Below are 72089 nucleotides of genomic sequence, written 5' to 3'. Positions count from 1 at the left end.
CTATGTACACGATGGAGCTCCTCAGTTCTCAGAGAAAAGTCACTATTTGTAGCTTTTGATTCAATCTCTGAGCGTGTAGCAGTACAAAACCTGCAAAAGTAATCGCCAGAAAAACTTTCCACAAAACCGGCCAATCCATGAGCTCCGAGGCTGTCTGCCACTACATATTGGACAGTGCCTTTAAAGTTGACCCCTAAATTGTCAATGAACACTCCCTGCTGCTCTAAAATGACAAGGTCTTGCAAAAGTGGCTCAAATATTTTTGGATAGCCAAAGGTCCTAAGGTCCTCACTTTTGCACAAGAGAGCCAAATAAATAGAAGAGAGGGATGAATGACTACCTGGTGGCAAGTTACCTAAAATCCAGTAAACTGAGCAAAGTTTATGCTTTTTCCGTGATGTCCCCAATGGATTGCAAATTTCGAAATCATCAACATAAAGACAAATAGAGATTCTTAGTTCACCGCCTGAGAAAAACTCATTATTTTGAAAATGTAGACCATCTTTATATGATGTATATTTTTCCTTATTTACAAAAGGATTCTGATTGTGGCTAGTGACAAATTTGTTCAGTATGTTTTCTTGTTTAAATATCTGCTGTAATGATTTTAGAATAGGAATATACTGAAAGGTCCTCTTGCTTTGGGAGTCGAGAATGTATTCAATTGGATCAATTACTTCAAAATGTTTTCTGTAATACTGTCTGCGTTTGAAGGCAGTGGCAAGTGTGCCGTCCTTTTCTATGGCTTTTAACAAAGGGTTAAAAGAAACTGCCTTTGTCAGTTCTTCAATAACAGGCTGGTCTAGACAAAGGTTATGATTCTTGAGTATGTCTACAATTACTTGATTTGTCAAAGGCACTGATGCACAGCTTATCAGGTAGTGCAATTCTGAAAGCAACTCGTCAATTGCTATGCTGGGAACATGAAAATAGTTTTCCAACTTAAGTAAAAGAGATGCAAAATTAAGTTCTATTACATTTGCCAAATCTTCAGTCTCACTTGTAGTTGTATCGTGATCAATATTTGCACTTATGTCCTCTTCTACAATAGTGTCTGTACTGTCATCAGGTGATGTTTGGCCTACAATAGTGTTAGCAATACCGATTTTAAAGTCTTTTAAGGTATAAGGATTGTGTTTCCTATTTCGATGAGACTTGAATGTACCATAGATATTTGTTTTGAAAGAACAACCCTCAAACATGCAATGCACAGTCTTGTTACATTTTAGATGGTTGTTAATGTGAGAAAAATACTCCTGCTCTGAAGCTATGTTGCAGCAGGAACACAAATGGCAGTTAAATGTTGCCAAACTCACAGACTTGTCTAGAGTTCTTTGGGTATGTGATCTGCTTAAGTGGCTATGTAGAGCATTCCATGTTTTGAAAACACAGACACAATCAGAAAAGGCACATGGATACTGCTGTCTACTATGAACTAACCTGTAGTGTTTTAATAACAGAGCTCGTGATGACACCACTTTTTTGCACAATTTGCACTGCCACATCAACGTATCTGGGGGAGAAGCACAAAAGACATTTTCATTACACTGTCCCTGAAAAAACTAAATAATTTGCACATTGTTAATGTTTCATATTAATCAGTTTTATTTTTAATATTGTATGCTACAACAATGAATTTATTGATCTACATCATCACCACTGCATATTGTGTAAATGTGTGTGTAATCTGACATTAAAAGTCGAGTGAGAAATCCCATGGACATTGTACAACATTAATGCAGTTCATCTTACACCAGCTTACTAAATGCTTTCTGCAAGCTACATCAAAACGTAAGCTGAAATATTAGACAGAAAATACACCCTAACCTGTCTGCTAGCAAGGAGCGCTTCTCCACTGTTGTTGGCTAAAGTGCAACGCAGTCAGGCGTCCGAGTATAAACTCGGCGTGAAAACAGAGCTTTGCTATTGCAATGGAGTCCCCTCCAAAATCATTTGGAAACTCACGTGCAGCTAGTCCACGTTAGCAAACCTTTACCGGGCAAAACCCTGCCTGTACTCTTTTCTTAGTAGCACTTGCGACATTAACTGACGTGTGAACATATATATGTAGACGGGCTTTACAAGAAAAATGACTTCTTACCTGATTTTTGGACAAAAATGCGGCTGAACCAGTCCACATGGCGAAGAAAAAGGAAGCTTGAGAAAGAGGGTGGTGCGCATTGGCCCTTACTCAGGCGGGCTCTGAACGCAGCAGTATGTGCAGAGGGACAAACCTGTGAATTTACTCAACAATGTTACGTTGACACAGTTCAATGACTTTGTGTAACAACAAAAAGTAACAACGTTTCATTAAATTTGCACAAACACTTTAAGAATTTTTGCAAAATCGAGTTTATTAAGAACAAACAACAAAATCTACTTTTGTAAAAGCAGAGATAGGCTGAGTTCATTTTTTTGAGTGTATTGGCCAGTAGCACAAGACCTTGTATATTGTGGATCGCATCAGCCAGCAACACAGGCCCTGGTGTAATGTGGATGGCATCAAGGTTCAAGGTTCAAGGTTCTTTATTTGTCACATGCATAGTTATACAAGTATAACACACAGTGAAATGTAGCCTGACACGCTCCTCGACATGTGCAAAAATGGGGGGGGGGGTAGAGGAAGAACATTATATATATATATATATAGTATATACATTGGGTGAATGTGCAGTAGTAGCAGCAAGCAGGTGAATTCTGTACATTAATATGAATAGACATTGACTATTTTACAGGATAGACAATATAAATGTGATGGCCAAACCCATGGCCACACTCTAAAGTCGGTAACTTTTGTATTTTCATTCATTTGAACATAGTAATACATTTTAGTTTCCAATAACTTTATTGATTGGTTTGGATACATTTGTTCTATTTGTAAGCGCGCACATTTAGTTTACTTATGTATTCATACTACTTCATTTCTTTGCTTTCTGACTAACCTTTGTCCTTTTATTTCTTACCTGCCATCATCCCTGGGAGTTGCTGGACAAAAGATGGTAGCCAGGGTTTGAAACCATTAAATACAAAGGAAGATAATTGGACCACACCATCACTTCCTGCTGAAGGGGGGAATGTGTGTTTTCTTTATTTTAAAAACAAAGTATTTGTATTTGAGTTTAGGGTTTAATGGGGTTTTTGAGTTTCTTCTTTAGTGTTTAGTTTATTAACAAACTAAATTGTACTGCATCGTTTGTGATTTATGATTGTGTTTGTTACCCCTCATGTGTCACAATGGTCTGATCAGCCATTATATATACCCTTGTATGTCATTTCATGTTTAGGTCAATTATGTATGTTTGGGCAGTCATTTGGTTTGTTAAGGTTGCAGTCTTTGCCTGAGTTCAGTTTTGTTTCTTTGACCTCTTTTATGAGCTCAACATTTATTAGTCTTGTAAATATAATTTTTGGGGGTTAAATAAATGGAAACTATATTTTTCTAATAATTCCTGGGCTCCTCCTGTTTTTCAACTCGGTCCATCACATGTGGTGTCAGAAGTGGGATCCTTCAGTTGAGGAGACAGGATTTTATTTTGCATTTTTCTGCCCTTTTTTCTCCCCTGACAAACTTTTTGAGCCATGCAGAATGCTGTGCGCCCAAAGAGAGGAAATAAAATGGAGGCCAGAGAGGCCTTGCAGCAGCCAGAAAGGGAGAAGGAGATGGAAGAAGGAATTTCAGTTGTGGCTGGAGACACTGAAGGAGAGGATACCAGGGAGCCAACTCTCCTTGATATTGCTGGGATTCTTCAGGCTTTCATGGGACAACAGGAAGTTCGAGATAAAAAGCAGAGAGAGGATGCTATACTGCAAGAACAGCGTTTTAAGAGTTTGCAACACCAGTTTCGGCTTTTGCAAATGGAAGTGCAGGCCAGAACCACCCCACTTCCAGAGCCCACATCAACTGATCCAGAGTCTGTTGAAACTCCAGCTGATTATCAGACACAAGCAACATCTCAGCATGAGGGTTCTGGCTCAGCCTCCATATTAACAGGTCAGTCTGTGCATATTCATCATCCTAAACTGGAGAAACTAGCTGTTGAAGATGATGTTGAACATTTTCTGACCACTTTTGAGAGAATTGCAGCTGCTTGTCGTTGGCCAGAGTCAGACTGGATTTTTCACCTCATTCCTCTTCTCACTGGTAAGGCTCGAAGTGCCTATGTTAATATGGATGTGGATGAATCACTGCAATATGATAAGGTAAAAGCTGCCATTTTGCAAAAATATGATATAAACCCAGAAACATATAGGCAAAGATTTCGCTGTCTTGACGTTTTTGATGAGAGTCCCAAGGAACTGTATGCGAGACTGAAAGAACTTTATGAGAAGTGGATTCAGCCTAAAAAAAGAACTATAAAAGAAGTTGGTGAAATTATTATCTTGGAGCAGTTTTTAAGAATGCTGTGTCCTGAGCTTCAGGTCTGGACTAAGGAGCATAATCCAAAGTCTGCTGCAGAGGCCGCCACCCTGGCTGATGTGTTTGTAGCTGCCCGAAGTAAGAGTCAGCCATGGAGCAACAGTACATGGAAGGCTGCCAGAGATTCACGTCGGTCGCAACCCCCTCAGCATCCTCAGAGGTCAGCGACGGGTGTGGGTAAGCCCTTTACAAGGGAAACGCAGCCTCTGAATACCTCGAAGCCAGGTAAAAGGCCACCAGTGTGCTACCTTTGTGGACAGGAAGGTCACACACATGGGCTTACATGTGTCCTAATAATCAAAGAAAATGATCTCAGATGTGTTTTGTGCCTCACCAGAATGTGGATATTAAATCTGAGAGAAAGCAGTCAAATAAAATCACCACAGTTAAGATTAATGGACAAGAAATTAATGCTTTAATAGACACTGGCAGCACACAGACTCTGGTACACAGGAAATATGTGTCAAACGATTACACATGCCCCTCTGAAACCATATCAGTTTGCTGTATACATGGTGATGAAAGACCATACCCTACTGCTGATCTGTTTATTGTAGTGCAGGGGACACCCCATCTGTTAAAGGTTGGTGTAGCTGATAAGCTGCCCTATCCTGTAGTTCTTGGGGAGGATCTGCCAGTCATCTATGATCTGTTGAGGGAAGTACATGAGTGCAATGTTGTTATAACAAGGGCTCAAACTAAAAATCAGGACGAGCATTATGCAACCCTCAGTGCTTTACCCTTCTTTGAGGCTGAACTAGAGACAGATCCCGGGAAGTCTCGGAAGCCACGCAGTCAAAGAAGACGTGAAAAATTTCAACACACTGTTGGAAAGACATCAGTTCAGGCTGCTCCAGATATGCCTTTAGGTTTTTCAGTACCTACGAACATCAGACAAATGCAGCAGGCTGATCCAACTTTGTCTGCCATGTTGCTGAGGGCTAAGGAAAAGGACTCTGTTGAATCTGACATAAATAAAGAGCTGTACATTATGCAAGATGGCATTTTATACCACCAGCATGGCCAGGTTAAGCAGTTAGTAGTCCCTAAAGTAGCCCGTGAAACAGTGCTTACTTTGGGGCACTCCATTCCCTGGGCTGGCCACCTGGGGAAGCATAAGACCACCGCTCGCATCAAGCGATACTTTTTCTGGCCTGGTTTACGCTCAGATGTTGCTATGTGTTAGGTATTTTAGTACCACGGTTAGCATTTACAGAAGATTGTTTTATACAGAAAAGAGTTGCTCAATAAGGCCCATCTACTAGTTGTTTTTCTCTTTCTCTGTGACCCAAGAATTAATGTGAGACTCACAAGCTGGTACCTCAAGGTCAAAAACACCACAGAGATGAGACCACTTCCTTACTCCCATCCTCCCTTTTTCTTTATCTCCTGGAAAAGGCTCGTTAAAGGCTAGGTGGTTTGTTTCAGAATTCACTGATGAAAGAACTCTGTATTTTATGTCTAGGAGTGTATTTTGCTGGGATGATCATAAATTATAGCTGAACTGATAAACTACACACAGGATACTTCTTTGCTCACAAGGCAGGAAGACGTTTCCTTATTTGGTCTGTACCGGTTTGAACTGGGAAAGCTGACACACGAACCTTTTTTCATCTATATAAACTGCTGTGTATCAAATAAACCTTTGAGTTGATTTGGGAAAGCAACCTGAAGCAGTCTGTGTTTCCTTGTTCTCCCAAGCTGCTCCCGGCGCTGTAACTAACCCAGCTGAACGGCATACCTGAGTGTTACTTTAAATAATTAGGAATCTTAGAAGGAAAGGACAGAACTCTGCTTATCGCTCACGCCACGGAGGAAACCCGGGAAGGCAATTTCCTTCAATTTTGGTGTCAGAAGTGGGATCCCTGACAGAAGGTAAATATGCGTCTTTCATATTTATATAGAGACCATATTATACCTCTCTCAGTGATTGATCCATAAAGAAACGGGATATGCTGACGAAGTTTCACTTAGTGATCCAGAGAGATACACTGACGACTTCCTCAGTCCCCGAATAAAGTAAATTAACCCTTGTGTGGTGTTGGTGGACACAGGAAGTTGCCTGTTGTCTTGAATATTTTAATTTTGTTTAAAAAAATAATAATAATTAATTGTTTAATTAAACGTACGTTAAAAAGTGAGAAGTTGCTCACTTAGAAAAGTGACACAGAAAGTTGCCTGTTGTCTTAAATACTTCTCGTTAAGTGAGAAGTTGCTCACCAAAGAGTGACACAGGGAGTTGCCTGTTATCTTGAAACGTACGTTAAGAAGTGAGAAGTTGCTCACTCACAGAAAGCTAGTAAATAATTAAATTTAATTTTGTTAAAAAAAAAAAAAAAAAACGAAAGAAAACTGAAAACGGGTCTCACAGACCCGATTACCATACAAGGGTTAAAAGCAGTAAATTAAAAGCAGAAAGACACAGGAAGTTGCCTGTTGTTTTACGAGAAGTTGCTCGTTAAGCGAGAAGTTGCTCGCTAAGTGAGAGTTGCTCACACAAACAAAAAATTGCTAGCAATAAATTTAAAGTGACCTCAGCTGTGCCGCAGCGAAAATACTAACCTAAATCCTCCTAGCGTGTAAACCCCTCTGGAAATCACTGAACATGAGTCAGAATTATTCAAAGACCACAGACAGGTCCGATAAAAAATCTAAAGTACCTGTAAAACCAAAAATTAATAAAATACAAAATAAAGTCTCAAATAACGGCTCAGTATAACTCCCATTTCCGGTTACGTGTAACCTACGTCCGCGAATCGGTGAAGACGTCCATGATCACGTATCCAGAACATGCGGGAGTGCTTATGTGACTGACTTTGTTTACAACTTAAGAAGTTCAATGCATTCTAATTTCTTTTCGGAGCCTTATCCCGAACGATTATCGCCAGAAAACAGGTCAGTAGAAATGTTGAATATCATTTGTGATAAGAAAAGTAGTCTGCTTAAAAAGTCCTGTAGAAAATATGATAGAATGCCGCGACGTGATGCATCAAATGTTACCGCCATGGACAAAAGGAGGGTAAATAATGACAAAGTCGCCGATTTCTTTAAGGATCTAAAGAAATTCCTGCTAACAATGTCCAGAGACAAAATTGACTTAAATGCAGTAACTATGTGTAAACAGAAGCCTGATGAATCCATCCTAGTATTCATAAAACGCTTTATGCACTGTTGGACAAGCTAGAGGTGCAAATTTAGCTCAGTTTTCCAGCAGCCGCAGACACCCAAAGCAAAAATGAATTTGTGTATTTCATTTAACATAAAGGGTGAAATGTTTGCTGACACTGATAACAGCTTATGTTTTCTCTGCCCTATGTACCGACATGATGGAGAAGGAACATCCTCTGTGTCAGCTGGACCCTCAGCAGAGAATGAACTCAACATCCTTTTTGTCCGGTACTCTATGTCACACACTGTGCCAAAAAAACGTGTACAGACGCCACTACCAGGTAATCCCATGACTGGGAGCCACACTTTTGTTTCTCTCACACTGTTCAACAACATGATAACTGCTCACACAAGTGAAGGTCAAACAGTGATTTTGTTACATAACTCAGACATAGGTTACGAAATATGTCGTCACATAGATCTAACCTACCCTATCCACTGTACTATTTCTGCAGTTACATTGCCAGCTGAATACCAGAATATGACATTATGGTCAAAAAGTGAGAATGATATAGGATTTATTGACTGTACACTTTATCACGTACACTTATTAAAAAACAAGCAGTATATGTCAAGCAGCATCCCATTTCCACGGAAAAAGCCGCAGCCCTAGATGTCATGATAGGAGATTTATTGACTACAGGAGCAATAAAGCCCACACTCCTGTCAATCCTGTGCCAAAGCCTAACAAACCTGGCGTATGGCGTTTCATACAAGACTTAAGGCAAATTAATGCAGTCAACATTCCTCTGCCACCTCTCGTTTCAGATGTTCACAGCATATTGACATGCATTGCATACACATTTTACCGTGGTGGATTTATGCTCCGCTCCTTTTTTCATGAAGACACACAGCCGTTATTTGCATTCACACATAGAAATAAGCAGTACACTTGGACTCGTTTGCCCCAAGGCATGATAGACAGCTCTGCTGCTTTCTCAATGGTGCTTCACTCCTCCAGGGCTGCACCCTGATCCACATGTGGATGACCTCCTCCTCTGTGCTGAAAGTGAAAAACTGTGTCAAACTGCTACACACATGCTTCTCCAGCACCTCCAAAAGACTGGCCACAAAGCATATGCAAAGAAAATGCAGTACTGTCAGACTTCTGTTCAATATTTGGGATTCACACTGTCTCACGGAGAACGTTCCATGACTGCAGACAGGGTCAAAGCTGTGACCTCTGTCCCTCGTCCCACTACACAGAAGGAAATGTTGTCCTTCCTAGGCATGGTGAACTATTGCAGACAGTGGATACCAGACTGTTCTTTTCATGACCACATTCTGCGTGACTGTTGTAAAAAAGAGAAGCCTCCTCGAATACTGTGGTCCACAGAAATGACTGCCTCTTTCAATGCATTACAGGGAGTGCTGACCTCCGCCACTCAAAGGTGCTGCCTGAATTGTTCAGGAATGCCGGCCTGCCTGAGGGCAGTAGCAGCTTGCTCTATCATGATAAGGGACTGCGAGAAGCTCACACTCTCACATGACACTATTCTACACACCAATCACCAGGTCACGACCATTGTAGCAAACATAACTAAACAACATATGCAAATCTCACTATAAAAGCGAGCAGCACACCTGATTCGCCAGCACATTTATTGATCCTATGCTGTGTTCTTCTGACCGACAGGATGGCTCAGACAGGCTTGACGTTCGTGACTGCATGACACGTATACAGGAATCCACAGCACCACGTCCAGATTTAGAGCAAACACCTATCCCAGACTCAGCCACGGTTTATGTGGACGGGTCCTGTTCAAGGCCGAATGACAACTCATTTCTTTGTGGCTATTCAGTGGTAACAGTGCCTGACATCATACTAGAGGCTCACTCATTACCATTTCACTCAGCACAAAAAGCAGAGCTCATGGCTTTAATACGCGCCTGTGAGCTACATTTGGATAAGCATGTGACAATTTACGCAGACAGCCGCTATGCATTTGGCGTTGTGCATGACTTTGGCACATTGTGGAGACAGAGAGGATTTAGATCTGCTGATGGAAAATAAATTGCTAAATTGTGATTTTGTTAAAAGACTTTTTCAGGCTATACAGCTGCCATCGGCCGTTGCAGTTGTAAAAACGAAAGGACACAGTACAGCTGACACAGACGAAGCAACAGGTAATGCCTTAGCAGACGTGACAGCCAAGGCTGCAGCTGCATCACAGCTCCCACCTCCACAGGAAGTATTATCTGTGCCCCTACAGCTGCCACTTGTTACACTCCCAGACTATTTAGAAACAAATGTTGATTTAAAATTCATACAAGAGCAAGCCTCTGCATGTGATTACACCTATTGGGAGAATAATGACTGTACCTTAGATGACAGAGATGGCCTATACAAAATCTTAAGGGTTTGATTGCCCTCCCATATTCCCTGATGCCAGTCCTTGCCCGACATTTTCACTGTGTGAGTCATGTCGGACAAAGAGGGGTAATAGGGGCAATAAAATTAAGATTTGTAATTGAGAAAACATGACATGCAGTAAAAAGCATATTAGCAACCTGCCTAACATGTGCACGAACTAATGTAGGTAGCTCAAAAGCGAAACATCAGCATTTACCACAACCAGATTTTCCATTTCATACATTACAAATTGATTTCACACATATGCCAGCACAAGGAAGCATCAAGTACTTACTGGTAATAGTGGATCAATTTAGTAAATGAGTAGAAGCTTATCCAACCTCAAAAGAAACTGCAGAAGTAGTCTGTCAAAAGTTGAGCAATGAAATAATACCCAGATTCGGAATACCTCACCAGATTAACAGTGATAGAGGATCTTCATTCACATCAGAAGTAATTCAAAAGTGTGCTAAAACTTTAATGACCGGGGTCAAATTACTTCCTCAAGTCCTCTGTGAGATTAGAATGACTCCATCTGCAGTAACCAAATTATCTCCATTTGAAATAAGACTATTTCCAACACCATGGTCAGCTTCCAGAGGGGCACCGCTAGTAGAAGGTGATGTATATTGCATTGTCCACTGATGTTCACAACCTGGTAGAAAAACTGAATAATAACTATCAGAAAGTTTGTCTCTCTCAGCTTTTCCCCTCCACAGTTCCACCAGTGGAGACAAGGAGACGCATGTTGGAGAAGCCACTAAAACCAAGGACTCTCTGGGAGGCCGCGCGTGTTCCAGCCCCCAGACTGTACTGGCAGTGACGAAGAACCAGCATCCTCACAGACGGACAACCTCAGTGGATTCATGCCAGCAGGGTTAAGACCAGCCCAATCGGACCATCTCAGGCGTCGGATCAAGCAGACGACATCTCCGGCGAGCCAGCGCCCGGAACTAGAGCAAATAAACACACACGGGTAGATGACATCTCAGGCGAGCCAGCGCCCGGATCCAGTACACACACACAATCACTGATTAACACACAACGTCTGAAAGAACAACAACAAGGTACTCAAACATCCAGCAGGAACAGAAAGCCAAAAGTACCACATGATGTCTAACCTGATGAAGCCAGACTCATTTCATCCTGATAATGGAGAAAATGAAATGCCCATTGTCATCATACGACGCTTATTCAATGTCTCTCGAACCTGGGACCAGGCCAGGAGACAACTGAAGAACTGTTTTTCTTATATATTGTCTTATATATTTAGGTTATTTATCATATCTATCGCATTAACCTTAGGATTTCTCTTTGCTATTTTGTATTGTAAACTGCAACCATGTTCACATTTCTGCAGGTCATATTTTGCTGACTATACCTCATGCTCCATTTTGCAAGACACCTACTTAATGCACTCCTCACGTTCCCTAAAATCAGTAAATAGCAACATAGACGCCACTAATAAACCATTTTATGCACCCTCTAGAACAGGAGCTAACGCCTGGTATGAAAATGCCAGAACAGCCGCTCGTGATTTAGGAAACAGTAACTGTTATGTCTGTTCAAAGGCTAATCCAGAACAGGTAATAGTAGGATACCCCATATCCGGTTTCCCCCTCACTGAGGGACTAGAGAAAATCAGCGGAAATAATGCTCTCTTTAAAGACGCTTTACAGTTGACTCTGAGCCCTCTCGACTGCTTACTTAGACACACACACACACCAACTAACCCTGAGACTCCATTAGGCGAATTATTGAAGTTATCTAATGACACCGCAGGGACCTGCGCCCCAATGAAACGCCCTAAGAATAGGTTAAAGCCCTCACTGCCCTTAGGACAGATCCCTCTCCATTTTAATACTAGTATGATATGTCTGCGCAGACTAAAGTTAACTGGCCCAGACACACACATAGATTATACAAAGGATAACTATACATTCTTCTCTGACTCCCCAGGTGCGCGCTGTAATGAGACATGGCTAGCTGTCTCTGTGGCTGAAGTTGTATCATATCTGGAGGAACACACACACAGTTCAAGTTCGAGCAGAGAATCGATCATTGTTCCCCCAGACGGTGTATTGAATGACACTGACTGGGGGGAGTTAGTTAAATCACACATGGTCACGCGCCTAACTAGAGCAATCCCACATGCTTATTGGTTGTGCAATAATACCCTTAGATTAGCTTTACCTGTTAATTGGACCGGTACCTGTGGTCTAGTAACCGTTGATGTATGCTGTACTTTCATTCCCAATAATACCGCTCCTAACGGTTCATTCACACAAGCTATGAATAAACTTGAAGCATTGCAGATAGAACTAATTGCCAATACAGGTCACGGTCAGTGGCTACATAAGTGGCTACAGGACACGTTTGGAAGATGGAAGGAACTAATTGTAGCCTTTGTAACCGTTGCAGCATGTTTTTGATGATTATTGTCTGTTGTGTGGTACCCTGTGTACGTTCAATGATAACCCGTATAGCTAATAGTACAGTTACTTAAATGTATTTGCAACTGGCACAAATTGACCCAGATTATGTGTCAGATGTTACCAATGATGTTCCTGATGTGTATATTGAACATTAGGTTGTGAACTATTACATTTTATGATTTGCTTTTTATATTATGTTATTACATTTGTGATTTTTCCTTTCTATTTGAGTTATTATTTTTAAAAATAATAAAAGAGGGGAACTGTTAGGTATTTTAGTACCACGGTTAGCATTTACAGAAGATTGTTTTATACAGAAAAGAGTTGCTCAATAAGGCCCATCTACTAGTTGTTTTTCTCTTTCTCTGTGACCCAAGAATTAATGTGAGACTCACAAGCTGGTACCTCAAGGTCGAAAACACCACAGAGATGAGACCACTTCCTTACTCCCATCCTCCCTTTTTCTTTATCTCCTGGAAAAGGCTCGTTAAAGGCTAGGTGGTTTGTTTCAGAATTCACTGATGAAAGAACTCTGTATTTTATGTCTAGGAGTGTATTTTGCTGGGATGATCATAAATTATAGCTGAACTGATAAACTACACACAGGATACTTCTTTGCTCACAAGGCAGGAAGACGTTTCCTTATTTGGTCTGTACCGGTTTGAACTGGGAAAGCTGACACACGAACCTTTTTTCATCTATATAAACTGCTGTGTATCAAATAAACCTTTGAGTTGATTTGGGAAGGCAACCTGAAGCAGTCTGTGTTTCCTTGTTCTCCCAAGCTGCTCCCGGCGCTGTAACTAACCCAGCTGAACGGCATACCTGAGTGTTACTTTAAATAATTAGGAATCTTAGAAGGAAAGGACAAAACTCTGCTTATCGCTCACGCCACGGAGGAAACCCGGGAAGGCAATTTCCTTCACTATGTTTTGCAGGAGTTGTCCTCAATGTCAGAAGACTTCAATTAGAGTCCCCACCAAAGCACCACTCCAACCTCTCCCAATCATTGGTATACCATTTCAGCGTCTTGGCATGGACGTAGTTGGTCCTGTAGAAAAAAGCAAATCTGGAAATCGCTTTATGCTAGTCATTACAGACTATGCTACGAGGTATCCTGAAGTCTTTCCATTAAAAACTGTTAAAGCAAAAACTGTAGCTTCCTCATTGATTCAACTGTTCTCAAGGGTTGGATTCCCACAGGAGATTTTAACTGACCAGGGCACTAATTTTATGTCCACACTGTTGAAAGAGGTCTATAAGCTGTTAGGCATCAGGAGTGTGCGGACAACCCCTTATCACCCACAGACAGATGGACTGACGGAGCGCTTCAACCAAACTCTCAAACAAATGCTCCGAAAGTTTGTCAATGATACAGGGTCTGATTGGGACCAGTGGCTGCCATACCTCCTTTTTGCCTACCGGGAAGTTCCTCAAGCCTCCACTGGCTTCTCCCCGTTTGAGCTTCTTTATGGCCATGAGGTGAGAGGCCCATTGACCCTGCTAAAGGACTCATGGGAGGGAGAGCAAGGTGAAGAGGAATCGGTCAATGTTATTTCATATGTCATTCATATGAGAGAAAAGCTTCAGCAGATGAGTGAACTGGCTCAGAGTCATATGGCAGCTGCTCAGAGGCAACAAAAGACTTTGTTTGATAAAAAAGCTCGCCACAGGAGTTTTGTCCCTGGCCAGAAGGTTTTGGTAATGTTGCCAACTTCTGACAGCAAGTTGCTGGCAAAGTGGCAGGGACCCTTTGAAGTACAGAAGAAACTTGGACCTACTACCTACAAAGTTTCTACACCAGGTCTCCAGCGAGGGAGTAGAGTGCTCCATGTTAACCTTCTTAAGGAATGGATTCCACGCACTGAGAATAAAACAGAGGGTTTGCTTATTCACAGCGTGGATGAGGAGGAAGAAGTTAATGACTACTTGCCTTCAGTAACAGTCTCTGTCCTGGACCTGAGCCATCTCACCAGTGAGCAACAGTCTCAGGTAACGCCTCTGATTAATTCAGACATATTTCAAAAGTACCCAGGTCGCACGAGTCTGGTGGAGCATGACATTGTTTTAAAACCTGATGCAGCTGTGAAGCGTATGAGTTACAGGATACCGGAACGCTTCCTGGTGGAGTTAAAGGAGGAGGTGGACCTCATGCTGTCTCTTGGAATCATCCAACCTTCAACAAGTGAGTGGTGCAACCCTGTTGTGTTGGCTCCAAAAAAGGATAGCACGATACGTTTTTGCATCGACTTCAGGTACCTCAATTCCATATCAAAATTTGACTCTTACCCGATGCCACGCATTGACGATCTCATTGAGCGTTTGGGGAAGGCAAAATATCTAACGACCATTGATCTCTCCAAGGGATACTGGCAAGTACCTCTCACTAAACAGTCTCAAGAGTTGACAGCATTCCGTACTCCGTGGGGATTGTTCAAGTTCAGTCTTGCCATTTGGTCTCCATGGGGCCCCAGCAACATTTCAAAGACTAATGGATAAGGTACTCTGTGGGCTCTCAGCATTCACTTGTGCGTACCTTGATGATGTTGTTGTTGTTTTCAGTGGAACTTGGGAAGAGCATGTGGATCACCTAAGAATCGTGCTGGATCGGCTGTGTTCCGCAGGGCTTACCATCAATCCAGCAAAGTGTGCTCTTGCTAGGACTGAAGTCCAGTACCTCGGGTTTACTGTTGGAGGTGGGACAATTAAACCACTGGTTGACAAAATTAATGCAATTGCATCATGTCCTCTTCCACAAACCAGGAAACAGCTGCGATCCTTCCTCGGCATGGCTGCGTTCTACAACAGATTCATTCCCAACTTCTCAGCTAGAGCAGCCCCACTGACGGACAGGATTGGCTCAAGATGTCCCAATAAGATTCGGTGGACAGCTGAAGCTGTTGCAGCTTTCAAAGACCTTCGCCAGTCCCTGAGTAAGGACCCCGTTCTGCACTCACCAGATTTCACAAAAGACTTTACATTGGAGACTGATGCTTCTGAAAGGGGTTTGGGAGCAGTGCTTCTGCAGGGACCACCAGAGGATCGACATCCTGTCGCCTACATCAGCCGTAAGCTGCTACCAAGGGAGAGCCGCTACGCAACGGTTGAGAAGGAAGCCTTGGCCATTAAATGGGCACTTGACTCTTTCAAGTATTATTTGCTGGGAAGAGAATTCATCCTTCAAACTGACCACAAAGCCCTGCAGTGGCTAGAGAGAATGAAAGACACTAATGGGAGAATCACCAGGTGGTATCTGGCTATGCAGCCATACCGGTTTAAGGTTCACTATATCCCCGGTAAAGACAACACCATTGCTGATTACCTCTCCCGCTGCCTGATGGAAGATCCAGAAGTGGGGGGGTGTGTGATGGCCAAACCCATGGCCACACTCTAAAGTCGGTAACTTTTGTATTTTCATTCATTTGAACATAGTAATACATTTTAGTTTCCAATAACTTTATTGATTGGTTTGGATACATTTGTTCTATTTGTAAGCGCGCACATTTAGTTTACTTATGTATTCATACTACTTCATTTCTTTGCTTTCTGACTAACCTTTGTCCTTTTATTTCTTACCTGCCATCATCCCTGGGAGTTGCTGGACAAAAGATGGTAGCCAGGGTTTGAAACCATTAAATACAAAGGAAGATAATTGGACCACACCATCACTTCCTGCTGAAGGGGGGAATGTGTGTTTTCTTTATTTTAAAAACAAAGTATTTGTATTTAATTAAATATTTGAGTTTAGGGTTTAATGGGGTTTTTGAGTTTCTTCTTTAGTGTTTAGTTTATTAACAAACTACACTCAACAAAAATATAAACGCAACACCTTTGTTACTGCTCCCATTCCCCATGGGATGGACGTAGAGACCTAAAATTCATTCCAGATACACAATATAACCATCCCTCCCAAACAGTGGTCACAAATCAGTCCAAATGTGTGGTAGTGGGCACATCTGCCATATTGAGATAATCCATCCCACCTCACAGGTGTGCCACACCAGGATGGTGATCTGACATCATGAGTAGTGCACAGGTGTACCTCAGACTGCCCACAACAAAAGGCCACCCTGGAATGTGCAGTTTTGTCTCACAGCAAAATGCCACAGATGCCACAAGCAATGAGGGAGCGTGCAACTGGCATGCTGACAGCAGGAATGTCAACCAGATCTGTCGCCCGTGCGTTGAATGTTCATTTCTCAACCATAAGCCGTCTCTACAGGCGTTTCAGAGAATATGGCAGCACATCCAACCGGCCTCACAACCGCAGACCTCGTGTAACCACACCAGCCCAGGACCTCCACATCCAGCAGGTTCACCTCCAAGACCGTCTGAGACCAGCCACCCAGACAGCTGCTGGAACAATTGGTTTGCACAACCAAACAATTTCTGCAAAAACTGTCAGAAACCGTCTCAGGGACGCTTAACTGCATGCCCGTCGTCCTCATCGGGGTCTTGACCTGACTCCAGCTCATCGCCGTAACAGACTTGTGTGGGCAAATGCTCACATTCGATGGCGTCTGGCACGTTGGAGAGGTGTGCGCTTCACGGATGAATCATGGTTCACATTGTTCAGGGCAGATGGCAGCTGAGAATGTCCCAGTTCTTGCATGGCCAGCATACTCACCGGACATGTCACCCATTGAGCATGTTCGGGATGTGCTTGACTGGCGTATACGACAGCGTGTACCAGTTCCCACGAATATCCAACAACCTTGCACAGCCATTGAAGTGGAGTGGACCAACATTCCACAGGCCACAATTGACAATCTGATAGACTCCATGCGACGATGTGTTGCACTGCATGAGGCAAATGGTGGCCACACCAGATACTGACCGGTTCTGGGTCCCCAGACCCCCAATAGCGCAAAAAACTGCACATTCCAGGGTGGCCTTTTGTTGTGGGCAGTCTGAGGTACACCTGTGCACTACTCATGATGTCAGATCAGCATCCTGATGTGGCACACCTGTGAGGTGGGATGGATTATCTCAATATGGCAGATGTGCCCACTACCACACATTTGGACTGATTTGTGACCACTGTTTGGGAGGGATGGTTATATTGTGTATCTGGAATGAATTTTAGGTCTCTACGTCCATCCCATGGGGAATGGGAGCAGTAACAAAGGTGTTGCGTTTATATTTTTGTTGAGTGTAGATTGTACTGCATCGTTTGTGATTTATGATTGTGTTTGTTTGTTACCCCTCATGTGTCACAATGGTCTGATCAGCCATTATATATACCCTTGTATGTCATTTCATGTTTAGGTCAATTATGTATGTTTGGGCAGTCATTTGGTTTGTTAAGGTTGCAGTTTTTGCCTGAGTTCAGTTTTGTTTCTTTGACCTCTTTTATGAGCTCAACATTTATTAGTCTTGTAAATATAATTTTTGGGGGTTAAATAAATGGAAACTATATTTTTCTAATAATTCCTGGGCTCCTCCTGTTTTTCAACTCGGTCCATCACAATAAACATATTTAAAATTAAAGGAATTTGAAATGTACATTGTGCCTTGGTTTAGAGTGTTTGGAAGAGAGTCCTGTCTCAGTCAATTATAGATGATGTGAGAGGGCGGGTGTGTGTGTTTAGGGCACGGATGGCTTGGGGATAGAAGCTCCTCTTGAGTCTCTCTGTCCTTGCCCGGAAGATGCGGAACCTTCTACCAGATTGCAGAAGTTGGAACAGTTTGTTGCCAGGATGGGACGGGTCCTTCAGTATCTGCGCTGCTCTAGTTCGGCATCTCCTGGTGTAGGTGTCCTGAAGCGGGGGGAGAGCAATCCTGCAGCAGCGTTCTGCTGTACGGATCACTCTCTGGAGAGCTTTTTGGTCCTTCACACAGCTGTTCCCAAACCACGATGTCATGTTCTGTGTGAGGATGCTCTCCACAGCGCCTGTATAGAAAATCCTGAGGATCTTTGGAGAGACCCTGAACTTCCTCAGTTGTCGTAGGTGATACAGGTGCTGCCTAGCCTTTTTGGTCTGGACCTGAATGTGGGCAGCCCATGTCAGGTCTGAGGAGATGTGGACACCAAGATACTTGAAGGACTGCACCTTCTCCACTGGAGCTCCATTGATGATAATGGGCTTGTAGTCTCTGTGCTGACCCCTTCCACCACCAGCTCCTTGGTCTTGCTGACGTTCAGCTGGAGGTGGTTGTCCTGGCACCACGATGCCAGATTCTTCACTTCATCCATGTAGGCCGCCTCATCGTTGTTGGAGATGGTATGGAGATGAGATCAGCCGGTATCACAGGCCCTGGTGAAATGAGGATGGTATCAGCCAGAAGCACAGGCCCTGGTGGGTTGAAGATGGCCTCAATGGAAGCACTGTCCCTGGTGTAATGTGTATGGTAGAAGCCGGCATCACAGGCCGTGATGTAATGTTGATGGCCTCAGCCAGTAGCACAGTCCTTTGTAAATTGTGGATGGGATAAGCCACCAACACAGGCCCTGGTGAAATATAATTGGCCTCAGCTATGACCACAGGCCCTGGTGAACTGTAAATATCCTAGGCCAGTATCACAGGCCCTGTTGTAATGTGTACGGCCTCAGCCAACAACAGTGGCCTTGGTGAAATGTGCATGATATCGGTCAGCACCACACGCCCAGGTGTAATGTGGATGGCATCAACGAGAAGCAGAGGCCCTGGTGGGGTGAATATGGCCTCACAGGAAGCACTGTCCCTGGTGTAATGTGGATGGTAGAAGTCGGCATCACAGGCCATGATGTAATGTTGATGGCCTCAGCCAGTAGCACAGGCCTTTGTATATTGTGGATGGCATAAGCCACCAACACAGGCCCTGGTGAAATGTGGAAGGCCTCATCTAACAACAGTGGCCCTGGTGAAATATGGATGGTATTGGTCAGCACCACACACCCTGGTGTAATGTGAATGGTCTTAGCCAACACCACTGGCCCTGGTGAAATGTGCATGATATTGGTCAGCAGCACAGGCCCAGGTGTATTGTGGATGGCATCAACGAACAGCAGAGGCCCTGGTCGGGTGAAGATGGCCTCACAGGAAGCACTGTCCCAGGTGTAATGTGTATGGCCTCAGCCAACAACAGTGGCCCTGGTGAAATATGGATGGTATTGGTCAGCACCACACACCCTGGTGTAATGTGAATAGCCTTAGCCAACACCACTGGCCCTGGTGAAATGTGCATGATATTGGTCAGCACCACAGGCCCAGGTGTAATGTGGATGGAATCAACGAGGAGCAGAGGCCCTGGTGTGGTGAAGATGGCCTCGTAGGATGCACTGTCCCTGGTGTAAAGTGGATGGCCTCATCCAGCACCACAGGCCCTGGTGTGGTGATGATGGCCTAACATGAAGAACTGGTAGTGGTATAATGTGGATGGCATCAGCCAGTATCACAGGCCCCTGTGTATTGTGGATGTCATCAGTCAGAAACACAAGCCCTGGTGAAATGTGGATAGTTTCGGACAGCTCCACAGGCCCTGGTATGGTGAAGATGGCCTCACAGGAAGCACTGTCCCTGGTGTAAAGTGTATGTCCTCAGCCAACAACATTGCCCCTGTTGAAATGTGGATGTTATTGGTCAGCACCACACACCCTGGTGTAATGTGTATGGCCTTAGCCAACACCACTGGCCCTGGTGAATTGTGCATGATATTGGCCAGCACCACAGGCCCAGGTGTAATGTGGATTGCATCAGCCAAAAGCACAGGCCCTGGTGTGGTGATGATGGCTTCACAGGAAGAACTGTCCCTGGTGTAATGTGGATGTCCTCATCCAACAGTACAGGCCGTGGTGTGGTGAAGATGGCCTCACAGGAAGCACTGTCACTGGTGTAATGTAAATATCCTCAGCCAGTAGCAAAGGCCCTGTTGTAATGTGGATGGCCTCATCTAACAACACTGTCCCTGGTGAAAGATGGATGGTATTGGTCAGCACCACACACCCTGGTGTAATGTGAATGGCCTTAGCAAACACCACAGGCCCTTGTGAATTGTGGATCACATCAGCCAGCAATGCAGGCCCTGGTGTGGTGAAGATGGCCTCACAGGGAGCACTGGCCCTGGAGTAATGTTGATGGCATCAGCCAGTAGCACAGACCTTTGTATATTGTGGATGGGATCAGCCTCCAACACAGGCCCTGGTGAAATGTAGTTGACCTCAGCCATGACCACAGGTCCTGGTGAAATGTAAATGTCCTCAGCCAGTATCACAGGCCCTGTTGTAATGTGGATGGCCTCATCTAACAACACTATCCCTGGTGTAATATGGATGGTATCGGTCAGCACCACACACCCTGGTGTAATTTGAATGGCCATAGCCAACACCACTTGATCTGGTGAAATGTGGATGGCATCAGCCAGCACCAAAGGCCCAGTAATAGTCACCTGCACACACAGATATCCCCCTAAAATAGCTAAAACTAAAAACAAACTAAAAACTACTTCCAAAAACATTCAGCTTTGATATTAATGAGTTTTTTGGGTTCATTGAGAACATGGTTGTTGTTCAATAATAAAATTAAGATAAGATAAGATAAGATGGAACTTTATTAATCCCTCGGGTGGGTTCCTCTGGGAAATTCGTTTTCCAAAAAGCACAGCACCGACAGAAGTTACAGTTACAGAATGTTATATATATATATATATATATATATATATATATATATATATATATATATATATATATACACCAGAAGGCAACATTGCAGACATAGAGGACAGTTACAAGTACCTGGGGATCCCGCAGGCAAATGGGAACCATGAAGAGGCCGCTAGAAAGGCTGCAACCACCAAGTACCTGCAGAGGGTCAGGCAAGTCCTGAGGAGTCAGCTGAATGGTAAGAACAAGATCCGGGCCATCAACACGTACGCCCTGCCCGTGATCAGGTACCCTGCTGGGGTAATAGGCTGGCCAAAGGAGGAGATAGAAGCCACTGACATAAAGACAAGAAAGCTCCTTACCATGCATGGAGGGTTTCACCCCAAGTCCAGCACCCTGAGGCTGTACGCTAAGCGGAAGGAAGGGGGCCGGGGACTGGTGAGTGTCAGCACCACAGTCCAGGATGAGACAAGGAACATCCAAGAATACATTGGGAAGATGGCCCCAACTGACCGAGTGCTCAGTGAATACCTCAGGCAGCAGAAACCCAAGAAAGAGGAGGGAGACGAGGAACCATCATGGAAGGACAGGCCCCTGCACGGTATGTACCACCGGCAGATAGAGGAGGTGGCTGATATCCAGAAATCCTACCAGTGGCTGGACAAAGCTGGACTGAAAGACAGCACAGAGGCACTAATCATGGCAGCACAAGAACAAGCTCTGAGTACAAGATCCATAGAGGCTGGGGTCTATCACACCAGGCAAGACCCCAGGTGCAGGCTGTGTAAAGGTGCCCCAGAGACAATCCAGCACATAACAGCAGGGTGCAAGATGCTAGCAGGCAAGGCATAAATGGAACGCCATAACCAAGTGGCCGGCATAGTATACAGAAACATCTGTGCCGAGTATAACCTGGAAGTCCCGAGGTCAAAATGGAAGATGCCCCCAAGGGTGGTGGAGAATGACCGAGCTAAGATCCTGTGGGACTTCCAGATACAGACGGACAAAATGGTGGTGGCTAACCAACCGGACATAGTGGTGGTAGACAAACAGAAGAAGACGGCCGTAGTGATCGATGTAGCGGTTCCGAATGACAGCAATATCAGGAAGAAGGAACACGAGAACCTGGAGAAATACCAAGGGCTCAGAGAAGAGCTCGAGAGGATGTGGAGGGTGAAGGTAATGGTGGTCCCCGTGGTAATCGGAGCACTAGGTGCGGTGACTCCCAAGCTAGGCAAGTGGCTCCAGCAGATCCCAGGAATAACATCGGAGATCTCTGTCCAGAAGAGCGCAGTCCTGGGAACAGCTAAGATACTGCGCAGGACCCTCAAGCTCCCAGGCCTCTGGTAGAGGACCCGAGCTTGAAGGATAAACCGCCCGCAGGGGCGTGCTGGGTGTGTGTGTGTGTGTGTGTATATATATATATACATACATACATACATACATACATACATACACACACACACACACACACACACACACACACACACACACACACACACACCTATAAATACAGAGACAATATAAATAAAATATACGAAGGGGATAAATAGAATAAATAGGAATAAAAATAAAAATACAAGTGAATTGCACATTTCAAGTATTGAGTCTATTGCACTGTTGACTATTTACAAAAGTATTGCACAAAAGTATTGCACAGTGAGGTGAAGAGGCACTACAGCTTAGTTGTTCCCCCCTCCTTTGTCCTCCTGTCTCCCCTCCCTCTCCCCTCCAGAGAGGAGTTAAACAGTTTGATGGCGTGTGGGACAAAGGAGTTTTTAAGTCTGTTAGTTCTTGTCTTGGGGAGAAGCAACCTGTCACTGAACAGACTCTTCTGGTTGTTAATGGCCGTGTGCAGAGGATGCCCAGCATTGTTCATAATGTCCAGCAGTTTTTTTAGTGTCCTTTTCTCTGCCACTGTCACCAGAGTGTCCAGCTTCATGCCGACCACAGCCTTCCTGATCAGTTTCTCCAGCCTGGATGAATCCTTACAAATCATGGACTTTAAAGTCTTATTTAGCTGCTCTACCAGCCCGTCCGTCTGAGGGTGATAGTTGCTGGTCCGAATAGATTTAATGCCCAGTAATTCGTACAGTTCCCGCAACGTGCGAGCCATGAACAAAGTGCCCTGGTCAGTCGGTATCTCTTTCAGGATTCCGACTCGGGAGATGACCTGAAACAGTGCCTGCGCCACATTCTTTGCAGAGATGTTACGCAGAGGGACTGCTTCCGGGTATCGGGTTGCATAATCCACCAGGACTTATACAAAGTGATAGCCGCGTGCACTCGAGTGAAACGGCCCGATGAGGTCCATGCCAATGCGCTCAAACGGGACCTCCATGAGTGGGAGCGGGTGCAAAGGCGCTTTTGGTATGGCCGGCTGCTTAACAGGTTGGCAGTCCAGGCAGGACGCGCACCAGTGGCGCACATCCGCTCGGATGCCCGGCCAATAAAATCGGGCCGTTATTCACTCCAGAGTTTTTTCATATCCCATATGCCCTACCATGGGGTTATAATGAGGGCCGCCGGGAAATGATTTTCCAGGCGGCCCTGCGGCACCAACAACTGGGCGTGTGTCCCCTCCATGCGAGTGTCACGACTCACTCGATATAACTTATCTTTTAATAAAATGAAGCGCGGGTACGTCCGCACGGCTTCAGGGCGCACCACGTGACCATCAATCTTAATCACCTGGTCAAAGGCTGAGAGCAGCAGCTCCAACCAACCGCTCCAGAACCTGGGTCTGCTGGTCCGCCTGCTCCTGCAGCTTAGCCAGGTGATCGCGCTGGGCAGCTGCCTGGTCTTGGCTCATCTTCGCCATCTCGGCAGCACAGCATGTGGGTCAGACATCCCCACGCAGACAGGGTTTCAGCACCACTTGTGAGATGCACTTCACAGCGTACACACACACACAGTTCTTTATTGCCAGATGCCACGTTTATTTTGAGTTTTCATTTGTTGTGACAGTCCGTAGTCTGGACAGCTCCGGTCTCAGCTGATCCCAGCATCCCCTCTGCTCCTCTCCTGTCTCACTAAAAAGGGGAAGGAAACTGTCATCAGCCCAAACGCCATCAGCTGTTCTATGTGAGTGAAGTTGGCCCCCCCACCTTCTTCAAATCCAACAAAAGTGGTATCAAACGTTTGTGCTACGTTTGTGCTGCAAAAATTTTTGTTTGTGCTGCTATCATTTTAAAAATATTAACAAAGATTTCTAGAGGTCATCAGAGGTCAACCAGCCCCCCCCCCCCCCCCATATTAATGGAATCAAACAAAATTGGTGTCAATCAGTTGTGCTATGTTTGTGCTTGTTTGTGCTGCTAAAATTTTCATTTGTGCTACTATCATTTTAAAGATATTAATAAAAATTTCTAGAGGTCATCAGAGGTCAACCAGCCCCCCCACATTACCCAAATCAAACAAAATGGGTGTCAATCAACTGTGCTACGTTTGTGCTGGTTTGTGCTGCTAAAATTGTCGTTTGTGCTGCCTCTGTTTTAAAGATATTAATGAAAAGGTAAAGGTCAAAAGGTCAACCAGCCCCCCCCCGATTACCCAAATCAAACAAAATTGATGTCAAACGTTTGTGCTATGTTTGTGCTGGTTTGTACTGCAAAAATGTTTGTTTGTGCTGCTAACATTTTAAAATTTTTAATAAAATAACATCTTGATGCGTGCTTAATCATCCAGGTAAGTAAATCCCAAAAGGTTGATTCTGTTCATCTGGACATTTTCAGTTGGAGAAACGTTTCGTCACTCATCCAAGTGACTTCTTCAGTCTCAGCTGACTGCAGGTTTTCCCAACCTTATAAACAGTACATTTCCATAGTGAAGGAAACTAGCACCACTGAATGAACAATGTGCTGGGGGGTTAGTTCCATGACTGTTAGTATGCAAATTCTTATGACCATTGATCAATGACAACTAATCAAAGCCTACTGATTAATGGCCATGAGTACCATTCACAGAAAGTGGGGAATGGCTACAATCACAGCATTGTAAGATGGCAAAAGATGTACCCTTGGGCCCCCCTTCTCGATTCAGAGATGGTCAGCATCCTGACAGCCCGATGGACGAAGCTGTCTCTCAGTCTGCTGGTTCTGGCCCGGAGGCTCTTCAGTATCCTTCCTGATGGCAGCAAACTGAAGACGCTGTTGAAGTAATGGAGAGGACCTTCCAGATGAGGCAGGTGCAGTAGGTCTCCTGGGGAGGGGGGCAAGAGAGGTCCCCACAATGCTCTCGGCTGCTCTCACTACCCGTTGTCATTTTGTCCTGCAGAACCCAGTGCAGGAGTCATACCACACAGTGATGCAGCTGGTGAGGATACTCTCAACTGTGCCTCTGTAAAAGGTGCTCATAATGTGGGTTGGATCTCTTGTGCTTCTCAGATTGCAGAGGAAGTAGAGTCGCTGTTGGTCTTCTCCACATTCAGGGACAGGTTGTTGTTGCTGTACCACTCTGCCAGATGGTTAACTTCACCCCTGTAGCAACTTCACTGGCTCCCGGTCAAATTTCGCATCCATTTTAAAATAATTCTGTATACATTCAAGGCTATTCATTCTCTCTCTCCACCGTACCTCTCTGACTTATTACAGATGAAGCTCCCATCCCGCTGCCTCAGATCTTCATCTTCTCTTTCTCTCTCTGTTCCCTCTGCTCGTCTGATCACAATGGGAGGGAGGGCCTTTAGCTGCTCTGCCCCTCGACTTTGGAATTCCCTACCCCCGGACCTCAGAAATATTAGTTCATTCTCTCTTTTTAAGTCCACCCTCAAAACTCATCTGTTTAAAATTGCCTATTCTTAAATTTCTGTATGTTTTAACTTTTATCTTCTATTTTTATCATTGTGTATATTTCCAGTTTTTATCTGTTGTACAGTGTCCTTGGGTGCTTTGAAAGGCGCTATTTAAATAAAATGTATTATTATTATTATTATTAGTAGATCTCGTCGTGGGTCAGCAGAGTGAAGAGAAGGGGGCTCAACACACATCCTTGGGGAGCCCCCGTATTCCGTGTTCTTGGGCTGGAGGTGTTGCTGTCGACCCGTACTGTCTGCTGTCTTCCTGTCAAGAAATCTAGCAGCCCGTTATACAGCAAGGTGCTGATCCCCAGCAGATCCAGTTTGTGAATGAGTTGCTGGGGAATGACGGTGTTGAATGCTGAACTGAAGTCTATGAACAGGACTCTGACAAATGAGTCTCTAGTGTTCAGATGTGTGAGGGCTGAGTGAGGGGCAGTTGAAATTCCATCATCGGTTGAGCGTTTTGACCGGTATGCAAACTGAAATGGATCCAGGTTGGGGGAAAGCGATAATTTGATTTGATGCATGACTAACCGTTCAAAGCACTTAACTTAATAATGATGGAGGTGAGTTTGACAGGACGGTAGTCCTTAAAGCAGGAGATAGATGACTTCTTGGGTACAGTAATGATGGTGGAGGCTTTGAGGCATGTGGGAACGACGGCCTGACCCTAGTGATGTGTTAAAGATGTCTGTGAAGACATTTGTGAGTTCCACAGCATAGTCCGTCAGTGCTCGTCCAAGGATGTTATCAGGACCTGGAGCTTTGCGTATATTGATTTTGGCAAGGGATCTCCACACACTGTCTGGGGATTGTGTCACCACGGTCTGTAGAGTGGGCTTGTAGTCTGTGATGGTTTGTATTCCTTGCCACTGCCTCCAAGTATCTCTGCTGTCGCTGAAGCTTTGCTGTAGCTGATGGCACGTGACAGGTTTGCCCTTGCTGTTCTTAGACTCACCTAATTGAAGGCTGAAGGCTTGCATTTTTCAACCTTAGGAGCATTTAAACCTGACCTGTGAGCCATGGTTTCTGATTGGCCCGGACAGTGATATTCCTGGTCTCTGTGACATCATCGATGCATTTTGGGATGTAGGCAGTGACAGTTTCTGTATATTCCTGAAAGTCTGTGGTGTTGTCGTGTGTGGCAGCCTGTGGTGGAAAAGCAGTGCCTCTGAGGACCCTTCTGGCCACACCTGTACCTGCTTATGAACTGGTTTGGTGACTTTGACCAGGGGCCCATGGCACAACTAGATTTCTGCCTGTACTGACCCTTATGCAAAATAGGTGGAATTAAGACAGTTCCAAAAGCAAACACAACTGATCAGTGCTGAGAGTGGTCCTGTTGCTGAGGTTGGGATGATCCTGTAATCTCTTATGAACAACCTCCAACGCTTCTATGACTGGGATGCAAGTGAAGACAGATGTAACATCTCTCTCACTGTACACGTACTGTTTATAAAATTAGGGAAACATAACCTGCACAAACAAAATAATTTGCAGGACAAATGTTTGACATCAATTTTGTTCGATTTGAAGAAGGTAGGGGGGGCAACTTCACTCACATGTGTTTATAAGGTTGGGGAAACCTGCAGTCAGCTGAGACTGAAGAAGTCACTTGGATGAGTGACGAAACGTTTCTCCAACTGAAAATGTCCAGATGAACAGAATCAACCTTTTGGGATTTACTTACCTGGATGATTAAGCACGCATCAAGACGTTATTTTATTAAACATTTTAAAATGTTAGCAGCACAAACAAACATTTTTGCAGCACAAACATAGCACAAACGTTTGACATCAATTTTGTTTGATTCCATTAATATGGGGGGGCTGGTTGACCTCTGATGACCTCTAGAAATTTTTATTAATATCTTTAAAATGATAGTAGCACAAACGACAATTTTAGCAGCACAAACCAGCACAAACGTAGCACAAACGTTTGATACCACGTTTGTTGGATTTGAAGAAGGTGGGGGGGGGGGGCCCAACTTCACTCATGCCCCGGACCACACCTCCTCCACACACACAGATAATAAACATTATCTTGCAAGCTCGCTCCTTTTGTGAGCCACAACTGTTTTTCTGCAGTAGGTGAGTGGGCCTGCATGTCTGCCAATACAGCTCATGTAATAGGCAATGTCTGCTGCTGTTGCACTGCTAAAATGTGAACACCATGTGCTCCTAAAGCTGCCTCTTTTGCGATCTTATCTGCAAAAGCATTCCCTAACTCTTGAGCCACAGGGCAATCGTGGCTCAAGAGATCGCCCCGTAATGGGAGTTAGCCTTGTAATCGGAAGGTTGCCGGTTCGAGCCCTGGCTTGGACAGTCTCGGTCGTTGTGTCCTTGGGCAAGACACTTCACCCATTGCCTACTGGTGGTGGTCAGAGGGCCTGGTGGCGCCAGTGTCTGGCAGCCTCGCCTCTGTCAGTGCGCCCCAGGGTGGCTGTGGCTACCCATCACCAGTGTGTGAATGTGTGTGTGAATGGGTGGATGACTGGATGTGTAAAGCGCTTTGGGGTCCTTAGGGACTAGTAAAGCACTATACAAATACAGGCCATTTACCATAATGCAACTGGATCTTTCCCTCTGGTATGTGCAGCACATTTACAAACGGCAATTCTACTGGGCAATAATATGGCCTCCAGCAGATTTTGCAGGAGTTTGGCGTGTTCTACAGGTTTCCCTGTCGAGGTTGTCATACCTCGTCTTGCCCACTGCACTGCAAAGAAATGTAATGTAGCAAATGCATATTGACTATCAGTGTATATTGTCACATTTTGTTTCTTTGCAGCTTTACACGCTTCCATTGAAGCTACTATCTCTGCTGCTTGAGCAGACATGGAACATGCTAGTTGTCCTGCACAAATAACTTTCTCACTACAGCAAAACCTGTCTTAGCCTGTCCTTCTGCTGTTTTAAAACTCGAACCATCAACAAACCAAACCTTTCCCTCACCAAGTGGCACATCCGTTAAGTCATCCCTCGGCTTACACACCTTCTCCACGTGCTCTCTACACACATGAGGAGTGCCCTCTTCCTCCATTGGCAACAGGGTTGACGGATTCATCGTTGTGCACTGCTTTATGGTTATGTGTGGTTGTGAGAGTAATAGTGACATTAAAGACAAGTGTCTTGCAGGTGACAGAAATGTCATTTTAGTCTGCAGTAGTAAAACATCCACCTCGTGTGAAAGTAGCAGTGCCAAAAGGTGAAATAAAACTTTCCCCGGAACATTGTACAGCTTGAGCCGCTGCACACACTGATCTCACACACAGAGGCAAAGCACAAGCAACTGGATCTAATCTTTTAGAATAGTAAGCTACTGGCTTCATTCTTCCCCCGCTGTCTTGTGCTAACATTGAGGTCATAAAATGTCCTTTGCAGTCAACTGTCTGGACAAACGGCTTATAATCAGGCAATCCTAACACAGTCACGCTTGTCAACAGTTGTTTCAATGTGCAGAATTCCTGTCCAGCTTGTCCAGGAGTCCAGCTTAGACTATCTGACATTGCCAAAGACTCGCTATACATCATGTCTAACAGTGGTTGACTCACTTCAGCAAAGTTCGGCACCCAAGAACGACAATAATTGGACAGTCCTAAAAATTGCCTCATGTGTTTCTTTGTCACTGGCCTAGGAGCTGCTAAAATAGCTGCTTTCCTCTCTGGGTGTATGCTTGTCCCTGCTGAACTGAGCTGGTGACCTAAGAATTTCACCTCCTATTATGAAATCAGACAGACAATTAGTAATTCCCTGTATAAAAAGAGTAGGACTGTCACAAAAACCTTGTGGTAACCTAGTGCAGGTGTATTTTTTACCTTGGTATGTAAATCCAAACCAACCTTGCGAGCTCTTATGTACTGGTATGGAAAAGAAAGCATTACTCAGACCTACCAGTGTGAAATATCTCATGCCTGGTTTTATCTGATTTAACAAGGTATGGGGGTCTGGGACACATGGTGCAATACTCTCTACGGCTTGATTTACAGCCCTCAAGTCTTGAACCATGCACCACGACTGAGAATCTGGTTTTTTCACTGGAAAAAGGGCCGTATTACATGCTACCAGTATTCCTGCTTTAATAATGCTTTCTATTACAGGCTTGATCCCTACTTCTGCATCTGGTTTGAGGGGATACTGTTTCACTCTGGGTCTATATGAGGTTTTAGGCTTTATTACTACTGGGTTTGCTGTTATCATTAGCCCTACATCAGTCTTTCATTTTGACCACAAAATGTCTGCGATCTGTTTAAAATGCGCAGTGGGGCCACATGGCCCTGAAGTGCGCTTTTTCGGATGAGTGAACGCGCGTGCATGAGAGTGCATGCGCGCGTGCTCGTACGTACAAAAAGATGCCAGTTTTTAAGCTCGGGAATGGAGGTGTGGGGGGCGTACCCCCCACCCCCCTCCCCTGACCCCCCAGACGTCTGTTGAATGTTGTAAGAAGAAGGGGAGAGAAAATGGCCTTGTCCCAACTTTTTGGGGATTTGTTGACATCAGGGTTTTAATAGTTTTGCAATTTTCATTAGTTTTTATTTTTAATTAGTTTTGACTTCAGATTTTCAATTTTATATCAGTTTTAATTAGTTTTTACCAATTGTTTGCTAGTTTAGTTTTTTTTTTTTTTTGAAAATCCTTAGTTTCAGTTTAGTATTGATTAGTTTCAGTTATAGTTTTAGTTGTGTTTGCAATAATTAAGTGTAACAAAATCCCAGTTTCATCATATCAGTCATTCTCTTCTGCTTATCCTTGGGTATGTTGCTATTCCAGCTACCATACCCTGCACCCTGAACAGGTCGCCTGTCTGTCGCAGGGCTAACACGCAGAGACAGACAACTCACATTCCCACCTATGGGTTCTTTAAATAAATAAATAAATAAATAAATAAAGGCAGATGAACAACCATTGATACCAGGCAACTATAAAATGTATATCTTGGCCCCAATGAGACTATTAACTCTTGCAGCACCGGGTGTTCGTAACTTTGGTTCAAGTGAATTGATAAACTTTTTGAAGGCAATTGACTCACACAGTTATGTAGATGTCCCCGTCCTGTTGTCTCGGGATGCATCACGCTGCCTTGCCTGGGGTTAGCGTCTGTTTCTGGGGATGAGGGTTGAGTGTGCTCCCTTACCTTCTCAAGGTAAGCTAGGTTAGCCTTCTTGTGTGAGCTTTTCAAGTGCACTTTAAGGTTTGTGGGATTTTTTTCCCTTTATAAATGTCCCTCATAATTTGTCTCTTTCCACTACAAGACACTTGCTTCATCCAAAACACAGTCATATTCAAAGTAATCCCAAATTGGACTCTGGCGCTTTCTCCCGACTTTTCCTGACATGATTCTGCGCGTGGACGGAGCAGCAACACAGACGACTCGACTAACGTACTGCCACCTGCTGGCATAATGAGACACAGCAAGAAAAAAATCTGGAAACTAAACTTCATTTTCTTTTTTTCTTTTTTTTTTCTTTTTTGTGTCCCGTTTGGATCTTTAGCCATCAGAATTGTTGTCTTAAGGCCAAGAAAGATGCCAAGCGGATTTATTTTACCAAGTGGATCATCATGGCCTTGCATGGCATTTCATTGACCTTTATTATAATTATGAATTTATTTTATTTTCAGTTGCTACAAACGGGACAGACATGACTGGGGGACAGGACAGGGAGAGAGAATGAAAGAAAGAGAGGGAGAGAAAGAAAACCAAAGGGGAGAAGAGACGGTGAGAAGGGGGGGAAGAAAGAAAGAAAAACAAACAAAAAAACAAAACACCTGGGTCACCTGTATGGAGAAAAAAAACAGAAGAGAAAGCAAACAACAAAGAGCAACATAATAAAAAAAACACAGCACCATCACAATAAACTAGCTAGCAGTAGATATCAGTAGATACTAAATAATAAACGATATTGTGCAGCACGCAAGATAGACAGCGTACAATGTGCTTTGAGGCAGCAGCCAAGAAAGCTGTAGTCCGCGTCTGTGAATACCCGTGTGTACACCTGTGTGGATCAGCATGCATGTCCCCAGAGAGGTGGCGTCTGATACCCAACCTGACATATAGACACAGACATACAGTCACACACAGACACAAACATCCATTCCCACCCTCATGCTCTCATATGCACTTACTCCACACTCAACCAACATGGAGACAGACATAAAGAGACACTGTACACACGATCACACTCCCCAAGCGTACTCTACGAACCGGGTCTAGGTACCCTTGCCCCTGGAGGGGGGAACTGCAACCAGACCCAGGTGGTGTTACCCTTTTCCCTGCGGTGGGGAGAGGCAGACCACCCCGACTCCGTAGCAGCAGGGAGGCCCCACACTCCAGACCGCAGCTGGACGGCCAACTCCTCCTAGCCCCCCCCCCCCCCCGCTCCAGCAGGCCGCAGAGAACGGGGGTGAGAGAAGACTCCAAACCTCCCTCCACCCGCTCATTGTAGTGTTGATGTATGTGTGTTCTAAGGTGCAATTAAAACCCAGGAGGGCATGGAGCTACCTGCCAGAGAGCAGCAGGTAAGCGCATAGTCCCTCCTGCTAGCCATCAATGTCTACGTGTATTCAAAATTGAGAGGTGGGCAACGACGCCAGGGGTGAAGTGCACACCCTGATGGTAATTTGGACTCTGTGTATCGTGCCCACCCCCAAGATCCTATATGTATGCGTAATGAGAGTGTGAGTAATGTGAATGTCCAAGTTGTGGGATAAAATTGAGGCAGAGGCAGCCAGAAGGGGACAGAGGGGGGGGGGGGGTAGCCTCCTCTGCACCCTGGTGACATACCCCTACTCCAAGGTCCTGCATGTGTGGGTGGTTGTGGTGGAGCGGGAAGAGGGAGGCAGCTGGAGATGGGGAGGGAAGGAAGGGAGGGGCAGGTAACCCCTCCCTGGGGCCAGCTCCCCCGCTGACCCCAGTAGGCACTCCCATACTCCGCGACCCGCCAGGGAAAGGGGGCCCAGGCCCATCCAGACCGGGGCTCAGCGCAGCAGCGCCCCCCGGCCCCACAGAGCCCGGGACAGTCCACCCGACCCCACCACAGAGAAAACTGCACCCACCCCACCATCCATTCATCTTCCAGACTACATGAGACAATAGACGCCCAGGCTGAGATCTTCCTCCACCTCTCCTGTATCTCCCCCTCCTGCAGAGAGTTCCTGAGGAGAGGAAAGCTCCTGCAAGATGTGACAATCTCCCCCAACAGTTGAAGAGCCCCCCAGGCAGCTCGACGCACCGGCGGCACCCTGCGCCAGGGATGGGCCCCCATGCACCCACCCGCCCACAACCCCGGCAACACACCAACCAGGACCCAAGGCCCCGAGGCCCGGCCAGGGCCCCAGCCCAGAGACGGAGCGCCCCCAGAACCTCACGCCCATCCCGGACCCACCCAGGGGCAGCCAGGCTACCAGGTCAGTAACCCACGTCCGTCAGCACAGACCCTCCCCTAGCCCCGCTGCACGCAGCCACGAGGAAACAGTCACCCGAGAGCCAAAAGAGCCCCTAACCGGACATGACCGCTACCCCGGGTTGAGCCCCCCAAGGAAGATGCCTCCGGTGAACCCCCCGACGCCCTAAGCCTGTCCCTACCCCCACACCAGTCACAACAGTGAAGGCGGGACCAAACTATGACCCCCCACCCCCACTAGGTGATGGAGCTGATCAAAGGAGCCCAGAGCAATTGATCTGATGTGGTGGCAGAGGCTGTATCAAGACTAATGTAATCTAATAGATAATTTCTATATTGGTTAGAATTAAGATTGTTTTTATTTTTCCAGTTCATGAGGACTGTTTTCTTGGCTATGCATAGGGCAGTGAAAACCATATGGGCGATATTCTTTTCTGAAGTGACATTATCTAAGCTGCCCAACAAACACACTAAGGGGGAAGTTGGAATGTTACATTTCAGACACTTTGATAAGTCTTCACATATCTCGCGCCAAAACTTCTGAACTGGTGGACAGAACCAAAGAGCGTGGATGTAATTGTCTGGTGTATTGCCTTGACAGTGTGAGCAGTTGTTGGAAGATGTAAAGCCCATCTTGAACATCCAATGACCTGTATAGTGCACTCTATGTAGTATTTTGTATTGTATTAATTGCAGACTGGGATTTTTAATCAATTTAAAGGTTTTTAAGCATACCTGAGATCAGAAGTTTTGGTCTAAGCTGACTGATAAATCTGCTTCCCACTTTGCAATAGGAAGGGATATTGATTCATCTAATTTAGAAAGTGTTCTGTATATTTTAGATAATAATTTGGGGGATTTAAGAGTAAGGAAATGTGCCGCACTTGGTGGTGTTTGTAATTCAACTTGACTGAGGTTAAATTTCTTTTTTACTATGGATTTAATTTGTTGATATTCTAAAAATCTTTTCTTGTTGATCCCATATTGTGCAACTAGTCTGTCAAATGGAATAAATTTTGTTCCCTCTAATATATGTTCTAAGTATTTAATTCCTTTACAACTCCATTCTGGGAAATTAATCATATTATTGTTTTGTAATATGTCAGGGTTATTCCAGATAGGTGTACGTTTGCATGGGATTAATGAAGACTCCGTTATTTTTAGAAACTCCCACCATGCTGTCAGAGAGAAGCTGATGTTGATACTTTTAAAGCATTCATGTCTTTTGATGTTTGAGCTAATAAATGGTAGGTCTGAAATCTCTAGATCCTTGCATAGTGCCTGTTCAACATCTAGCCAGGGCTCATCTAAGAAGGTATGTTTTGACCATTCTGAGATGAACTGAAGCCTGTTGGCTAAGAAGTATTGGTGAAAATTAGGCAGATCTAATCCTCCTCTATCCTTGGTTCTTTGTAGCGTTTTTAAGCTGATACGCGGGGGTTTATCTTTCCAAAGGAATTTGGAAATATATGAATCCAGAGATCTGAACCAATCTTGTGATGGTTTGTTAGGGATCATCAAAAATAAGTAATTTATTTTTGGCAAGATCATCATTTTTTATAGTGGCGACCCTTCCCATGAGTGATATGGGTAGAGATTTCCATCTAGTCAGTGTAGCTGCCCACTTGGAATTACCACTCGTGACGCAGAGAGCTTCGACTGATGCAACTTTATTCTCTCCTCTTTAAACCACCGACAATATGGCACCGTGAAAACTATAAAGATGCACAAACAAATACCATTAAACATTCAAGTAGAAAGTGCAGAAATGTTCACATTTTACCATAGAAAATTATTTTGATTAACTCAAATAGTGACATTGACATAAATCAATAGTTTTTAAACTATTTATGTTACAGCATTTAATAAAATGAATTAACAACAACCTTTCTGTTTCTTAAATACATAAACAATCGTTTGCAATCATTAACCAACCTCTTTCTGCTTCCAAGGGTGCTAATCATGCTGAATCAGCTAGCCAACCTCCTCCATGCACATCTCTTAGCCAGTTCTGAAGCAACGTGTTTGCGTTGCCTCACCGAGAACAGAACAGGAAGTCTGACACAATAAAAGAGGAAGTGCTAAGGTACTCTTCAAAATAAAAGCGCAAAGTAAAGTGGCTTTGCCGGCATTTACACTCCCACCAAATCCTGATACAATGAACGAACAAATTCACAAAGCAAGTGAATTGTACAGGATTTCTTACACTAATAAATGGATGACTGAATTGAACTATCAGAGTTATACAGGTAGGTATACTTAATGGATTAAGGTAGTGTATAAACATAACTAGTATTGCCTTAACATATTTTGTTTTATTTAATTCTCAAGGAGTAGTACTAGTTTTTGGATTGGTCTCTCAATTACTGAAGGTTTAGAAGGGGCATCTTGCTTTCTTTGAGGCTTTCTCTCCCCAACTCGTACTTTGACTCGACGGACTAAGCCATCATTGTCTTGAAAGGTCTCGACAACTCGACCTAGCTGCCAATGGTTTCGTGGGAGGTTGTCGTCCTTGTCATTTTTATATCTCAGGTAAGAACATGCACCATATCTTACACAACTGGCGTCCGAAAAATGGTGTAGCTCTACTCTGACAATATTTTGGAAGTCGTGTGGGTGGTAACATCTTGGAATTGAGATCTCATTCAACTTGAAAAGACCATTTATCCATTTCTCCCACCGTGGCTTCACATCTTCTGGGAGTGGGTCGTCCCATCCAATGCCTCTGTGACAAAGCTCTTGTAGGATATGTTTTCCACTTAGGCTGAATGGAGCGATAAATCCAAGTGGATCGTAGAGTGAGGCAATGACAGACAAACAACCACGGCGGGTTGAAGACTGATCTTTCAGGCTGATGTTGAAGCTGAAGGTGTCTTCCTTTATCGACCACTGAATGCCAAGAGCACGTTCTGAAGGGGATGGGTCAAACCCATGAGGTTCAATGGTTGCTGCTCTTTCAGAAGGGTCTAAGTTGGAGAGAGCAGCTTCTTCATTTGAGTTGAATTTGTGAAGGCGCAGGCCTCCTTTTCTGCACAACTCTTGTGACTGAATGATCAGTTCTTTGGCTTCCTCAACTGATGAAACGCTGGCTAATCCATCATCAACGTAGAAGTTTTTCTCCACAAAGGCTGATGCTAGAGGATAGTCGGTTTGATGTTGTCGTGCAAGATGCTTTAAACCGAAATTGGCGCATCCTGGAGATGATGCAGCTCCAAACAGATGAACTGCCATTCTGTACTCCTGAGGTTCTTTCTCCAAATCACCTTCTTTCCACCAGAGGAATTTCAGACAGTTTCTGGATTCAGGGGTGACAACGAATTGATAGAACATTCTTTCAATGTCGCAGATTACGGCCACGGCTTCTTTCCGAAATCTGCAAAGCACTCCAACCAGAGGGTTGATGAGATCAGGTCCAGTTAATAGGGTATCATTTAGAGAGACACCATGGGATTTGGCCGAACAATCAAAAACAACTCTTAGTTTGTCTGGCTTCCTGGGGTGATAGATTCCATGATGTGGCAGGTACCACTCGGTTTGCCCCTGAGATGCTGTTGGAGCAGGCTCTGCATCACCCCTGTTGATGGTTTCTTCCATGAATGTTCGGTACAGATCGTAGTATTGTTTGTTGGCCTTTAGTTTTTTCTTGAGACACTGTAGACGTACCGTGGCTAACCTCTTGTTGTTTGGCAGGTTGGGTGGGCTGTTCCCTTTGAAAGGGAGAGGCATTTCGTAATGTCCGTCTTCCCTTTGTGTGATGTGATTACTGAGGAACTGTATGAAATGGACATCTTCTTGGGACACATATTTGTTCTCATAGGTTCTCTCAGCAAAATCTGATTCCAGGGCTTTTAGAACATCTGTCGCTGATGGAACAGGCAACTCTTTTACTGTGAGCCGATGCACAAAGCTCTGGCTTCCTTGTCTGTCTAGGTGGGGATTTGATGAGCCAATTATACTCCATCCTAGTTCTGACCTTTGTGCGAAGGGTTCATGCTTGTCACCTATGATGACTTCAAGAGGAGCCAGCGCAGATGGACAGTCATATCCAATCAGGAGCCCTACATCACAATCTTGGAGAGGTGGCAACTTATTTGCCAAGCTTCTGAGATGAGGCCACAGTAATGCTGTTTCCTTCGTTGGGATGTACGACTTATCAACTGGGATAAAGTCGCGGCTATAAGCCTGTTGTAGTTGGATACAACTGTCAGAGTGGAGTCCTTTAACTTGTAAACTATGAACACTCTTACTCGAGATGACTGTGTCAATAGCCGTCATGGTACTGAGTTTCAGTTTTACTGGTTGGACATCCACATTCAGCTTATCAAGTATGTCGTCCAAGACAAATGTTGAGTCACTTTGTGTGTCTAGCAATGCATAGGTGAGTATTTCTCTGTGTGGCTCTTGTACAGAAGACACAAAGACTGGGACAATACTTGAGGTAGCCGAAACGCGTTGTGTTGATGTATGAGACATGACCTTGTGTGTTTCCTGGCTTGCAGGTTCTTCTGTGGGAGCGGAACTATTTGTTACTGCTTCTGCAGGGCTTTGCTTCCTGTTTTCGTGCAGGCAGGTTGGATGACGACGTTCACAAATGTTGCACGTGTGTCGTCTTTTGCAATCTTTGGTGATATGACCTTTTCTTAAACATCCAAAGCAGAGCCGGTTTTCATGGATGAATGCCCTTTTATCTTCAACACTCTTAGCTGTAAAGATGGGACACTTTGAGATTCCATGAGTTTCACTTTTACAAACAGAACAAGGTGATTTTGATTTACTAATGTTTGTGTCTTGTTTCTCCTGAGCGGAACTCTTTGGTTGCATGTTTGTGTTGAAGACTTTGGCTCTCTTTGGGATTCGATCATCTACAGGTTTGAAATTCATCAACAGTGGAGAAGCTATCGGGTTGCAAGCTATCCGTGCTTCTCTACTCAGGAAGTCTGTGAAGCATGCAAGATTTGGATAGGTGCCAGATTCGTCAAGTTCATCTACAACAATTCGACTCCACTTGCGCATGATCCATTCTGGCAGTTTTTTGAGCAATTTGTGATTTTCTTCACAATCGTTTAGGATAGCTAGTCCTTTGACGTGTGGGATTGCTTCAGAGCATCCTTTGAGGAAATCGCCAAACTCTCGTAGTGCTAGTGGGTCATTTGCGCTGATTTTTGGCCATCTCGTGAGTTTATCACGAAATGCTTTCTGTATAATGAATGGGTTCCCATATCTGTCCTCTAAGACTTTCCATGCTCCCTTGTATGCATTTTCTGAATCTTGGTAAAAGAAACCTTCTACCGCTTTGCGTGCTTCTCCTGCGAGATAATTTTTCAGATAAAACATCTTCTCGCTTGCTGGAAGGGGTTTTCGGTCAATCAGATTAATGAATGACATTTTCCAATCGGTAAACTGCAAAGGGTCCCCACTGAATGTGGCAGGCTCAGGGACTGGCAAGCGATTCATACTTAATGAGCTAGCGATTGCTTGTGCTAAGCTGACAGACTCCTGGGTCATTGTCATTTCTGGAATTGCTTTGTGGGGTTGGAATCATGCGGCATTTGGATTCAGCTGAGGTTCAATTTGCCTTCTGTAGCAAGCAGAGCTAATTTTACTATCAATTTCCCTGTTGTGGTTCTCAAACCCTTCAAGGCTGTTGTACGCTTTCACGCGAGCTATTGCTATAGCAACTTCTTTGTCTGCTTGTAACTGCTGTAGTTTTGCTCTTTCTTGTTCCAACTGTTGTTGCATTTCCACCTCTTTTAGTTTAATTTCTGACAACATTTTTGCCTCTTTTAGTTTCCATTCACTTTCTAACTTGTGAAGATGTGCTTGCTGTGCTTGAATTTCTTCCATAGCCTTTGATTGCTCCAGCTTGGCAGCAAGCTCTGCTTCTGCATCTACTCTACTGTTGCGGGTACAGGATGAGCCAGAGTGACGGCTCAATTGCTCTGACAACTCTATAGAGCTTGCAGTTTCCGTTATGCTGTCGCCAAAAACAGACCTATATTCGTTCTTGCTTAACACTTCTCTTACTCTTTCTTTCTCAAGATGGTTATTATATTCCTCATGAACAGTCTTTAGACGATCACTTATGAGGTTACATACCTCCTTTGTTAGTGTAACACAGGCGTCCATTTTGTTGACAATGTCAGGTGTGGTGTTACTGTTACGCAGGATAGGTTCATACTGTGAACTTACAGCGTCGTGCTTTGCTTCAATGTTTTGCTGCAGTTTATTGAGGTCTTCTGCTGAGCAGAGGGATTTTAGTTTTGTTCTAGTTTCCCTTGCTCCAAGAGTCATAAGTCTTGTTGAATGATTTTTCACGCTTTCTGATATCGTGCTTTTGCATCTCTAGGCCTTTCTCTGTTAATTTTCTCTCACGTGAGCTAGATTTGCATGGTGCGTTCGTAGGGTTGCCTGTTTCTTCTTCTGATGAGCTGGATTCGCATGGTGCGCTTGTGGGGTTGTCTGTTTGCTCTTCTGGTAGTGGCATTTTGTTTCCGTAGCTGCCTTAAGTCGATTGTAGCTTTGATTGCCTTACTGCCTGACTATACTTTAAAGCTGTAGTTAATCTTTACCACAGAGTAACGCTGTGTCAAACATTTACTGATTATGGACATTCAAAGGTATGTTTAGCGTAAGACAGCAACAACAAATGTTCATAAATTAGCTAATGAGCTTCACCTTTTAAACCTTTTCATAAACAGACATCCTGTGAATTATTATTCCACAAAAAACACATTTCGCTCACCAAGAAATATTAACCAGATTCAGGAATATTATGTGTTGGCAGTCCATGAATTATTTTGGCCTCGTAACATTATTTAAAGAGTTTCTAGTTATGCATTCAGCTTGTGCATGTGTGTAAGCAGTCCTGTGTTTCTTCTTGGTAGTCAGTGTCTCTTTCAGTATCTGGAGTCTTGAGCTTTAGTATGCTGTTCTTTCTAACCTTGCGATTGCAGTTTGTGGATGCGAGTGGAATCAGCTGGCTGGTAACAGGTTGGTAGCTGGATCTCTGATGAAATGGTGTCAGGTTCTCTGCAGGGATGGCAGGTCTCTTGCAGTCAGAGAGTTTTCACTGTAGCTGCCCACTTGGAATTACCACTCGTGACGCAGAGAGCTTCGACTGATGCAACTTTATTCTCTCCTCTTTAAACCACCGACAATATGGCACCGTGAAAACTATAAAGATGCACAAACAAATACCATTAAACATTCAAGTAGAAAGTGCAGAAATGTTCACATTTTACCATAGAAAATTATTTTGATTAACTCAAATAGTGACATTGACATAAATCAATAGTTTTTAAACTATTTATGTTACAGCATTTAATAAAATGAATTAACAACAACCTTTCTGTGTCTTAAATACATAAACAATCGTTTGCAATCATTAACCAACCTCTTTCTGCTTCCAAGGGTGCTAATCATGCTGAATCAGCTAGCCAACCTCCTCCATGCACATCTCTTAGCCAGTTCTGAAGCAACGTGTTTGCGTCGCCTCACCGAGAACAGAACAGGAAGTCTGACACAATAAAAGAGGAAGTGCTAAGGTACTCTTCAAAATAAAAGCGCAAAGTAAAGTGGCTTTGCCGGCATTTACAGTCAGATCGCCTTCTACTTTCTTTAGAAGTGGGATGTGGTTTAATTTAGTTAAGTCTGAAAGCTTAGGAGAAACATTAATACCTAAATATTTAATATTTCCGGATTGCAGTGGGGCAGAGGAAGAATTATGAAAGGAGCAGTTAATGGGGAGAACTGTAGATTTTGGCCAGTTAATTGAATAATCTGAAACTCTTGAAAACCAGTTTATTAAAGTAATTACCTCAGAGAGGTTGGTTTGTGTGTTTTGCAGAAAAAGCAACACATCATCTGCATAGAGACTGATTTTATGTTCTATGCTCTTACATTTTATGCCCTTAATTGTTGTAGCCTGTCTAAATGCTGCTGCTAGAGGTTCGATAAAAATTGCAAAAAGTGAAGGGGAGAGTGGGCATCCCTGTCTGGTGCCCCTCAGGAGACAGAAGCTGCAGGATGTCTGGTCATTTGTTCTGATACGAGCTGTTGGGGAATTGTATAATATTCTTATCCAGTTTATGAAGGAGTTTCCAAAACCAAATTTGTGTAAAGTTGCGAATAAAAATTTCCAGTTAACTCTATCAAATGCTTTTTCTGCATCTAGAGATAATATTATGGTTTCGATGTTTTTATTGTATGAGTAGTCTATTAAATTAAGTAATCTACGAGTGTTTGTTGAGGAGTGCCGACCTTTTATGAAACCAGTTTGGTCAGGATGAATTAAGAGGGGGGTTATTTTCTCTAATCTCTTTGAGAGAGCTTTGCAGATTATTTTAAGGTCTACATTTAAAAGAGAAATTGGACGATAGCTTGAGGGAAATAAAGGGTCTTTGCCTGGTTTTAGCAGGAGACTAATGTTGGCAGAATTCATATTTGGTGGTAGTCTGCCATTTTCCTCGATTTCCTGCAACATTCCGTGGAATACTGGTGCCAGAATTGTCCAGAATTCTTTGTAGAATTCTGCAGGGAAGCCGTCTGGACCTGGAGCCTTATTATTGGGCATACTTATCAGGGCTTCCTGGAGTTCACTTGGCGTCAGTGGCGAATCCAGTTCCATTGCTTGACTGTCTAGTAATTTTGGAAGAGTTACGTTGTCAAGGAACAGATCAATTTCATTTTTAGATGGGTTTATTTGTGGTGAGTATAAAGTTTCATAGAAATCCCTAAAAATGTTGTTTATTCTTCCAGGGTCATATATTGTGTTCCCCGATAAATCTTTAGCAGCACATATAGTTGTTTTTTCTTTATTTATTTTTAACTGGTTAGCTAGAAATCGACCTGATTTGTTACTGTGTTCAAAATTCTGCAAGCGAAGTCTTTGTATAAGGAATTGTGTTTTTTTATTAATAGTTTCATTTAATTCTAGTTTTGTCTTGCGTATTTTGTTCAATGTTTCCTTATCTTGGTCGCATGCGTAGGCTTCTTCTAGTGATTTGATGGTTTTTTCTAATTCCTGAATATTTTTGTTTTCTTCTTTCTTTTTGTGTGATGAGAAAGAAATTATTTTACCTCTCATTACAGCTTTCCCTGCTTCCCATAGAACAGAAGCAGATATTCCGGGAGTGTCATTAAAGTCTAAATATGAAGGGAGCGCCATGCATCACGAAGGCCAAAGTCGCTCATATACTGTTTGATTATATTTGTGGACTGCCAATTGCACTGAGTTCCTGTTGTGTTGAGCCTATCCATTTCTTCATTTAGTCCAAGGTTGAGGTCACCGCCAAGAATGAGTGTGCATTCGAGGTGTTCAGAGAGTGCACTAAAAAATCCGTGGAAGAATGAGGGTTCATCAACATTTGGACCATATATACTAACAATACATAGTTTTTTGTTCAATATTGATAGTTTAATAATTAGAAATCTACCCTCTGGATCTATAACTGTATCGAGTACTGTAAAATTAACATTTTTATGTATTAAAATTGCTACTCCTCGTTGTCTAGAATTATAACAGGCTGCAAACACGTTAGGAAACTCAGGTGTTTTAAGTTCGTTTAAACCTGTGACAGGTCTGTGAGTTTCTTGTAATAAAACAATATCTGCCTGTAGTTTTTTAAGCTGGTTAAATATCTTTAACCTCTTTCCTCTGGAGCCAGCTCCATTTACATTCCATGTGACAAACCTCAGCATGCCCATAATTGTGTGTGTATTTCTAATGATGTACGCTGGGTGTTTCGTTTAGACGGGTGGAGAGAATGTGGAAACATCCCTTGTTTGTAAATAGAAAGAGAGAGAGGGGGAAAAAAAGGTGTGGTGAGAGGCTCCATAAGTCTGACTATGTGTGTGAATATTCACTAATATGAACAAGCATGGCTTTTGTTATGTGTCCTGCAAGTCTGTGCGTGCTGTGAGGCTGTTGTGAATGTGCTGCCGTTGAGCGGATGTGTTTGCGTGATCGTGGTGTGAAAATATGGAGAAATAGAGGGTGTTGTTTGTAGGTGAGTGGGGAAGTAGGTGATCACAGCAGTGAAAGACAAGAGAAAGAAAGAAACCACATGAACTGTGAGCGACAACAAAAAAAAAGAAACGAAACGGAAACATTCCAATTAAAGCAATGACGGAGGGTGACGGTGTTATATCTGCTATGACATCATACTGATATTACTAGGTTAAACCCATGTTAAAGGGGAAAGTGTGAATGAATAAGAAAAGAGTGTAGCGGGTTCTTATCTGGAGTGCAGTCAATATAACCATGGTGTGGTGCCGGGGTCGCGGTACAGCTGTCCGTCCACGTAGAGCCGGTCCACGGCGATGACAGCACGGGAGCCTTTCTGGATGAAGCTACGTCGAACTGGGAACAGGACCTTGCATCGTTCCAGGATCTCTTTGGGGAACTGGTCGTTCACGCTGAAGTCCGTTCCTTTCAGCTCTCTGCCGCGACTCTTCACCTGTTCCTTCTGTTTGAATTGACCGAATTTGGCCACAATAGGCCGTGGTCTCCCGGTCCGCGACCTCATGCCCCCCAAGCGATGTACTCTATCGAAGTCGATGTTCTTTACGGTGTCTTCCGGCAGCTTCAGGTGGATTTTAATGAAGCTTTTCACCGTTGCCTCCGCGTCCTCTCCGGCAGATTCTGGAATACCAGAAAACACAAGATTATCTCTCATGCTACGGGCTTGTAGATCGATAACGGACTCTTTTATTTTTTTATTTTCAATGTTTAGCTGGGTCACGTTATCGGTGAGAGATTTGACCGACTCCCGTAGCGTGGTATTTTCAGCGGCAAGCGATTCCACCTGCTGCTGGCTGAATTCCAGGGATTCTCTCAGAGATTTAAATTCCCGGTGTAAAATCTCCACCAGGGACAGCCTCGCATCGAAACTGGACAATCGCTTGTCGATTGACTCCAGGATGTCTGCGATGTCTTTGCCGGCAGGCGATGTTGTACCGGGGGAGTCTGCCGGGCGACATCTCTTTGATGACGGCGTCTCAATTTTGGCCGGGGAAGATGCACTCTGGGCCTTATTCATTACTAAATCTTGAAAACAGCGGTCGATGTAATCTTGGAGAGCGTCTAAACTCTCCCCGTTGTCCTCCAGGGTGTTAGAGATGATAAAACAGATGTTGTTAGTTATATGACAATTGATTAGTATATTTGGTAATACTGAAGCTTGAAAAACCTTTGTTAAACTCTATGCTACCATTTGCTTTTTTTCCGCCAATTCTCCGGCGTCTGACGTCACCTACAACATGGGTCACTTACCTTACTCGTCACTTTACTCGGATTTTTTTCCCTTTAGAAATGTCCCTCATAATTTGTCTCTTTCCACTACAAGACACTTGCTTCATCCAAAACACAGTCATATTGGACTCTGGCGCTTTCTCCCGACTTTTCCTGACATGATTCTGCGCGTGGACGGAGCAGCAACACAGACGACTCGACTAACGTACTGCCACCTGCTAGCATAATGAGACACAGCAAGAAAAAATCTGGAAACTAAACTTCATTTTCACCCTTGACTATTGTATGACACGCACACATCTACGAAAACTAAACACATTTTTGCTATAAATTCAGTTAATTTTAGTTAGTTTTGTGAACACTCATTACAGTTTTATTTAGTTTTCCTTTTTTTGTTTTTATTTTTATTTCCGTTAACAAAAATTGTTTTTCACTTCTAGTTTTCAGTATTTCGTTAGTTTTCGTTAACGATAATAACCTTGGTTGACACCATGACATTTTGGATCACCATATATTTCCCTTAAAATGATAAATTTTCTCAGTTTCAACTTTTGTTCCGTGATTTATGTTCTATTCTGAATAAAATATTGACATTTGCCATCTCCACATCGTTGCATTCAGTTTTTATTCACAATTTGTTTAGTGTCCCAACTTTTTTGGAATCTGTTTTGTATAATTTTTCTATAATTTTAATCTCAGTCAAACCAATTTACTGAGGTACAAATAAAACACTGTAAAAAGCCAAACAATAACATTTTTAAATGATCTGAGTGACTTATATATCATGTTTAACCTGAGTAGCGAAAGACCACGGGGGTTTGAAAATGATGTGGCGGGAGTCTGGTGTCCTTGCCGGCTCCTTGCCTGGGAGTCCACATCTCCGAGGATCTCACCTGGACGACCAACTGCTCCAAGCTGGTCAAGAAGGCTCACCAGCGCCTCTTCTTCTTGAGGACTCTGAGGAAGAACCACCTGTCCTCAGACATCCTGGTGAACTTCTATCGTTGCACCATCGAGAGCATCCTGACCAACCGTATAACAGTCTGGTATGGGAACTGCTCTGCCTCGGACCGGAAGGCGTTGCAGAGGGTCGTAAAAACTGCCCAGCGCATCGCCGGAGCACCACTTCCTGCCATAAAAGACATCTACAGGAAGCGGTGTCTGAAAAGGGCTGGGAAAATCATCAAAGACCCCAGTCACCCATCACATGGACTCTTCACCCTCCTGCCCTCTGGGAGGCGCCACAGGAGCCTCCGGACTAAGACCACCAGGTACCGGAACAGCTTCTTCAGCTTTCTTTCTATTCTATTCTATTCTATTCTATTCTAGTGAGCCTTGAACCCCGGCTAGCTATCGAGCTGGTGGGTAACAGACGTCTAAGAAAACGTTGGAGCGCTTTTGCAAATATGCGATGTCTTGATAAACCAAGCAGATATTTGAAGTTTACTCAGCTACATTCTCGCTTGAAAATACATTAAAAGTTTATTTTGTGACCCAGAAAGAATAATAAGTGTAATATTAAAACTAAGACGCTGCCACCATTATTAAAAACTGGAATTGGCTGGGCCGTGCTATGAATTCTGGGATAGGTTGGGCCACGAAGTATACACCCGTGCCATTCTTCAAATCCGGGGAAATAAAGGACGCACTTTTTGACCACGTTTGGGGGAGTCTTCGAATTTGGACAGGCTTTGAGAGAGAGAAAAAACTTTATATACAGTAAGTATGTAGATAAATACAAAAAGGACATTATGTGCAATAAGTGAGTGAATTATATACATTAAGTTAAATACAATATAACAATACCAAGTAAAATTCAGGGCGGTATTGACGATTCTGATCCGATAGCGATACTTTGTACGAAAACATTTTATTTATTGTATGTTCAAATTATAGCTTCGTAATGATTACAGGACATCAGATTACTTGTTCTTATCACTTAATAATGCAGAGTTCATCATATAGAAATAAAAAAACTGAAGTTGTGCGCTATTTGAACACCTTGCCTGCAGCACTAAAGGTGAGAGATGTCTGTCTCACCCTAGCAGCACCTGTCCCTCTCCTCCTCTTCAGTTCGCCTCAACATACACTCGTCATATTCTGTGATATGATTTACTCTGAGGTGTTTGAGATTAGTGGTGTTGCCACAACACCTCACTTTCTTGCCACATGTATCGCAAACCACGTCTCGACTGTTTGTGGAGGTAAAATACGTCCACACATGACTGCATTTACGCTCAGCCATTGTTGTGAGTGCACACACCAAGGGGCTGCAACACATTTATTTCGCACGTTACTATGAAAGGCGGAAGAGGAAGTACCTTCCAATGTAGACAATCCGAATGATATAGTTTCTTTTCACTGTGTTCCTGTTAATAATAAACTACAAATTTACCCTGAATTACTAAAATTCTCATGGTCCTGGGTTGTTGACCCAGTGTTTTGTGTTTCATTTTGGTTTCATCTTGTGTTTGGTGTTTATTCTGAATTTGTATTAGTCCTTTGGGTTTGGGTGTCGTGTTTATTATCCCTACCTGTGTCTTCCCTCTGTGCTCCATTCGGGTCCCTGCGTTTGGTGTTGTAAAACAGTCTGTGTGTTTCCGGTTTTACTTTGTAGGTCTGCTTCTCGTTATGTCCATTAGTGTCAGCTGTGTCCACCCCTGTGTGTCATCTCATTACCTGGTGTGTATTTATAATGTGGGTTGGCTTCTGCTCGTCGTCAGATCGTCTGTGTTCATCCTCCGTGTTCATTCTCCATGTTCATTAGGTTTATGTTCTGTTCTGCCCACATCTTTGTTTTGTTCACTGTAAATAAATCCCACTTGCACCTCCACCACTGTCCGCCATTGGATCCTCCTTTCTCACCTTCACACGACTGCTGCCCCAGTTAAAAATATCGACAACCACTGACCAATGGCTGCAATAACAGCATTGTAAGATGGCAATGCTGTTATTGCAGCCATTCCCCAACTCTCTGTGAATGGTACTGATGGCCATTGATCAGTGGGCTTTAATCAGTGTGTTTTGGTCAATTGTTGTTGATCAATGGTCATGAGAATGCATAATTACAATTAAGAAACTGACCTCTCAGCCCATTGTTTCCTCAGTGGGCTGGTTTCAGTCATTATGCAAATGTACTGTTTATAAGATTGGGGAAACCTGCAGTCAGCTGAGACTGAAGAAGTTTCTCCCACAAAACGCTACGTCCAGATGAACAGAATCAACTTTTTAGAAACATAGTGTATGCTGTTAAGTGCCAGGAGGATTGCCAGGATTTATACATCGGGGAAACCAAACAACCTCTGGTGAAGCGGATGGCACAACACAGAAGAGCTACCTCGTCAGGCCAGAAAATGCTGAAAACGCTACGTCCAGATGAGCAGAATCAACCTTTGGAGATGCGTTTACAATCTCTGTTTTGCAAAACGACCACCACCCAGAGATGACACGTGAGAAAAAAGCTTTTAGCTCCTATACATTATGTGTATTTTTCCTTGCTCAAGTTAATTGAGCTATAAATAAATCCATCAAATCTTAAAGTACACAGTTTACTTTAAAAAAGATATTCAATTGCAGTCTGAAGATATGCATATTAACATAAGCTATAACCTGCATAAAAGATAAGCTGCGACAAAACGAAAAGAATACAGCGTCTTTTATCAAACTATATGAACAAGTATCGACAAAGGTCACAAAACTGAAAGCTCAGTTGCAAACAAACAAGATCAGACAAGTTAACTCTCTGCAGCATTCACTGCAAGCAAAAGTAAAAATAATGTAAACAAACTGCTGGTGGGAAAAGTTGCTGTGGAAAAAAACGGTAAAAGGGAAAGTTTTTGTTCGCTCACCGAAACACACTGGAGTCTAACAAATTAATGTAATAAAAACATTGATTTCCACATAAAATATATGCAAAGAAGATTGTTTGCTATATTCTGAAACCAGGAGTCGTTACTCTCTTTCTTTTGTTCTTTAAAAAGAAGTAGGGTGAAGCCCATTTGCAGCTATTTGTTTATTCGTATATTTGAGATTGACTAAACTCTGGCTGCACTTCATAATATAGCTATAGCCACAGTTTTTATAGTGTAATTGCTTTTCATTTCAGAATACTTCGATACAGCAGAGTAGTGGAGTAACAACAAGACCTTATAAGGAAAGGAACAAATAATTCTAATGGGACTATTTTTGATCAATAAACAGATTCAAAACATTTTAATATAACGTAGACATAACTTTCATGAGAAACACACTTAGATAGCAATTTGTATGCTTGCTGAACATTTGATCAGAAGGAAATCCAACATCATAAAAGTGCAGATGAAAAGATTTGATTAAAAGAGAAGAATGCAGTGTTTTTTTATCATTCATTTATCTGTTATAGACTGTATGATCAGGCTTCCATAAAGGTCATAAAACTGAAAGTACAGTCTCCAAAAAAACACGATAAGACAAGTTAACTCTCTGTGGCATTCCCTGCAAGGAAAGTGAAGATGAAGTAAACAAGTGGCTGGTGGGAAAAGTTGAGCAACTAGTACGTTTAAAAAAAAAGAAAAAAAGATCTATTATGTGCCATTTGTACACCCACACTAGATGTGCAGATCTTAGAGGAATCTTTAACTCATTACACACTGAGTTAAACATTAATATTAAGGTTCATTTCACTTAACAATTAAGATATAAACAAATTATTGCAAGTATAGAACCTGCAATGGAATTTTTTTTAATAGTTAATATTCACTCATCAAATCATGCTGAGATCTAATATATATATAAAAAAAAACACCCAGCACGCCCCTGCGGGCGGTTTATCCTTCAAGCTCGGGTCCTCTAACAGAGGCCTGGGAGCTTGAGGGTCCTGCGCAGTATCTTAGCTGTTCCCAGGACTGCGCTCTTCTGGACAGAGATCTCCGATGTTATTCCCGGGATCTGCTGGAGCCACTCGCCTAGCTTGGGAGTCACCGCACCTAGTGCTCCGATTACCACGGGGACCACCGTTACCTTCACCCTCCACATCCTCTCGAGCTCTTCTCTGAGCCCTTGGTATTTCTCCAGCTTCTCGTGTTCCTTCTTCCATGCCTTCTTGTTCCAGTAGCCCACTTTTCGTCAGGGTGCCCTGGTTCCTCAACACCTGACGCGGACCTTGTTGATCCGGGCGACGTCCGAGCTGGCATGCCTTCATATTTATCTGTCTCGCTCATGTCTGCGGTAGGCTTAACAAAAAACAAATATATACCCATTTCAATTCTTTATTTTTACCAGTGAAACCAATATAACATCTCCACATTCACAAATATACATTTCTGACATTCAAAAACAAAACAAAAACAAATCAGCGACCAATATAGCCACCTTTCTTTGCAAGGACACTCAAAAGCCTGCCATCCATGGATTCTGTCAGTGTTTTGATCTGTTCACCATCAACATTGCGTGCAGCAGCAACCACAGCCTCCCAGACACTGTTCAGAGAGGTGTACTGTTTTCCCTCCTTGTAAATCTCACATTTGATGATGGACCACAGGTTCTCAATGGGGTTCAGATCAGGTGAACAAGGAGGCCATGTCATTAGTTTTTCTTCTTTTATACCCTTTCTTGCCAGCCACGCTGTGGAGTACTTGGACGCGTGTGATGGAGCATTGTCCTGCATGAAAATGAGTGAGGTGTGTTCTAAGGTCAGTGAATCCCAGGAAGGCGGCAGGTCCTGATGGAATACATGGAAAGGTTCTCAGAGCATGTGCTGACGAACTGACCGGAGTCTTCACTAAAATCTTCAACCTTTCCTTGTCATCAAACAACGTCCTGCCCTGCCTCAAAACCTCCACCATCATCCCCATCGCCAAGAAGACAGCTGTGGCCAGCACAAATGACTACAGGCCTGTTGCACTTACGCCTGTAGTGATGAAGTGCTTTGAGAGACTGGTCTGTCAGCACATCAGGGCCGGTCTGCCTCCCACTCTGGACCCCCACCAATTTGCCTACAGGACAAATCGTTCCACCGAGGACGCTATCACCATAGCACTCCACACTGTGCTGAGTCACCTGGAGCACCGAGGAAGCTATGTGAGAATGCTCTTTCTGGACTTCAGCTCAGCATTCAATCATATCATCCCGGAGATCCTGGTCCAGAAACTGTCTCACCTGGGACTCTCCACCCCCATCTGCCTCTGGATCAAGGACTTCCTGACAAATAGACCACAGTCTGTCAGACTCGGCCCCCACCGGTCCAGCACCATCACACTCAGCACTGGGTCTCCACAAGGATGTGTTTTGAGTCCCCTCCTGTTTACGCTCTACACATCCGACTGCTCCCCTACCCATCTCTCAAACACCATCATAAAGTTCGCAGATGACACCACAGTGGTTGGACTCATCTCAAGGGGGGATGAGTCGGACTACAGAGATGAGGTCAACAGACTGACTGAGTGGTGTTCAGTTAACAACCTCCAACTGAACACCACGAAAACTAAAGAACTTATCTTGGACTTCAGGAAGGGCAGAGCAGACCCGGCCCCACTTTACATTCACGGGAGCTGTGTGGAGAGGGTACACTCCATGAGGTTTCTGGGCGTGCAGATCTCTGATGACCTCTCCTGGACTGCAAATACCACGGCGGTGGTTAAAAAGGCCCAGCAGCGTCTCCACTTTCTGAGAGTGCTCAGGAGGAACAACCTGGAGGAGAGGCTGCTGGTGACATTTTACAGAGCCACCATAGAGAGCATCCTAACGTACGGCATAACAACATGGTATGCAGGGTGCTCAGCTGCGGACAGGAAAGTACTGCAGAGGGTCATCAACACAGCCCAGAAGATCACTGGCTGCTCTCTGCCCAGCCTGGAGGTCACTGCAAACTCTCGGTACCTCAGCAGAGCTGGCAATATCATCAAGGACTACTCTCACCCCAGCAACCAACTGTTTGAACTATTACTGTCAGGCCAACGGTACAGGTCACATAAAACCAGGACAAACAGATTCAGGGATAGCTTCTTTCCCAGAGCTATCACCGTAGTGAATAAGCACAAAAACAATTGAACCTATTCCATACCGTCACTGTCATTATATTATGCTGCTATTCATACTGTCATTATATTAATGCTGCTATCCTGTATATATTGTACATACTATTGTTTGAGTACTTACGATTGTTTTTTTTTGTACTTTTTATATTTTACATTTATATTTATTATTGAAACTTGCACCAAGGGAGTGGCACTCCAATTTCGTTGTACTCTGTACAATGACAATAAAGGCTATTCTATTCTATTCTATTCTATTCTATTCTATTCTATTCTATTCTATTCTATCCTATTCTAAAAAAAATCATGTTTTTCTTGAAGGATGCAGACTTCTTCCTGTACCACTGCTTGAAGAAGGTGTCTTCCAGAAACTGGCAGTAGGACTGGGAGTTGAGCTTGACTCCATCCTCGACCCGAAAAGGCCCCACAAGCTCATCTTTGATGATACCAGCCCAAACCAGTACTCCACCTCCACCTTGCTGGCGTCTGAGTCGGACTGGAGCTCTCTGCCCTTTACCAATCCAGCCACGGGCCCATCCATCTGGCCCATCAAGACTCACTCTCATTTCATCAGTCCATAAAACCTTAGAAAAACCAGTCTTGAGATATTTCTTGGCCCAGTCTTGACGTTTCAGCTTGTGTGTCTTGTTCAGTGGTGGTCTTCTTTCAGCCTTTCTTACCTTGGCCATGTCTCTGAGTATTGCACACCTTGTGCTTTTGGGCACTCCAGTGATGTTGCAGCTCTGAAATATGGCCAAACTGGTGGCAAGTGGCATGTTGGCAGCTGCACGCTTGACTTTTCTCAGTTCATGGGCCGTTATTTTGCGCCTTGGTTTTTCCACACGCTTCTTGCGACCCTGTTGACTATTTTGAATGAAACGCTTGATTGTTCGATGATCACGCTTCAGAAGCTTTACAATTTTGAGACTGCTGCATCCCTCTGCAAGATATCTCACTATTTTTGACTTTTCTGAGCCTGTCAAGTCCTTCTTTTGACCCATTTTGCCAAAGGAAAGGACGCTGCCTAATAATTATGCACACCTGATATAGGGTGTTGATGTCATTAGACCACACCCCTTCTCATTACAGAGATGCACATCACCTAATATGCTTAATTGGTAGTAGGCTTTCGAGCCTCTACAGCTTGGAGTAAAACAACATGCATGAAGAGGATGATGTGGACAAAATACTAATTTGCCTAATAATTCTGCACTCCCTGTATATATATATATATTAGTGCCCGAGTGAGGGGCTGCACGGCGCTAACATGTTGACGCTGTAGGAATGTTTAGCTGATTTAGAGTTTAGAAATGTGTTAACATAGACTGTAGAATTATTGTAGAGACACTGACACTGCCCTCGATGTAATAAAGCCCTGACTGTGTCATGAACTTGTAGGAGACCCCTCCCCCAGTTGAACTGTGAAAGGTCTCAACATTTGTAACTGGATAACTGTGGTCTGGATAGGAGATGGGTTTTTATGACCTCTAGGGAGTCACCTGCACCCACAGTGTTTTAACTGTCACGCACACTCACTCACGTGCACACACATACACACAGGTATGCGTACACAGTCACTCACGAGCACTGACGTAGACACAGACACAGAGTTTGCAGCACACTGTGGGGGGGTTTTATGATGGGGACGCCTCTATAAAGCTGGCTGTAACTAATAAAGGGGTGAAGATTTTGCAGAGGAACACACCGGCCTCGTCTTCCCTTCTAGAAGTGCATGCTTAAATAAAGATGAATAAAGGTCTTGTGAAATAACCACTGAGTTCCGGTGCCGTCTCTGGATGCCTCGACGAATAAGAGAACAGGGGTAAAACTGATTTCGCAACAACGCCATGCAGCCCACACGGGGTGATCAGCGTTAGCTCGCTAACGGAGATTTGCCGCATTAATGTGGTTATGGCGTTAACGTAATTTTACAGAGATTAATGCTGACAGCACTAATTTATGTAAGGAATCATTTGATTTCCTCATAAAACATATGCAAGGCAGATTGTCTGGCATACTCTGAAACAATATTGGTGTCTTTAAAAAGAAGTTGATTAAACCGATTGGCTTTTGAATGGGTATAGTCAAATATTTGAGACTGATAAAAACAATAATGACATCTTTAAAATATTTCAGTATCTTAAATATGGGTTTTTAGCAAAGGGGTCTGTAGAGGTTGTAATGGTTGGCTTTGGAGCCAGCCTGGGAACACCTGGATGTTCCCCCAGACAAGCTGGAGGAGGTAGCTGGGGAGAGGGAGGTCTGGGCTGCTGCCCCCGCGACCCGACCCTGGATAAGAAAATGAATGGATGGACATTAGGACATGATGGCTTGGATTTGCCTCTCTGTGAATTGCTACCTTATCGTGGTGGAGGGGTCTGTGTGTCCCAGGGATCCCAGGAGCTATGTTGTCTGGGGGCTTTTGCCCCCTGGTAGGGTCCTGGGTGAGGGACCAGACAAAGAGCAGTTCAGACGACCCTTATGAGAAAAACATCGAGGGAACAGTTTACCCTGTTCCCTCGATGGATACCGGGGCCCCGCCCTGGAGCCAGGGTGAGTTCCAACCACAGGGGGATCACACTCCTCAGCCTCCCTGGGAAAGTCTATGCCAGGGTGCTGGAAAGGACAGTGCACCTGCTAATCCAGTGGTTCCCAAACGTTTTTTGCTAGGCCCCCCTGTGCTTGACAAGTAAAATGTCCCCCCCCGCACACATCCTCCAACCACACACGCCCATATTTTGCTCCATTGCGGTTTATTTCACACCTCAAACATTTAGTAAACAATTAAGCAAATACAAGTAATCTGCAATAAATTACAGGTAGTAAGGAAATAAACCACTAACTCTTTTACACTACATCCACACCTACACGGGTATTTTTGAAAACGCAGCTGTTTCGTCCACATGTAAACGGCGTTTCGTTAAGGTATGTACCTTTTTTCACGTCATGCTGTGCGCCACGTTACTGTTTACATGAGATGAATTGCAGAATGGCAGATAGAGACAAAATACCGTTTCTGTTAATCTGACTATCTTCAGGTTTTACACGCTTCAGGTTTTACACGCTGGGCATGTCCCTCTGGGAGGAGGCCCCGTGGCAGACCCAGGACACGCTGGAGAGATTATATCTCTCGGCTTGCCTGGGAACGCCTTGGTGTTCCCCCGGAGTAGGTGGGTGAGGATAGGGAGGTCTGGGCTTCTCTGCTTAGGCTGCTGCCCCCGTGACCCGGCCCTGGATAAAGCGGAAGAAGATGGATGGATTGATGCCTTGGATTTGATTTCTGCAAACCTTTCAGATCATATTTTAGAGTTGTGAAGGCAGTCTTAACAGGCTGGACCTTACCATAGGTAGGCTTCTCCATTGTTTTTGTATGCTGTGCTTCATAATTCACAGAGTTAGTAAAGTAAATTGCACTTAATTAACGTAACTGTAAATCCAACACAATAAGGAAAAATAATTTATTACATGATTTTTATTGTTCACAATGATCACAAATATAAATACACACTGTCTATTGTAATGAAAAAACTCTGCCATACAGGTTTACCAGGCTGTGGCTGTCCAGATGATGAAAATTTATTTTAATGTCTCATTACAGTGACACACAGCAAAGTACACCGAGACTAAAGGTGGACTATTCTGCTTTTTCTATCAATTAAATCTATTCGTTTTTACTAGAATAGACTACAGCATGGAATGTTTTTTTTAATTATCAAAGAGTTTTTTAAATTAAAAGAGATTTATAAAGAAAAAAAATTATAAAGATTTGGCTCACATGCGTTTACAATCTCTGTTTTGCAAAACGACCACCACCCAGAGATGACACGTGAGAAAAAAGCTTTTAGCTCCTATACATTATGTGTATTTTTCCTTGCTCAAGTTAATTGAGCTATAAATAAATCCATCAAATCTTAAAGTACACAGTTTACTTTAAAAAAGATATTCAATTGCAGTCTGAAGATATGCATATTAACATAAGCTATAACCTGCATAAAAGATAAGCTGCGACAAAACGAAAAGAATACAGCGTCTTTTATCAAACTATATGAACAAGTATCGACAAAGGTCACAAAACTGAAAGCTCAGTTGCAAACAAACAAGATCAGACAAGTTAACTCTCTGCAGCATTCGCTGCAAGCAAAAGTAAAAATAATGTAAACAAACTGCTGGTGGGAAAAGTTGCTGTGGAAAAAAACGGTAAAAGGGAAAGTTTTTGTTCGCTCACCGAAACACACTGGAGTCTAACAAATTAATGTAATAAAAACATTGATTTCCACATAAAATATATGAAAAGTTGATTGTTTGCAATATTCTGAAACCAGGAGTCGTTACTCTCTTTGTTTTGTTCTTCTTTAAAAAGAAGTAGGGTGAAGCCCATTTGCAGCTATTTGTTTATTCGTATATTTGAGATTGACTAAACTCTGGCTGCACTTCATAATATAGCTATAGCCACAGTTTTTATAGTGTAATTGCTTTTCATTTCAGAATACTTCGACACAGCAGAGTAGTGGAGTAACAACAAGACCTTATAAGGAAAGGAACAAATAATTCTAATGGGACTATTTTTGATCAATAAACAGATTCAAAACATTTTAATATAACGTAGACATAACTTTCATGAGAAACACACTTAGATAGCAATTTGTATGCTTGCTGAACATTTGATCAGAAGGAAATCCAACATCATAAAAGTGCAGATGAAAAGATTTGATTAAAAGAGAAGAATGCAGTGTTTTTTTATCATTCATTTATCTGTTATAGACTGTATGATCAGGCTTCCATAAAGGTCATAAAACTGAAAGTACAGTCTCCAAAAAAACACGATAAGACAAGTTAACTCTCTGTGGCATTCCCTGCAAGGAAAGTGAAGATGAAGTAAACAAGTGGCTGGTGGGAAAAGTTGAGCAACTAGTACGTTTAAAAAAAAAGAAAAAAAGATCTATTATGTGCCATTTGTACACCCACACTAGATGTGCAGATCTTAGAGGAATCTTTAACTCATTACACACTGAGTTAAACATTAATTTTAAGGTTCATTTCACTTAACAATTAAGATATAAACAAATTATTGCAAGTATAGAACAAGAGCAAGTGTATATATATATATATATATATATATATATATATATATATATATATATATATATATATATATATATATATTTTTATTTTTATTTTTTTTTTTTTTTTTTTTAATGCCTCGTGTGAGGGGCTGCACAAGCGCTAACATGTTGACGCCATGTTTACCCAATTTCACTATTCCTTCAAATATTATCTTTAGTTTTCTGTTGCTTTTCATGTCCAAATGTATGTACAGTGGGGCAAAAAAGTATTTAGTCAGCCACCGATTGTGCAAGTTCCCCCACCTAAAATGATGACAGAGGTCAGTAATTTGCACCAGAGGTACACTTCAACTGTGAGAGACAGAATGTGAAAAATAAATCCATGAATCCACATGGTAGGATTTGTAAAGAATTTATTCATAAATCAGGGTGGAAAATAAGTATTTGGTCAATAACAAAAATACAACTCAATACTTTGTAACATAACCTTTGTTGGCAATAACAGAGGTCAAACGTTTACTATAGGTCTTTACCAGGTTTGCACACACAGTAGCTGGTATTTTGGCCCATTCCTCCATGCAGATCTTCTCGAGAGCAGTGATGTTTTGGGGCTGTCGCCGAGCAACACGGACTTTCAACTCCCGCCACAGATTTTCTATGGGGTTGAGGTCTGGAGACTGGCTAGGCCACTCCAGGACTTTCAAATGCTTCTTATAGAGCCACTCCTTTGTTGCCCGGGCGGTGTGTTTTGGATCATTGTCATGTTGGAAGACCCAGCCTCGTTTCATCTTCAAAGTTCTCACTGATGGAAGGAGGTTTTGGCTCAAAATCTCACGATACATGGCCCCATTCATTCTGTCCTTAACACGGATCAGTCGTCCTGTCCCCTTGGCAGAAAAACAGCCCCATAGCATGATGTTTCCACCCCCATGCTTCACAGTAGGTATGGTGTTCTTGGGATGCAACTCAGTATTCTTCTTCCTCCAAACACGACGAGTTGAGTTTATACCAAAAAGTTCTACTTTGGTTTCATCTGACCACATGACATTCTCCCAATCCTCTGCTGTATCATCCATGTGCTCTCTGGCAAACTTCAGACGGGCCTGGACATGCACTGGCTTCAGCAGCGGAACACGTCTGGCACTGCGGGATTTGATTCCCTGCCGTTGTAGTGTGTTACTGATGGTGACCTTTGTTACTTTGGTCCCAGCTCTCTGCAGGTCATTCACCAGGTCCCCCCGTGTGGTTCTGGGATCTTTGCTCACCGTTCTCATGATCATTTTGACCCCACGGGATGAGATCTTGCGTGGAGCCCCAGATCGAGGGAGATTATCAGTGGTCTTGTATGTCTTCCATTTTCTGATGATTGCTCCCACAGTTGATTTTTTCACACCAAGCTGCTTGCCTATTGTAGATTCACTCTTCCCAGTCTGGTGCAGGTCTACAATACTTTTCCTGGTGTCCTTCGAAAGCTCTTTGGTCTTGGCCATGGCGGTGTTTGGAGTCTGACTGTTTGAGGCTGTGGACAGGTGTCTTTTATACAGATGATGAGTTCAAACAGGTGCCATTCATACAGGTAACGAGTAGGGGACAGAAAAGCTTCTTACAGAAGACGTTACAGGTCTGTGAGAGCCAGAGATTTTCCTTGTTTGAGGTGACCAAATACTTATTTTCCACCCTGATTTACGAATAAATTCTTTACAAATCCTACCATGTGAATTCATGGATTTTTTTTTCACATTCTGTCTCTCACAGTTGAAGTGTACCTCTGGTGCAAATTACTGACCTCTGTCATCATTTTAAGTGGGGGAACTTGCACAATCGGTGGCTGACTAAATACTTTTTTGCCCCACTGTATGTATGCTGCATTTTTTTTTGTGCTCCTTCAGCTACACTACTGGACAAAAGTTTTAGAACACCCCAATTTTTCCATTTATTTATTGCAATTCAAGTCATTCAAGACTGAAATTGTACAAAGACAAGTGGTGAAATACTTCACGGAGGTTAAAAAAAAGGTAAGAATTCCCAAAACTGAAAAATAATATACATTTCAGAATTAAACAAAAAGGCTTTTTTTAGGCAACACAAAATGGGTTAACAGTTTAAAGCTGTTCTGCAGCAACGGAGGTTGGAAGCTGGTGCTACTAATTCCTACAGGTGTTCCAAGTTTTCTGGATTACTTACAACCTCCTCTGTATGAAATGAAACCACTATTGTATCATACTATTGTGAGCATCAGTTGAACAATATTGTACTGTAGAAAGTAGTGTAATGCCACAAAAATGTCAAGAAAAAGGCAATGGAAGAGAGACAGACCATCATAACACTTAAAAATGTTGGTCTTTCCTACAGAGAAATTGAAAAAAAGTCAAGCTGTCAGTGAGTAGGCTTGAAAACATGGAGTGGGCAGCACAGTCTCCAGATCTAAATCCCATCCAGCTGTTTTGGGATGGACTGTAAAGAAGAGCAAAATCAAAGCAAACACAAAAAACCCAGACAAAGCAGTACTTTGAAAATACTGTACTTAATTGAATGTTAATTTAAGGCTAACAAGCAGAATTTTATCTTTATTCCAGGATGTAAAATCATTTTAATAGCTATTCCTATAATGGAGGAGCTGTTACAATGCTTGCTGCCTCGCACACTGCTTACTACGCTTTTCGATCCAAAATGAGCTTTGCTTTATCAACAGCTTTCACCCCGTGTCAGGTAAACCCACAGAATAACACACATTCCAATACAAATAAGTCTTGACTGGGCCTGTCCAACTCAAAACTTAATATCACCTTATCTCTGATTTGTTGAGATGCCCCAACTTGTAAGCTTTCAGTGGAAAGCTGCAAATGTTCATGATTATGAGTTCATGTTGACTGCGCTTGTGTGAAAAGGCGAGGCTGGGTTGAAGAACCCATTAAAGTTTTACCAAATTCAATTCAAATAATCTTAGAAAAAATGTAATAAAGATTACTTATCTATCTATCTGTATATATATATATATATATATATATATATATATATATATATATATATATATATATATATATATATATTAGGGGTGCAACGATACACAAAATTCACGGTTCGGTTCGGTTCGATACTTTGGTGTCACGGTTCGATATTTTTTCGATACAAAAAAATGTTCATGCATTTTTAATTTGTCATTTATTAAAATTATAAATATATATTTTAACTCAAAAGTACAGTTTTTAAATTTAACCCTAACCCTTGTGCGTGTTTTTTATTTTGACAGCGAATGCGCACCTGCGGACCACTTATGTGCAGCCCTGGTTATTTAGCTCGTCATATCGCAGCCACAGAAATTCTTTTGTCCATGAAATCATAAAGCTGCACTTTCTTTTTGCCTTATAGTCTGATTTGTCATAACTTCTCCGTTTTGTGGTAAGCTTTTCTTTGGCTGTCACTTCTTCACCCTGACCTGTCTTATTTGGCTCAGCAGAACTGAAATGCTTTTACACACTCACTCACATAAGCTCAGCGATTCTCTGCGCGATCAACCTCTCACATGTTTAAGCTGCGGGAGATTTCACTTGTCATGTTTGCATAGTAAGCTAACGATTAATAAGACGATGTCAGAGGAATTGGTGCACAAATTATCATCACTCACAGATCAGTGCTGTCGCTCTCTATACACAGTTCGCACGATTGCAAAGTGAAAGCAAAAAAACGAGCGCAAATTCAAACGCGACTTCAATATGTCACATATTGACAGTGGCTCACCGATGCCAATGACATAATTACCCAGCTACATTTCTGAAAGAATGCAAAAGCATTGACATATATTTTTCCTACAATAGCCCGACGGGCAGGGCAGAGATAGATTTTGGTAGCCCGACTGAAAAAATCGCTAGCTCCGGGACGTCGGGCTAGCGATATTGCAAGCCCTGTATCTGATTGAGGAATCACTCATCTTTGGAAAAGAGAGTTTATTACAGAGAAATGGCTCTTTCCAAAATAAAAGCTATACTATCCGCTTCTTCTGGGCTATATTCTCAGCAGCATAAGGAGAATCATGTGCTAACAGCTGTCTAAATGACTCGGCTAAAGTTAGTAGCATGCTTGCTTTTTTTTGTCTGCTTCCACTTGTCTTTGCACTAGGATGATGTCGGCGTAAATGTGCAGTCATATTCGTTGTGTTCCCACTAGTGCTTTCAGGTTAATCTCGTTGAAATGACCTTAACGCCACAACACGGCAAATCTCCGTTAACGAGCTACCGCCGATCGCTCCGTGCATGGGGCTAGACGGCCAACACGTTAACGAGCTAACTGCGCTAACACACTAGTTCACACCAATGTAATTGAGCATTGCGTGGCACATCCAACATACTGTTTTACTTTAGTCCATGACTCGCTTACCTTCAGGGTCATACATCACATGAAAACCAAAATAATTCCAAACGCCAGATCTGAATGAGGGTGGGGGAGGTGCCCTGCGCTCTTCCTTCTGACTATGCTGTCTGTGTTGAGCGCTCAGTGGATCTGCGCTGGACAGTGCAGCCTAGGCGGAGTAGTCGAACACAGATTCACTGAGCGCTCAACACAGACAGCATCGTCAGAAGGAAAATTGGTAAAATAAATTACAAATGTTGTATTGTTCGATACATATGCGTACCGAACCGAAAGCACTGTATCGAACGGTTCAATATCGATACGAATATCGTTGCACCCCTAATATATATATATACACATTAGTGCTGGGACTCGATTAAAAAAATGATCAGTTAGAGGCTTTTAATTAACCTCGATTAATCGAGGTAAAGAGCCGTTTCGTTCGCGACTGACACATCACTACATTGTAGCTCTGTGTGGCAGGAATGAGGCAAAATGAAGCCACGGTTCACCATGTGCTGACATTTCCACTTTATTTTCAGTTGCTGTTCACACTTACGGCTCAGCTTTCCAGGTGCCAGCCGGACACACTCACAAATAACCGGACCCTACACCGCTCTTAAGCTGGTGACGCATGATTGCGATGCTGCGCAGGTGCATCTGCCTTCCCTGCCGCAGAACCTCCAACCACGCCCCACCACACTCTGATATGTGCATCGGTGTAATCGGTATACAAGGAAATCTAGGAATGCAAAGTGCAATTAAAGGCTTTATTTTTTTCATGCGCTACTTTTTTTCAAATTAATTCATCACAATTAACACGTTAAATTCCCACCCCTAATATATATACATATTTTATTTCAAAAGTCAGTCCCGTTATCAGGGACAATTTTGTTGTTCCAGCCAGCCTCGGCCTTGGGGCCAGCTGGCGACAGAGTAACTGCATGAGTGAAGGTCATGGTTGCTTGGGTTAGTGCGAACAAACTGCATTTCAATTCCACAGGTGTCCGTAACTGGTCACCAAGTCTATCAAATTCCTGTTGGAGAGCCGTGAGCTTCTCCAAGATCTTATCTAATGGCGTTTAGTAAGCACAGTCTGAGTACTCACGTCCCTTCCCATCAGCATCTTCCTCATGCATTCATGAATGTTCGCTGCCTCATCCTGGACCGTGGTGCTGATGCTCACCAGTCCCTGGCCTCCTTCCTTCGACTTGGTATACAGCCTTAGGGTGCTGGACTTAGGGTGAAACCCTCCATGCATGTTGAGGAGTTTCCTGGTCTTGATGTCAGTGGCTTCTAACTCCTCCTTTGGTCAGCTTATTATCCAAGCAGGGTACCTGATCACAGGCAAGGTGTAGGTTTTGATGGCCTGGATCTTGTTTTTACCGTTCAGCTGACTCCTCAGGACTCACCTGATCTCTGGTATTTCTTTAAGTGGCTCTGCAAGTACTTGGTGGTTGCAGCTTTCCTGGCAGCCTCTTCATGGTTCCCATTTGCCTGTGGGATCCCCAGGTACTTGTAACTGTCCTCTATGTCTGTAATGTTGCCTTCTGGTAGTTCAATCCCCTCAGTTCTGACTACCTTCCCTCTCTTTGTTACCATCCGACTACACTTCTCCAGTCCGAACGACATTCCAATGTCATTGCTGTATAGCCTGGTAGTGTGGATCAGTGAATTGATGTCTCGTTCACTCTTGGCATACAGCTTGATGTCATCCATGTAGAGGAGGTGGCTGACAACTGCTCCGTTCCGTAGTCGGTATCCGTAGCCAGTCTTGTTAATGATCTCACTGAGGGGGTTCAGGCCTATGCAGAACAGCAGTGGGGACAGAGCATCTCCTTGGTAGATCCCGCACTTGATGGTGACTTGTGCTATGGGCTTGGAGTTGGCCTCTATACGCCACATCCCCATTGAGTTCCTGATGAAGGCTCTTAGGGTCCTGTTGATCTTGTATAGGCCTAGGCATTCCAGGATCCAGGTGTGGGGCATAGCATTGTAGGCTTCTTGTAATCAATCCAGGCAGTGCACAGGTTGGTCAGCCTAGTCTTGCAGTCTCGGGCGACTGCTCTGTCGACCAGTAGTTGGTGTTTTACTCTTCTTGCCCATCCCTTTCTGTGCCCCACTCATGTATTGAGCCATGTGCCTGTTCATCTTAGCTGCTATGATGCCTGACAGGGGCTTCCATCTAGAACTCTTTTGGTTTTCATGTGAAGTATGACCCTGATGGACAAAGGTAAAACAGTATGTCGGATGTGCCACGCAATGCTCAATTATATCGGTGGGAACTAGTGCGTTAGCACAGTTAGCTCGTTAACGTGTTGATGCCGTCCAGCCCCATGCACGGAGCGATCCGCGGTAACTCGTTAACGGAGATTTGCCACGTTATGGTGTTAACGTCATTTTAACGAGATTAACGCTGACAGCACTAGTGGGAACACAACAAATATGACTGCACATTTACGCCGACATCATCCTAGTGCAAAGACATATGGAAGCAGACAAATACAACAAGCAAGCATGCTACAAACTTTACCCGAGTCATTTAGACAGCCGTTAGCACATGATTCTCCTCATGGGGACCTGATATGTTTAATATGCTGCTGAGAATATAGCCCAGAAGAAGCGTATAGTACAGGGAGTGCAGAATTATTAGGCAAGTTGTATTTTTGAGGAATAATTTTATTATTGAACAACAACCATGAACCCAAAAAACTCATTAATATCAAAGCTGAATGTTTTTGGAAGTAGTTTTTAGTTTGTTTTTAGTTTTAGCTATTTTAGGGGGATATCTGTGTGTGCAGGTGACTATTACTGTGCATAATTATTAGGCAACTTAACAAAAAACAAATATATACCCATTTCAATTATTTATTTTTACCAGTGAAACCAATATAACATCTCCACTGGACACTGAACTGTGTGCTGTTGGACTCAGGCCGTATTATTTACCCAGGGAATTCTCTCACGTCATCTTGGTGGCTGTTTATGTTCCCCCCTCTGCTAACCCCACAGCTGCATGTGACACTATCCACTCTGCCATAGCTCGGCTACAGACTCAGCACCCGAGTGCCTTTATTGTGATCTCGGGTGACTTCAACCATGTATCACTGGACAATACACTACCAACATTCAAACAATATGTGGACTGTCCCACCAGGGGAGAGAAAACTTTAGACTTACTGTATGCTAACGTCAAGGATGCATACAGCTCCTCCTCCCTCCCCCACTTGGTAGGTCAGATCATAACCTGATTCACCTCACCCCCCGCTATGTGCCAATTGTGAGGAGGGAACCTGTGACCACCAGGACTGTTAGGAGGTGGTCAGAGGAGGCAATAGCGGAACTACAGGGCTGTCTCGAGGTGACCGACTGGGAAACACTCTGTGAGCCTCACGCCGAGGACATCAATGGGCTTACTGAGTGTATCACAGACTACATAACTTTCTGCACCGACTCCATTGTTCCAGCTCAGACTGTTCATTGTTACCCAAATAACAAGCCGTGGGTGACTAAGGACATCAAAGCCCTCCTCAACAACAAGAAGAGGGCTTTCAGAGGGGGCAACAAAGAGGAGGTGAGGAAGGTCCAGGTGTTACTAAAGGACAAGATCAGAGAGGCTAAGGACAATTACAGGAGGAAGCTGGAGTGGAAACTCCAGCAGAACAGCATGAGAGAGGTGTGGAGGGGCATGAAGACCATCACTGGATTCAGGCCAACCAACAGCAGGGGAGCTGAGGGAGGTGAGAATAGAGCCGACGAGTTGAATCTGTTTTTCAATAGATTCGACACCACAGTGTCTGCTCCCACCCCCACAACCTCACCTGTAGTCAGCCTGGAATCCAGAGCCACACCACTGTGCCAGCCTCTCTCTTCACATGTTGCCTCCTGTGAGATTCCTGACACCCCTCCGTGGGGGAGGGGTGTCAGGAGCTGGTATTCAGCTTCACTCAATACCAGGTTGAGATGCAAATGAGGAGACTTCACTCAGGCAAGTCTGCTGGACCAGACGGAGTGAGTCCCCTTGTCCTCAAGACCTGTGCCCCCCAGCTGTGTGGAGTCTTTCATAAACTGTTTATGCTGAGTCTGAGTCTGCAGAGGGTCCCGGTGATGTGGAAGACATCATGCCTCGTCCCTGTACCAAAGACGCCTCGTCCCAGTGGCCCCCAGGATTACAGGCCCGTGGCACTGACCTCCCACATCATGAAGACCCTGGAAAGGCTCATCCTGGACCAGCTGCGACCCATAGTAAGACCACACCTGGATCCCCTTCAGTTCGCTTATCAGCCTCGTCTCGGAACAGAGGACGCCATCATCTACCTGCTCAATCGTGTCTACACCCATCTGGACCAGCCGGCGAGCACTGTGAGGGTCATGTTTTTTGACTTTTCCAGTGCTTTCAACACCATCAGGCCGACCCTCCTGGGTGATAAGTTAGCAGCGATGCAGGTGGATGCTTCTCTGGTGTCCTGGATTGTTGATTACCTGACAGGAAGACCACAATATGTACGTCTCCCACAGTGTGTGTCTGACAAAGTGATTAGCAACACAGGGGCACCACAGGGGACTGTCCTCTCCCCCTTCCTCTTCACCCTCTACACCACAGACTTCAGCCACTGCACAGAGACCTGCCATCTTCAGAAGTTTTCTGATGACTCTGCAGTGGTTGGATGCATCAGCAGGGATGATGAGACAGAGTACCGGGCTGTGGTCGACTCCTTTGTCACGTGGTGTGAGCAGAATCATCTGCAGCTCAACGTGGCAAAGACCAAGGAACTGATCGTGGACTTCAGGAAGACCAGGAAACAATTGACCCCTGTTTCAATCCAGGGGGTCAGTGTTGACATTGTGGAGGACTATAAATACCTTGGAGTACACATTGACAATAAACTGGACTGGGCTAAAAACACCACAGCACTTTACAGGAAGGGCCAGAGTCGTCTCTATTTTTTGAGGCGACTGAGGTCCTTCAACATCTGCCAGAAAATGCTGAGGATTTTCTATGAGTCTGTTGTGGCCAGTGCGATCCTCTATGCTGTTGCATGCTGGGGGAGCAGGCTGAGGGTCGCAGATGCCAACAGACTTAATAAACTGATCCGTAAGGCCAGCAATGTTGTGGGGATGGAGCTGGACTCCCTCAAGGTGGTGTCGGAGAGGCGGATGCTGTCCAAGATAAAGACAATGTTGGATAACACCTCCCACCCACTCCATGACATGCTGGTCAGTCACAGGAGCACGTTCAGTGAGAGACTGAGATTACCCATGATGCACCACTGAACGACACAGGAAATCATTCCTGCCTGTGGCCATCTCCCTGTACAACGCATCCACTTAACACACTGTTTGCTGCTACAACTACACATGTTTCTTTTCCAACTATTTATTTATAAGTGACTTATGTATGTATGTATAATATATATTGTACTATTCTTAGTTAGCGTATTGTCTGTCTTGTCTTAATGTTGGTTTAAAATGGAGCACTGTAACAAAAAATAATTTCCCCCAGGGATCAATAAAGTATTCTAATTCTGATTCTGATTCACATTCACAAATATACATTTCTGACATTCAAAAACAAAACAAAAACAAATCAGCGACCAATATAGCCACCTTTCTTTGCAAGGACACTCAAAAGCCTGCCATCCATGGATTCTGTCAGTGTTTTGATCTGTTCACCATCAACATTGCGTGCAGCAGCAACCACAGCCTCCCAGACACTGTTCAGAGAGGTGTACTGTTTTCCCTCCTTGTAAATCTCACATTTGATGATGGACCACAGGTTCTCAATGGGGTCCAGATCAGGTGAACAAGGAGGCCATGTCATTAGTTTTTCTTCTTTTATACCCTTTCTTGCCAGCCAAGCTGTGGAGTACTTGGACGCGTGTGATGGAGCATTGTCCTGCATGAAAATCATGTTTTTCTTGAAGGATGCAGACTTCTTCCTGTACCACTGCTTGAAGAAGGTGTCTTCCAGAAACTGGCAGTAGGACTGGGAGTTGAGCTTGACTCCATCCTCAACCCGAAAAGGCCCCACAAGCTCATCTTTGATGATACCAGCCCAAACCAGTACTCCACCTCCACCTTGCTGGTGTCTGAGTGGGACTGGAGCTCTCTGCCCTTTACCAATCCAGCCACGGGCCCATCCATCTGGCCCATCAAGACTCACTCTCATTTCATCAGTCCATAAAACCTTAGAAAAACCAGTCTTGAGATATTTCTTGGCCCAGTCTTGACGTTTCAGCTTGTGTGTCTTGTTCAGTGGTGGTCGTCTTTCAGCCTTTCTTACCTTGGCCATGTCTCTGAGTATTGCACACCTTGTGCTTTTGGGCACTCCAGTGATGTTGCAGCTCTGAAATATGGCCAAACTGGTGGCAAGTGGCATCTTGGCAGCTGCACGCTTGACCTTTCTCAGTTCATGGGCAGTTATTTTGCGCCTTGGTTTTTCCACACGCTTCTTGCGACCCTGTTGACTATTTTGAATGAAACGCTTGATTGTTCGATGATCACGCTTCAGAAGCTTTGCAATGTTGAGACTGCTGCATCCCTCTGCAAGATATCTGACTATTTTTGACTTTTCTGAGCCTGTCAAGTCCTTCTTTTGACCCATTTTGCCAAAGGAAAGGACGTTGCCTAATAATTATGCACACCTGATATAGGGTGTTGATGTCATTAGACCACACCCCTTCTCATTACAGAGATGCACATCACCTAATATGCTTAATTGGTAGTAGGCTTTCGAGCCTCTACAGCTTGGAGTAAAACAACATGCATGAAGAGGATGATGTGGACAAAATACTCATTTGCCTAATAATTCTGCACTCCCTGTATAGCTTTTATTTTGGAAAGAGCCATTTCTCTGTAATAAACTCTCTTTTCCAAAGATGAGTGATTTCTCCATCAGATAGATTTTTTTTTTATTATTATTTTGTTGTTTCAGTAACATTAAATTTAAAAACTACTTTTGAGTTATAATATATAGTTATAATTTTTATAAATGACAAATTAAAAAGGCATGAACATTTTTTTGTATCGTAAAATATTGAACCGTGACACCAAAGTATCGAACCGAACCGAATTTTGTGTATGCGCCAAGAGTGAACGAGACATCGATTCACTGATCCACACTACCAGGCTATACAGCAATGACATTGGAATGTCGTTCGGACTGGAGAAGTGTAGTCGGATGGTAACAAAGAGAGGGAAGGTAGTCAGAACTGAGGGGATTGAACTACCAGAAGGCAACATTGCAGACATTGAGGACAGTTACAAGTACCTGGGGATCCCACAGGCGAATGGGAACCACGAAGAGGCCGCTAGAAAAGCTGCAACCACCAAGTACCTGCAGAGGGTCAGGCAAGTCCTGAGGAGTCAGCTGAATGGTAAGAACAAGATCCGGGCCATCAACACGTACGCCCTGCCCGTGATCAGGTACCCTGCTGGGGTAATAGGCTGGCCAAAGGAGGAGATAGAAGCCACTGACATCAAGACAAGAAAGCTCCTTACCATGCATGGAGGGTTTCACCCCAAGTCCAGCACCCTGAGGCTGTACGCTAAGCGGAAGGAAGGGGGCCGGGGACTGGTGAGTGTCAGCACCACAGTCCAGGATGAGACAAGGAACATCCAAGAATACATTGGGAAGATGGCCCCAACTGACCGAGTGCTCAGTGAATACCTCAGGCAGCAGAAACCCAAGAAAGAGGAGGGAGACGAGGAACCATCATGGAAGGACAGGCCCCTGCACGGTATGTACCACCGGCAGATAGAGGAGGTGGCTGATATCCAGAAATCCTACCAGTGGCTGGACAAAGCTGAACTGAAAGACAGCACAGAGGCACTAATCATGGCAGCACAAGAACAAGCTCTGAGTACAAGATCCATAGAGGCTGGGGTCTATCACACCAGGCAAGACCCCAGGTGCAGGCTGTGTAAAGATGCCCCAGAGACAATCCAGCACATAACAGCAGGGTGCAAGATGCTAGCAGGCAAGGCATACATGGAACGCCATAACCAGGTGGCCGGCATAGTGTACAGGAACATCTGTGCCGAGTATAACCTGGAAGTCCCGAGGTCAAAATGGGAGATGTCCCCAAGGGTGGTGGAGAATGACCGAGCTAAGATCCTGTGGGACTTCCAGATACAGACGGACAAAATGGTGGTGGCTAACCAACCGGACATAGTGGTGGTAGACAAACAGAAGAAGACGGCCGTAGTGATCGATGTAGCGGTTCCGAATGACAGCAATATCAGGAAGAAGGAACACGAGAAGCTGGAGAAATACCAAGGGCTCAGAGAAGAGCTCGAGAGGATGTGGAGGGTCCCCGTGGTAATCGGAGCACTAGGTGAGGTGACTCCCAAGCTAGGCGAGTGGCTCCAGCAGATCCCGGGAACAACATCGGAGATCTCTGTCCAGAAGAGCGCAGTCCTGGGAACAGCTAAGATACTGCGCAGGACCCTCAAGCTCCCAGGCCTCTGGTAGAGGACCCGAGCTTGAAGGATAAACCGCCCGCAGGGGCGTGCTGGGTGTTATATATATTAGTCTGTGTGTGTAAATTTTTACCTGGGATTTAGTATTTGGACAGCTAACAGCTAACTCTCTCTAACGGATTTGCAATTGAATTCAAAAATTGAAAAAAGGTCCATCTTTCAGTTTACATGCTTTGCCTTTGCAAAGCAATAATGACCTTCTATGTCACATAGCAAAAATCTTCTGCCACATTTCATATACTTTTCTACTGTTGTCTTTCTATCAGATAAAACCAGTCCAGCAATTCTTTACTGATCTCTGTTCTCAAAAAAACATTTTTGAACAAAGCAGTCACATTGATTTCACTTATATTTTTCATTTCCAGACCATTCTCTGTAAACCCTAGATATATTTGTACATGAAAATTTACAACATATCAGCAGTTTGGAAAACACAAACCAGCTTGTCACATTTAAGCAATTTAAGTCAGATTTCCTATACTATAATAGGATTCCACATAAGCTCATTAGATTTCATTTATATGACTTGTGTAATGTGAAGAATTAGTGTACACTAAAAGAAAGTTCCTGTTTTACAGTGCTGTGCAGAAATCTTGGGTAATTTCTAATTGTTTTATTATGATAGGGAATCCTATCATAATAAACAAACACAGTATATTAGATGAAAACACTATGTACAGTTCAAATGAGCATAAAAGTCAGTATTTGGAACGACCACTTTTATTCTTCACCACATCCTAAACTCACTTAGGCAGGCTTTCTTGTAATTTCTCTAAATATTTTTCAGGATAGGTCTTCAGGACATTCCAGAGCTCTTATCTGGATGTTGTCTGCTTTTTGTTACATTCTCTGTCAAGACGTCTCCAAAATGTTTCAATAATGTCGAACTCCAGCCTGTGGGCAGGCCAGTTCATGACTGATAGTATTCCATTGTGTATTTGATATCCAGGTATGAGTTTACTGCACTGGCAGTGTGTTTGGGGTCACTGTCATGCTGAAGAACAAAACTGTTGCAATTCTGATTCTATTCAGATGGTATTCCAAACAGACCAAACAGAAGTTACATGACTTACTCTTAATAGTTATTTTTTGAAGCTGAACTTTCTCTATGCTGCAGAGTGTATGTTGTATGTCTGTTACATGTTCATAAATACAGAAACTACTGAAATCTGTCTGCTCAGGTGTGTTTAGTGTGCATGACCATATCAGGAAAACAGAGCCAGAGCTTCTACAAGCTGACGTCATGCGCTGAAAGTAGACTCGTCTACGTGAATGTTCAGTTGCTGTAACTACCCTCAGGAAACAAGATCATTGGTTATTGTGCTCTGCCTTCACTGAGAGAAAGACATGGGGAGCATTTGGTTTGTAATTTGGTGCATTTTAACAGTTTTTCAGGTAAGAATTAGATATCTTACATATTTATATATTAAATCATATTACATATTTTGCATTTTCAAAATCATTTTAATACTGAATATTAGTTCAAATGTTCTACAAGACATTTTTTTACTATTTCTTTTACTATTTTTAAAAATTGAGGATAAAATTGAGTTTTTGTTTATAGATGACAGTGACAGCACAACTCTGCTGCATCACCTCTTCTAACAACACTCTTTTCTATATTTAATGGGACCAGTTGCTACAGTTTCAGAAGCCTTTACTTTTTTCTATACGGTACTGATAAAGATTTTAGATTCTTAATAGTTTGTAATGTCCTTTGCTATGTTTCTCATTTCATTTCCAGTTCTGCTGAATTGAATTTTTCTTGAATTCAAGTGACTGAAAGGTCTAGCCTGCAGACACTTCTTGCTCTTATGAAACCATGCTGTTGGATTGCATGCAGAAAAAGATTTGGCATAGTCTTGCTGAAATACGTAAAGCATTCTCTGAAAAATCACTGTGGAGGTGTGTTACAGTTGAGTTCAAGTGTAAGATGGGGTTCAACTGCACGACAAGCAGTGCACTCTGTCACATTTTTAACCCAAAGAATCCACGATTTCCAAATTGAATTTGAAATTTTGGTTGGTTAGGTAACAGGACAGAATATCAGGTATAGATCCGATATAGACAGAGCTGTCATGATTCGCTGTGTGGCAGGCAGGAGGAGGACCCAAACGCAAAACTCACAGACACGGGGATGAACTCAAAATCACAGCTTTAATGCTGGAATGGCAGAACACAGGACATACAGAACTAACTGGGAAAAGTAAACTAACACTCGCAGGAAGACACAGGAAGACCCACACAACATGAGGGAGAACGCGACACAGAACTGAGGGAGACGCAGACATAAATACACAGAGGGTTAATGAGGGAAGTGGGAGCACACGGGGAACACAGGTGACACTGATAATAATCACGGGACATGGCAGGAGTGAACACAACACTGACGGTAGAGGTGAAACAGGAAGTACAGAGGTTCAGACAGGAGGAGAGAGAGCACGGGGAGAACACCAACATAACGGGCAGGGGAGACACGGAATAAACACGAAAGGGGACGAGGGCTCATGAATACACAGAGGGGCACACAGGGGGTGAGAGTCACGAAGGGAAAACACTTAGGGAACAACACAACAGGGCAACTCAGAAAACATGGCCTAAGCAAGGAACAAAATACAAACATACAAGAAAACTAAGAACACTGGGCCAACATGGCCCAGGACCATGACAGTACCCCCCCCTCAAGGGCTGGCTCCAGACAGCCCAAACACAGAAAAACAAAACCAAACAGAAAACAACCCAGGGCGGGCGGCGGGGGCCCAGGACGGAGGGCTCGGAACAGAAAA

The 72089-nt window shown here is 43.7% G+C and overlaps 2 protein-coding genes across 4 annotated transcripts in view; one reads left to right on the top strand and one right to left on the bottom strand.

Moving 5' to 3' along the window:
- Nucleotides 1–34764: 34764 nt before the first annotated feature.
- LOC113035150 (uncharacterized) lies at nucleotides 34765–37320 on the bottom strand. Its single transcript, XM_026190501.1, has 2 exons — nucleotides 35087–37320; nucleotides 34765–34866 (listed from the first exon to the last, which is right to left on the bottom strand). The coding sequence occupies exon 1, from the start codon at nucleotides 36875–36877 to the stop codon at nucleotides 35471–35473; it is 1407 nt and encodes a 468-aa protein (XP_026046286.1). The 5' UTR covers nucleotides 36878–37320; the 3' UTR covers nucleotides 34765–34866; nucleotides 35087–35470.
- A 33258-nt stretch (nucleotides 37321–70578) lies between these two features.
- The window catches only part of LOC113035149 (cadherin-1), a 25459-nt gene continuing 23948 nt past the window's right edge, over nucleotides 70579–72089 (top strand). For 2 of the 3 annotated variants that reach the window (XM_026190500.1, XM_026190497.1), the window contains exon 1: nucleotides 70579–70698. In XM_026190500.1, the coding sequence (XP_026046285.1) occupies nucleotides 70651–70698 (48 nt within the window). In that variant the 5' untranslated portion in view covers nucleotides 70579–70650. Of the gene's footprint in view, nucleotides 70699–70867; nucleotides 70978–72089 lie in introns of all 3 variants that reach the window. The other variant, XM_026190498.1, reaches the window with a different exon arrangement.

The sequence above is a fragment of the Astatotilapia calliptera genome, chromosome 13, assembly GCF_900246225.1.
Source record: "Astatotilapia calliptera chromosome 13, fAstCal1.2, whole genome shotgun sequence".
In the NCBI taxonomy this organism is placed as follows: domain Eukaryota; kingdom Metazoa; phylum Chordata; class Actinopteri; order Cichliformes; family Cichlidae; genus Astatotilapia; species Astatotilapia calliptera.
Note: the sequence above shows the minus strand (reverse complement) of the source record. Positions and strands in the feature narration are given on the sequence as shown.

What these genes read in the sequence shown, in the direction of transcription:
- LOC113035150 (XM_026190501.1), bottom strand. Translation starts at nt 36,877, where the DNA reads ATGCCTCTCCCTTTCAAAGGGAACAGCCCACCCAACCTGCCAAACAAC.